Source organism: Furipterus horrens, unplaced genomic scaffold (genome assembly GCF_987537825.1).
Source record: "Furipterus horrens unplaced genomic scaffold, mFurHor1.1.pri manual_scaffold_7, whole genome shotgun sequence".
In the NCBI taxonomy this organism is placed as follows: Eukaryota; Metazoa; Chordata; class Mammalia; order Chiroptera; family Furipteridae; genus Furipterus; species Furipterus horrens.
The window spans coordinates 58,484,109-58,538,644 of NW_028327177.1; the positions used below are offsets into that span (position 1 = coordinate 58,484,109).

Sequence of the window (54,536 nt, forward strand, 5' to 3'; positions counted from 1 at the left end):
GTCTCTCAGTGGAGTCTGTTTAGAGGCCCCTATGATCCTAGAATGTCCACAGACCCACTCACTCTAGGTATCACGGCCAGAACAATAGCTAGAGAGATGCCAGTCTCATATGGGAAGTGGGAGAAGTACCTGGAAAAGGAGTGAGTGCTGAGAAAGCGGCATTGTTCCCTCTGAGACCCCTCCCCCACATACAGTGCCACAACATGGTGAAATGGGTCACCCTGCACTGATGAATACCTAAGGCTCCGCCCCTTATAACATGTGACAGCTCTATCTAAGACACAGATGCAAACAGGTGCCTGTCAAGTTAAGGAGACAGAGAAGTATGGCCCAAAAGAGGGACTGGATCAAGGTTTCAGTGGGAGAACTAAGTGACAAGGAGATAGCCAACCTAACAAATGCAGAGTTCAAAATTCTGGTGATAAAGATGCCCACAGACTTGACAGATATATATGCTTGAGTATGGCAAACACATAAGGGAAGAAGTGAAGACTAGGATAAATGAAACGAAGGAAAATCCACATGAAACTAATGGTGAAGGGAAGGAAACTGAAATTCAAATCAATGAGTTGGAACATAAGGAAGAAATAGTCAACCAGTACAGAATAAAAAAACAAAAACAAATAAGGAGACACTTAGGAACCTCTGGGACAACTTTAAATGTAACAACATCCGAATCATAGGGATGCCAAAAGAAGAAGAGGAAGAGCAAGAAATTGAAAGCTTCTGTGAAAAAATAATGAAGGGAAACCTCCCTAATTTAGCGAAGGAAATAGACATACAAGTCCAGGAAGCACAGAGAGTCCCAAACAAGCTAGACCCAAAGAGGACCACACTAAGACACATCATCATTAAAATGCCAAAGGTTCAGGGTAAAGAGAGAATCTTAAAAGCAGCAAGAGAAAAGCAGAGAGTTACCTACAAAGAAGTATCCATAAGACTCTCAGCTGATTTCTCAAAAGAAACTGCAGGGAAGAAGGGATTGCAAGAAGTATTGAAAGTGATGAAAAATAAGGACCTACAACTAAAGTTACTCTATCCAGCAAAGCTATCATTTAGAATAAAAGGGCAGATAAAATGCTTCCCAGACAAGGTGAAGCTAAAGGAATTTATCATCACCAAGCCCTTATTTTATGAAATTTTAAAGGGGCTTACTTGTGAAAAAGAGGACCAAAACTATGAACATTAAAATAACAAAACACAACTATCAACAACAGAACCTAAAAAAAATAACCAAAAAACTAAACCAACAACCAGAATAGGAACAGAATCATAGGAATGGGGATCATTTGGAGGGTTATCAGCTGGGAAGAGGAAGGGGGAGAAATGGGGAAATGGTGCAGAGATTAAGAAGCATAATTGGTACGTAGAAAATAGACAGGGGGAAGTTACGAATAATATAGGAAAGGGTGAAGCCAAAGAACGTATATGCATGACCCATGGACGTTAACTAAGGGGGATTGGGATTGCTGGAGGGAAGTATGGTAGTGGGCAGAGGGGAGCAAAGGGAAAAGAAATTGGGACAACTGTAACAGCATAATCAATAAAATATACTTAAATAAATAAGTAAATAAATAAATAGAAAACAGTGCAGCAAGGGGGATTCAGGGCCCTGCTCAGCTTCAGCCAGGCATGCACACAGGCCTGCCATCAACAAGAAGCAGGGGAGAGCTGATCCTCTATACAGATTGCCACTGCCCTACGCCCCCGTGAAACAGACCACTGTTTAACCAGAAACTATATATTATTGGAAATAAGCTGGGACAGAAAATAAGATAAAATAAAATAAGAAATGTACAATATTGCACAATGTCTGTTGGTCAGGTATTCAGGAGTGATTTAGTTGGTGTCATCTGAAGGCTGAACTGGGGCAGAGGACATGCGTCCAAGATGGCTCCCTCATAAGGCTGACAAATCGGTGCTGGCTTTTTGGTAGGAGGCCTCAGTTGCTTACTACATGGATCTCTCTTTAGAAATATTTTCTTCCCCTAGAGCAATTGATCCAGGAGAGTGAGGTGAAAGCCACTACCTTGGAAATTGCACATTGTTATTGTGCAATATTTTATTATTCCTTTTTGGAGAGGATTACACAGGATTTGCATAAGGGGAAGAAAGGATCATTGAGAATCATCTTGGAGGCTGCCTATTTCAGTTTTCATTCATCAAGAGTACAATATGTAATGTATTTCTGTCTGATGTTCAATACCCAAGTTCACTAATTCATTAGGTGTTGCAAAAATGATTCTTTATATTCTATTTATTATTCTACCCTTGCAAAAAGTGTTCAAATATAGCAGAAAGACTTCTAAAAGTAGAGAAAAGAGGATAATGAGACAAGGAAAACTTGACACTATGATCTCATTACCAGTAGTTCATTTTCTCCAGAAAAGTCAGGATAAGTGCTTGATTCTATCCCTTTATTTACCAATTTTCAAAGTAGAGTTGTTTTCCTAGTATCATCTGATGATTATTTAGACTTTCAGAAATTATCATGAGTTCATGGATTTAAATATGTTTGATATATTTCAGTGCATTGCAGTTACTATCTTAATGTTCAGGTAGCCTACAGGTAGGCTAAATAACGGACCCCCAAGATGTCCCATGTCTGGAAGATGCAACTGTCACATTACGTGAGATTTTATAGATGGATCTTGAGTTGAAAAAATTATCCTGCACTATCCAAGTGGTTCCAGTGTAATCACAGGAAACCTTATAAGAGGATACAAGAGTTCAGAGGAGACGGCAATGTGATGATGGAAGGAGAGATGGGAGTGCTGAACTTTGAAAATGTAGGAATTCAAGAATTCTAGCTCTCAAAGCTGAGAAAGGCAGGGAAATATATTCTTTGCCTAGTCTCCAGAAGGAACCAACTCCGCAGATACCATGAGTTTAGCCCAGGGAAACTGATTTCAGACTTTTGACCTCCAGAACGGTAAGAGAATGCATTTGTATTGTTTTAAGCCACTATGTTTTTGGTTATTTGTTAGAGAGGCAGTAGGAAACCCACCTTTGGTCAATGGGACTGTCTTCAAATTGGTTATCTAAGATAATAAGGTATTTCAGGCTCATCTTGTACATTTTCTGCCCCATACCTGGAATCAGCAATTTCTCCAGTCTTTGTTCCTTTTAGTGAGAAATGGTATTTCAAGACTGCTAGAGGCTTTTCATCTTTTTTCCCCCACTGCCCACTTTTTAAACACATTTTTTAATTATGGTAAAAAAAAAGTTTACCATCTTAACCAGTTTTAAGTGTGTAATTTAGTACAGTTCAGTATAGTGCTAACTATATTTATGTTGCTGTGTAACAGATCTCTAGAACTTTTTTAAAAATCTTGCAAACCTGAAACTTAATACCCATTCAACAACTCCCCAAGTCCTCGTCCCCCCAGTGGGTTTTCACCTTTAAAAAATGGAAAAACCTCACAGTTCTTTAGTGAAGCCTTTTACTAAACCTTTCACATGTGCTTATGTTCCTCTAAACTTGTAGATTTTTTACACTCCACCTTCACATGCCATTGTAATTCAAAATAGTATCCTATAAACGATTTCAAGTAGCCAGGAACCTAAAGGATCAACTGTTCTCTAGAACTGAGAGTTTTGAAATGAAATATGTCAATACCAAATAATGGCCATTTCATTTTTATGGCTCAAAATACTTCCTGAAGCTGCAGTTCACTTAAAGAAGTGCATTCACGAGCCTGGTGGCACCCCAGCCCCCAAAGCAGAAGTACAGGTAGTCTCCATGTTTGGGGTCTCCTCCAGCCTGGCTCTGCCCCATGGCTGAACCTGTTGCTGACCAGGAATACTTTGCATGTGACTATTCAGTTCACATCTATACACTCAGCACTCTGGGCCATGGGAAATCGTTGTCTAAAGAACCCCTGTGAGAGATTAGCTATGCAGATGTAAAAGGGGTGCCATCTGTTGAGATCCTAAAGGAGACCGACAGGCTGGTTTTGTTACTGTTGACTGGGAAATACTTTGTTATGTTTTTAAAGTTCTGTGCTCTCATTTGCATCAGGTGTTGGAAAAGAGTACATTCTAAATCATTTTCTTCTCTACCCTTAAACGAAGTGCTCAAATATTACACACACACACACACACACACACACACACACACACACACACAAGAGAGGAACACAGTTGGATTGGAAGTATGAAGTCATGTGACTGATGACTAAGTTTAATCTTTTCTACTTACTGGAAGGGACTAGCCTGATGATGAGTTACTGGTTCTCTTTGTATTTGTAGTTTTGGAGCTATTAAATCATGTTTCCAATTATGCTCTTTTCCACCCTATTTTCTTCCACATTTACTGAACCCGAGGAGCAACACTGGATCTGCAACTCCTCTGATTCGAGTATATGGTATAGCTACTGCGGTAAGTGCACCAGCAACAAGCAGGTCAACCATTTCAAGGCTGTGTTTTCACAAGAATCTCTCTGCTGCGGCTGAGACACAGGAAATGATAGTGTGTACTAGCTGCTGCCGGCAGCAAGAGTGATGGCTGCTGACCCCCTTGTGTGGGTTTTCTTGATCCTTCACAGACTTCATCAGTCTCTAAACTGTTGTGCTTGAGTTCCAAGTGCTTTTTGTTGTTGCCTGTGGTCAGCTTTCCCCACTTTGAATCCAGTTTCACATTCCTTTCAGTTTCAGCAGAACCGTCTGCTTCTGAGCTTTGCCTTAGCTCCAAGACTGGTTCTTCTTGACAAGGAAGAACAGTCCTAGCTGCCTCCTGAAATTACGTAATGCTCTAAGCCAGTGATTTTCAACCGGTGTGCCACAAGAATTTTTAAAACATGCAATACCTGACTATTTAGTCAGGGGCACTAATCTCTTTTCCCTTAGATTGTCAAATAAGAAAATGACAACAGCCAATACAGCAGTAGCCCACCTTATGGTGTGAATGACTCAAAATTATACCTATTTTTTGTCAGATCAGCAAAAAAATAAATTTTTTTTTGGTATGCCACAGAATTTTAGTAATTAATGTGTGCCATGGGATGAAAAAAGATTGAAAATCGCTGCTCTAAGCTGTATTATCATTATATATTTTTTAAGCACAGTGTCAGCATATAACGGGTATTCTCTAAGTGTTCCAGGCTGTGATTTTTGAGGACTCCTAATTTGGACGTAAGCCTGGTTCTGTCACTTATTGGCTATGTGACATTGAGCAAAATACGTAGCCTCTCTCTGCCGCAGCTTTTTAATCTGTAACATGTAAGTGATTTTAGAACCTATTTTACAAGAATTGGTGTGAGATAAAATTTTTAGCACAGAGCCACGTAGAAACAATCTTGATCACTTGTAAAAAATCAGCCATACCCTAATGCTATTAACTGCTTGTATCACTGCTTTCCACCCACCCCCCTCCAGTTTCCTTTTTCTGAAAGCATAGCTTCAGGACTTCATCACTGTTTTTCTTTGGTACTTTCCATTTAGTTGCTAACCATGGGTTGGATGGCTTTCTGCCCACTGGTGGTATCAGAAAGGAAGAAAGGGAGGCTTCCCCAAATATTAGTTCTTTGAGATTCTTGGGGAAAAGGAATTTACGATTTAATCATTTTGAGGAAAATTATATGTGTATGTCAAGTTCTGAGAAGTTTTGCAATGAAGAAATCTATTTAATCTCCAGATTTTCAATTTTATTTAACTTTTTAAGAATATTTTTTAAATTTATTTTTAGAGATAAGGGCAGGGAGGGAGAAAAAGAGGGTGAGAATCATCAATGTTTGGTTGCCTCTTGCACACCCCCAACTGGGGACCTGGCCCACAACCCAGGCATGTGCCCTGACTGGGAATTGAACCAGCAACCCTTTGGTTCACTGGCCAGCAGTAAATCCACTGAGCCACACCAGCCAGGGCTTATTTTATTTTTTGAGTGTGTGTTGACTATCCTGAGAAACACACTCTGGAAAACGCTAACATAAAGTTACTTCCCAGAAATTAACATAATTGACAGGTGTTAGAGCAAGCTGAATTCCCTCTCAATTTGGTTCTGGAATTTCTTTGTTCTGCAAGATCAATGGCCATTGCCCTTTTCCAGGAAGGCTCCTCAGTCTGCTTGGCCCCACATGTTGATTATGCTATCTTCTCTGTGATAAGTTTCAGAGGGCCTTTATTATGTAACACTTCATATTATAATTCATTTTTAAGCTCTTTAGTAACAATGGTTTGATCTGTCTTTTGATTTTTGAGGGAGGATCTTACTTCTTTCACTCTAATGCTGAGAGATCCTTGCTGCCCCGTGGATGCAGGACCGAGGAGGCAAGTGGGTGTGTGGTACAAGCCTGCCAGGCACTGTCCCCACCTCAACGCCATGCCCTTCTACACCTCAGAGAATCCAGACTGGTTAAAAAGTCCCAAAATAAAAGAAGTAATTTTATAAAAATATGTTCTGGGGAATATTTCTCCCTTGTACATAGCTTAAACTAAGTTAATGACTTCAACCTTTATCTTAACAATGTAGAGACATTAAAACACTAATCTATTTACCTTATAGGGAGATTATTTTTACTTGTCCAGAATTTTAAATTTTACTTTACTGTAGCAAGAGCACTTTACATAACATGTACTCCCTTAAAAATTTAAATGTACAGTACATTATTGCTGACAATAGACGTAATGTCACACAGCAGATCCCTAGAGCTTATTCATTCATCGTGCTTGACTGACATTTTATGCCTGTTGATGAGTGACTCCCCATTTCCCCTCCTCCCAACCCCAACCCCTGGAGCCCACCATTCCACTCCTTTTTTTTTTTTTTTTTTTTGTAATCCTCATTCAAGGATATATATTTTAAATTGATTTGTGATAGAAAGGAAGGGGATCAAACCTGCAACATCTGGTGTACTGGCAATGCTCCAACTAATTAAGCCACCCAGCCAGGGCCCATTCCATTCTTTGAGTCTACAAATTTGCCTATTTTAGATACTGCAGGTAAGTGGAATCATATAGTATGTGCCCTTATATAACTAATTTGTTTCCCTTAGCATTATGTCCTTAAGATTCATTCAAGTTGTAGTAAATTGCAAAATTTCCTTCCTTTTTAAAGGCCGAACAGTATTCAGTATTTCATTGTATGTATATACCACATTTGCTTTATTCATTTATCTATCAATGGATGTTTAGGTTTTTCTATACTTTGGCTATTATGAATAATGCTGAAATGAACATGGGAGTACTAGTATCTCTTAGAGATCCTTATTTTAATTCTTTTGGATAATTACACAGAAGTGGGGTGGCTGGATCATATGGCAGTTCTATTTGTAATTGAATCTATACTTTTTTCCATAAGTGGTTGCACCATTTTTGCATTCCCACCAACAGTGTAGAAGTGTTCTAATTTTCCACATTCTTGCCAACACTTTTAAAAAAAAATAATAACCATCCCAACAGGTAGGTGATATCTCATTGTGGTTTTGATTTGCATTGCCCTGATGCTTAGTGATATTCAGCAATTTTTTTATATACCTGTTGCTCACTTGCATGTCTTCTTTAGAGAAATGTCTACTCAAGTCCTTAGCCCATTTTAAAGTCAGGTTATAAGGTTTTTTTTTTTGTTTTACAATTGAATTGTTGGAATTCCTTATATATTTTGGATATTAACCTTTTATCAGATATGTGATTTGCAAATAATTCCTTCCATTCCATAGGTTAACTTTTCACTCTGTTGATTGCTTCTTTTGCTGTGCAAGAGCTTTTTAGTTTGATATAATTCCACTTGTTCATGTTTTTGCTGCCTGTGCTTTTGGTGTCATAGTCACAAAGTCATTGTCATTGAAGCTTTCCCCATATGTTTTCTTCTAGGATTTTTACAGTTTTGAATATTACATTTAGGTCTTTAACCAATTTGAATTGATTTTTGTATATGGTGTAAGTTAAGGGTCCAATTTCATTCTTTTGCATGTGGAGATCCAGTTTTCTCAGCATCATTTGGTGAAGAGGCTATTCTCTTCCCATTGTGCATTCTTGGCTTCTTGTCAAAGATCATTTGACAATATAGGCATGGATTTATTTCTGGGATCTCTGTTCATTGCCACTGGTTTATATACCTATCTGTACTATACTATATTATTTTGATTACTGTAGCTTTGTAATATAGTTTGAAGTCAGGAAATGTAATTCCTCTAAATTTTTTCCCCCTCTTTCTCAGGATTAATTTGGCTATTAGTGGTCTTTTGTGGTTCCACATGAATTTTAGAGTTTTAAAAATACTTCTGTAAAATGCCATTGAGATTTTGATAAGGAATGTATTGAATCTGTAGATTGCTTTGGGTAATATGGACATTTAAACAGTACTGGGTTCGATTCCCAGTCAGGGCACATGACTAGGTTGCACGCCAGGTCCCCAGTTTGGGGTGTGTGAGAGACAACTGCACACTGATGTTTCTCTCCCTCACTTTCTCCTTTCCCCTCTCTCTCTAAAAAAATAAAATAAAATAAAAATAATAAATAAATAAAATAAAATAAATAAAATAAAGTAACCTTGTTAAAAAATAAATTAAAAAAAATTAAACAAAGAAAACAGTACTGGGTCTTCCAGTCAATACGAATGTCTTTCCATCTGTGTCTTAATTTCTTTCATCAATGTTCTATGATTTTCAGGATACAAGTTTTTCACCTCCTTAGTTAAGTTTAATCCTAAGTATTTTACTCTTTTGGTGCTATTGTAAATAGGATTGTTTCCTTAATTTCCTTTTCAGGTAGCTCATTGTTAGTGTTTAGAAATGCAACTGATTTTTGTATGTTGATTTTGTGTACTGCAATTTTATTAAATTTGTTGGTTAGTTGTAACAGTTTTCTTTTTTTAATAGAGTTTTAGGTTTTCACTATATAAATCATGTCATCTGCACACAGGGAAATTTTACTTCTACCTTTCTGATTTAGATACCTTTTATCTATTTTTCTTGTGCAATTGATCCAGCTAGGACTTTCAATACTATGTTGAGAGTAGGTATCTTTGGCTTGTTGCTGATCTTAGAGGGAAGAGTTTCAGGTTTTCAACCTTGAGTATGATATTTAGCTATGGGCTTTTATTATGTTGAGACCATTTCCTCTAATCCAAGTTTGTTGAGAATTTTTACCAAAACAGAGTGTTGAATTTTGTCATATACTTTTTCTGCATCTTTTGAGGTGGTCATGTAATTTTATGGGGAGGGATTTTATTGTTTATTTTTTATTGTATTTTTTCCATTACCCTTTACCCTCCCTATACTCTCTTCCACCTTCACCCACCCACCTCCCTCCTGCTATCACCACTCTGTTGTCCATGTACATGAGTTTTTTCTTTCTATTTTTTCTTTTTTGCTTAATCCCTCCACTCCCCAGCCTTCCCTGACCCTCTATGAGTCTGTCTCTGTTTTGCTTGTTAGTTCAGTTTGTCCATTAGATTCCACATATAAGAGAAATCATATGGTATTTGTCTTTCTCTAACTGGCTTATGTCACTTAGCATAATGTTCTCCAGGTCCATCCATGCTGTTGCCTATGTTAAAATTTTTCTTTTTTAAGGCCATGTGGTATTCCATTGTGTAAATGTACCATAGTTGTTTTGTCTACTCCTCTACTGGTGGACACCAGAGATATTTCCATATCTTGGTGTTGTAAATAATGCTAAAATGAACATAGAGGTGCATATATTCTTTCTAATTAGTATGTCAGTTTTCTTTGGATAAATTCCCAGAAGTAAAATCGCTGGGTCATTATACAGTTCCCTTTTTAATTTTTTGAGGTAATTCCATACTGCTTTTCACAGTGGCTGCAGCAATTTGCATTGTCACCAACAGTGCATGGGGGTTCCTCTTTCTCCACGTCCTTGCCAGCACTTGTTGTTTGTTGATTTATTGACGATGGCCATTCTGACAGGTATGAGCTGATATTTCACTGTGGTTTTAATTTGCATTTCTCTGATGGCTAGTGAAGTCGCGCATCTTTTCATATGTCTTTTGGTCATCTGTATGCCCTCTCTGGAGAAGTGTCTTTTCGGGTTCTTTGCCCATTTTTTAACTGGATTGTATGGTTTTTTTTGGTGTTGAGTTTTAAAAGTTCTTTATAAATTTTGGATATTAGTTCCTTATCAGATGTTTCAGCAAATATGTTTTCCCATTCAGTGGATTGTCTTTTTATTTTGTTGATGGTTTCCTTTGCTATGCAAAAACTGTTTATTTTGATGTGATCTCATTTGTTTATTTTTTCTTTTGTTTCCCTTGCCTGAGGAGATATATCAGAAAATATGTTGCTACAAGAAACGTTTGAGATTTTATTGCCTATGTTTTCTTCTAGAATTTTTATGGTTTCAAATCTAATATTTAAGTCTTTAATTCATTTTGAGTTTATTCTTGTGTGTGGTGTAAGAAGGTGGTCTAGTTTTATTTTTAGCCCATTGTATGTTTTTGCCTCCGTTGTCAAATATTAATTGACTATAAATGTGTGAGTTTATTTCTAGGCTTTCTATTCTTTTCCATCAATCTATATGTCTGTTTTTATCCTAGTACCATGCTGTTTTGATTACTATGGTCTTGTAATACAGTTTGATATTAGGAGGCATGATTCCTCCATCTTTGTTCTTCTTTGTCAAGATTGCTATTGCTATGCAGAGCCTGTTGTGGTTCCATATAAATTTTTGGAATATTTGTTCTAGTTCTGTGAAATACCCTATTGGTATCTTGATAGGAATTGCATTGAATCTATAGATTGCTTTGGGTAATATGGACATTTTAAAGATGATAATTTTTCCTACCCATGAACACAGTATATGCTACCACTTATTTGTATCTTCTTCTATTTCTTTCTTTAGTGTCTTATAATTTTCCATGTATAGGTCTTTTACATTCTTGGTTAAATTTATTCCCAAGTATTTTATTCTTTTTGAAGCAATTGTGAATGGGATTGTTTTCTTTTTAAATAATATTTTACTTGTTTATATTTAGAGAGGGGGAAGGGAGGGAGAAAGAGAGAGAGAGAAACATAGATCAGTTACACCCCATATGCAACCCCACCTGGAGATCAAACCTACAACCCAGGCATGTGCCCTGTCTGGGAATCGAACCAGAAACCTTTTGCTTTTTGAGAGGGTGCCCAAGCAACTGAGCCATACTAGTCAGGGTTGGGATTATTTTCTTGATTTTCTTTTCTGATAGGTCATTATTGGAATAAAAAATGCAACTGATTTATGGATATTAATTTTGTATTCTGCTCCTTTACTGAATTCATTTACCAGTTCAAGTAGTTTTCTAGTGGAATCTTTAGTGTTCTTTTATACAGTATCATGTCATCTGGAAATAATGACAGTTTTTCTTTTTTCTTTCCAGTTTGGATGCCTTTTATTTCTTCTTCTCATCTGATTGCTGTGGCTAGGACTTCCAGTACTATGTTGAATAAGAGTGGCAAAAGTGGACATCCCTGTCTTGTTCCAGATCTTAACAGGAGTGCTTGTAGTTTTGCCCATTGAGTTTGATGTTGGCTGTGGGTTTCTTATATATGGTCTTTATTAAGTTGGGGTTTGTTCCCTCTGTTCCCACTTTGCTGAGCATTTTTTATCATAAATGGGTGCTGGGAGATAATCATATGATCTTTATCCTTCATTCTATTAATGTGGTGCATCACAATGGTTGATTTTCATTTGTTAAACCATCCTTACATCAGAGGAATCAATCCCACATGGACATGATCCTTTTAATGTGTTGTTGAATTCAGCTTGTTAGTATTTTGTTGATGATTTTTTTCATTTATATTTATCTGAGATATTGGTCTGTAGCTTTATTTCCTTGTGATACCTTTGTCTGGCTTTGGTATCAGAGTAATTCTGGGCTCATAAAATGAGTTGGGAAGTATTTCCTCCATTTCAATTTTTTTGGAAAAGTTTGAGAAATATTGGTGCTAATTCTTATTTAAATGTTTAGTAGAATTCACCTATGAAGTCATATGGTCCTGGGCTTTTCTTTGTTGGGAAAATTTTGATTTTTTTATTCAATTTCCATATTAGTTTTAGGTCTGTTCTGACTTTCTATTTCTTCAGTCCTGTGGGGATACCCCTTGGATAATTTGGGGGTCTGGATGCATGAAACAGCATCTTCCCTACTAAGTGAAGCTGGAGAGGTCAGGGGATTTTTTCCTGGCTTTGCTGTGCCAGGCACGGGGTCTCTGTTGGGAGGGTGTCCTGATTTTCCCCACCAACTTCAGTGAGTCTGCATTTGATTTCTTCTGGGACATAGGAAACTTTCAATTCGTTTTTGATTTCTTACAAAGGAAATTTGTTAACAAATTGTTGCTGAATTTGAATGTTTGTTGGGGGGAAGAAGGGTCTTGGACTACCTCCTCTGCCATCCTGCTTACATTCCTCTGGGGAGGGAAATATTTTTAACCACCCACAATTTTTCTCATTATATAATTTTAGTGCTAAAGGCATCATTTGGATGCTGAATTTCAGAATACTTTACTTATTGGAATTAATTTATTGACATTATCTTTATTCCATTTAGATAACATGAAATATCCTATTTCAATAATCCCTGAACCCTGTATAGAATTGAAGGGAAGCCATGGATATTTGCATCTTTTCTACATTCCAAGTAAGTCCAAAGTCTTGTTTTTGTAGATCAATTAAAAGAGTTTAAAAAATGTCAATGACAGATGATTGTGTTCCAAAGGTACATGTATTTGTTTTCTATTGTTATGTAAAAAATGACCATAATCTTAATATCTCAAAACAGTACACATTTATTACCTCATAGTCTTTATGTGTCAGAAGCCTGAGCATGGCTTCACTGTGTCTGCTTCAGGGTCTCCTACAAGGTTGCAATCAAGCTGTGTGCCAGGACTGGAGTCTCTTCTGAAGGCTCAAACTCAAACAGGGAAGGATTCACCTCAGTTCTCATATGATTGTTGATAGTATTCAGTTACTGTCTGTCTGTTGGCCAGCCCTCAGTTCCTTGCGATATGGGCCTTTCAACCTGACTTCTTGCTTCATCAATACCAGCAAAGGGGACAGTCAGCTAACAAGATAAAAGTCACAATCTTATGTAGCTTAATCATGGAAGTGTCACTTTATCAACTTTGCTTGACTTGTTTGTAATAAGTAACTCACTCAGTCACACTAATAGGGAGGGGATCACATAATGGCATGAGGGTAAAAGTGGAAATAACTTGAGACTTCTAACAATCTAATAGGTATAATCTTTTGTCAATCACTAGCTATTCAACTGATAAGTAAAGTTGGGTTTCCACTAAAGATCTGTGTATAAGGAAACCAGGATATTTTTTTCTAAAAGTGACCTTTCTAAAAAAAAATGAAGACTATAGGATAAAAAAGACAATGTTTTCATTTTGTGTTTTATTGTTTTTCCTCTCAATGGTTTTAGTTGTCATCAACTTAGTAAGAACTAAATTGGGTGATGGCTGGACCTGAGTGTTTGGGAAAACACATACAATTTTTATCCTCTCATATAAGTCAGATATGTTGTGTGTAAGCCCTAGGATTGCAGAAAACTTCAGCTCTCATCATCTGCATTACCATATTGCTTTCATCATCATTTACAGTGTAACTTATATTTGAGCTTATACTTTATAAAGTGCTTTCACATAAGTAAGTTTAAATAAGGATTTCCCACTGATTTTAGTTCTCCAGTTTACAAGAAAAGAGATAGCTGAGAACCCAGAAATAATAGACAAAACTCATGTTTTAATATTTCTGACCTTAATTGTTCAACCTGCATTTGGATACTTTGTTTCTGCACTCATTTATTCATTGAAAAATGCGTAGTGTATTTCAAGTATTGTAATAGGTATTGAGAATTCATTGATAAGTAAGACATTCTCTTGACCTTTAAGAATCTCTCAGTGCAACTGGAGGGTCAGATCTGTAGATAATATAGCAAGATAAGTAAAGTGACTGTAGTGAGACTTAATGATAGTGCAGAGCAAAGAAAAATTAACTCTATTCATTGGCCAAGGGAAAAGAAATAATTTTCTTTTCTAAATTTTTGCTTGGTTAAGGCTCTACAATTTCTCCCTCTTTTCTCAGGTTTTGTTTTCTGCTCTATATGATGTGTTTTTCTCCCAGATGTTTGACAGAAGGGATTACTGACATAAAAAATGACCTAATTTTCAAGCAAACCCTTTGCCCTTACACACAGGAAACAAGTTGTATCCTTCCAGGCCCAAGTAATAATAATACAATATGATATCACTCAGGGTTCTCTGAAAAGCAGATACCGAGAAGGAATTAGACATAAAAGAGATTTATGTGGAGGAAATGCTGATGAATGATAAAGGGAAGAGGATGCCCAAGCAGGCAAGGGGAGGGTTCAGATTGAGGTACAGATTTGATGCTTTTGAAATGAGAGATGAAAAGAAGGAGAATTTTGTAAGATGGTCATCAGACCAAAATGCATCCCCGAAATCCTCTCAGCCAGGTCAATGGGGAGCCTTAGAGCAAAGATTGCCTATCACAAGTGTTCCATGACAGGCAGGAGTAGGCTGGCCCTAGTGTTCTTTCAGTGCTCAGTCATTAGAGGAGCAACCTGCAGGAGGTTGGCTTCTGGATGAGATGGATACAAAGTTTAAGCAGCTGGGGGCTGTCTGCCAACTACCTTTCTTCTAGCAGGGTCTTTGGAAGGAAAGTTTGAGTAGCATATCTCTGTGGCCACTATGGATACCTTAATCATTCAATAAATATGATGTTCATATCACATTATATCAATTGTTAAATTTTATTTATTTATTGTTTTTCTATTACAGTTGTCCCATTTTTCCCCCGTTGCTTCCCCCCATCCCACCCAAGCCTTCTCCCATGGTCAATCCTCACCCACCCCATTGTCCATATCTATGGGTCATTTATTCTAGTCTCTTAATTAGACCCTTCCCCTTCTTACCCCCCACATTATACTAATTTACTTAGAAAATAATTATTCAGTTATATTTTTTATAGAGCTTTGCAATTATGACTTGAGTTTCCTTAGAATATACTTGAATTTCTGTGTGAAGTGTAGGGCCACATAGTAGAAATCAAACTTATTTTTATGTGCTGTCTCTACTTCTATTCAGTAAGAACTATAAGTACAAACTGAATCAAAAATAGGTTGGGAATGGAAATTATGTGTTTTGAGACTTTATAACCTTGCTAGTAAATTATTTGTGTACCATTAACTGATTGACAAATAAAGTGGGACCATAAGTCTCCTTGGCTCCATAAGTCTCCTGGTAGATCCTGGAATTGAGTTAAGTGAGGTTAAAAACAGTCTTCTTTGTTACCACATGGCAGCCACCAATTTCTTGTCTCTCACCCCAACATCCACATTAATATCCCTGACCCACTGAGCCACTCAAGTGGTACCTCAGATTGACCACTTTTCATGTGCCTAACATGACCACAGTGATGTCCAATGGCAAGAAGCTTCTCAAGATGTAAACAGCACTTCCTTGGAGTCACTGAAGACTGGGAACATGCTGTGTTCCATACAGAAATGGAAGAAGGCTCCCCTGTCCTGCCTTGTCTTTGGACACCACAGCTGTAGCTATGTCCTGCAGACAGGAATTTCTCATAAAAACAGCTCTTCAACTTCTGTTCACATTGATGCTTTTTGAGAGGTTCAAGCTAAAGTCCATGGAGTGGACCATGGACCACTGTTTGAAGCAGACCCTTTTATATTCTTTATACTTTACCCTGTAAGTGGAGAATTGGAGACAAATTAGGAAGTTTTGTAGTCCCTTGGGCTCAGAGTAATGAGAGCCTGCATTAAGAACATGGTAATGGAAATGAAATGAAGACTAGTAAGATTTATTGGGATTGGGAATTCTAGTGCTGATTTGCAGGTGAAGATGAGGAAATCAATTTAGGACCTGTAGGGTAAAGTAATGAGCGCATTTGAATAGAGATATTGAATGCACATAGGAGACAGTGCTCAGGAAAAAGGTTGAGACTAAAGATGACATTTTGGAAATTAGCATCCTATGTGGCACTTAAAGCCAGGGAGACTGTGCAGAATAAATGCTATTGAGGAAAACTGAGGATAGAACCTTAATAAAGAGGAATTAATGAACAGACTGAGAAAGAGTCAGAGAGGTTGGAGGACAACCAGAAGAGAGTGGGAGCAACACCACCAAATGAAGGAGAGTTTTGAAGAAGGATTTGGCAGTTGTTACACACAGTCAAGGTCAAGTTAAAGGTAGAAAACTTTTCCTTTGATTATGGCTACAATGAGTTATGGTGGCCTTATTAGGAAAATGTTTTCAATGAGGTGGTTGTTATAATTAATTATTTTCATTGTAAAATAGATCATATGTATTTTCTAGTTGGGCCAATGGAATAACTTATAAGAATTGAGGCAATCATTGTTTACTGAGTTTTTTTCATGTTAATTGGTTATAGGGTGATCGTGAGGCTCTAATAAATAGCTCTTACACCCAATTTTTAATCAAAAGGTTTAATTTTGTTCTCTAAGAAGTCTTTCATCAAAACTACTAAAAAGTGGCAAGATGGAGGCTTAGACGGACACGCTAGGTCTCCCTCTACAACTAGAGAGGAATACAACTACTTCAAAACAAAGGATAACTAGAAATTCCAGAAAATAAAACTACACGGAAGCCCAACATATGAAGTTATAAACCAGCGGTGCCATTTGGGCAGGTAAGAGTTAAAGAGGGCAGCGCTGTTTGTGGTCGCACCTGGGACAGCGGCGGGGCAGCGAAAAATCCCGGCTGCAGTCAAGCCCCTGGCAGTGCGCGACCCCAGCGCTGGGGAAAGCAGCCACCGCATTGCCTTGAACAGTGAGGCCCAGGGGGGCGGGAGGACGGATCCCGGTCTCCTAGCTGAATAACTGTGTGAATCCATCTTGGACCCCCGCCCCCAAAGAAAGCACCACAGCGCTGCGAAATAGGTCGTGGACAGGCGCCGGTCGCTGAATTGTGACGCGTACACAGGCACTGCCCCCTACAGCCGGCCCAAGAAAACAAAACGCATCTGTCAAAATGAGGCAGACAACTATAGAAATCCCGGTGGCACAGCTCACCAGGCAACAGATAGAGAACCTGACAGATGAACAGATAAGAAACCTGTCAGAGGCTCAGTTCTGGGCCATTGTTATCAGGTGGCTTACAGAATTCACAAAAGAGCAGGAAAAAGATAAGAAAGAAGCGAAAAACATTCATAACGAAAGGAACAAAACCACATACGAGACAGATGGTGAGGAAAAAAAATCCAGAGTTCATTTCAACAAACTGGAATATGGAGAAGGAACAAGCAGTCAACCAATGCAGAGAGAGGAAATGGGAAGCAACAATGAGAGGATCAGAAACCTCTGGGACAGCTATAAAAGGCCCAACATAAGAATCATTGGTTTGTCAGAGAGTGAGGAAGATGAACTAGAACTTGAAAAATTGAGTGAAAATATAATAAAGGAGAACTTCCCAGACTTGGGGAAGGGAATAGACTTGCAGGTCCAGGAAGCAAGGAGAGTTCCCAAGAGACTGGACCCAGGGAGAACCACTCCAAGACACATTATAATCAAAATGTCAAAAATTAAAGATAAAGAGAGAATCTTAAAAGCAGCAAGAGAGAAGAAAAGAATTATGTACAAAGGGGTCCCAATTAGACTATCAGCTGACTTCTCAAGGGAGACCCTACAGGCAAGAAGGGACTGGCAAGAAATATTCAAAGTAATGAAAATCCAAAACCTACAACCACGAATACTCTATCCAGCGAAATTGTCATTCAGAATAGAAGGACAGAGAAAGTGTTTCCAGGACAAAATAAAACTGAAAGAGTTCATTAGATCCAAACCACTGTTATATGAGATGTTAAAGGGACTGGTTTAAAAAACAGAAGCTAGGGAGATGAAACAAAGGCAAACTAAACAGGCAACGAGAGTGGAAGAGGAACTGTGGGTACGGGAAGCATATTGGGGGGAGGTCAACAGGGAGGGGGAGTGGGGAGAGGGAGGGAGATGATATAGGAATTGGGGATCATGGTAGGAGGGAATGGAATAGACGGAGAGAGGTTGGGAGGAACTGTATGCACAACTAATGGACATAATCTAAAAGGGGAGGACAACTGGAGGGAGGGGGGCCACTGGGTGGAGGGAAGCAGAGGGAAGGGAAATTGGCACAAATGTAATATTTTAATCAATAAAACACATTAAATCTGGAAAAAAAAACTACTAAAAAGTGGACTGAGTTGATTATTGTCATTTCCTTTTCTTTCTTTGAACTTCCTAGAGAAACTAACTAGAACAGCAAATTTTATATCTTCAGTTGATAGTTTTTTAAATAGGTTCCTCTATTTTTAGTCATAGCACGTAATTGTTACTGTGAAATATTCTTTGATTACAATTCACTAGTTACCCTCTCAAAACTTCAGTTTTCTTTTATTATTATTATTTTTTTATTTTTTGGTTTTTTAATTACAGTTGTCTCATTTTTTCCCCCATTTCTCTCCCCCACCCAACCCACCCTTCTCCCACAATCATATCCTTCCCCGTTGTCCATGAGTCATTTATACACGTTCCTTGATAAACCCTTCCCTTACTTATCCCCCTTCTCTCCCTCCCCCATACCCCCTATTGACTGCTATTCTGCTCTTTGTCCTATCTAGTTCGTTTGTTTGTGTTGTTCTTTAGTTTCCTGTATTAGGTGATATCATATGTTATTTTTCTTTCTTTGCCTGGCTTATTTCACTAAGCATAATTCTCTCTAGTTCCATCAATGTTGTTGCAAATGGCAGGAGTTCCTTCTTTATTTCTGCTACATAGTATTCCATTGGGTAAACGTACCACAGTTTTTTGATCCACTCATCTACAGATGGGCATTTACGCTGTTTCCAGCACTTAGCTATTGTAAACAGTGCTGCTATGAACATAGGAGTGCATAAGTTCTTTTAAATTAGTGTTTTAGGATTTTTTGGGTATAATCCTAGCAGTGGAATCGCTGGTTCAAAAGGCAGTTCCATTTTTAGTTTTTTGAGGTAATTCCATACTGTTTTCTATAGTGGCTGCACCAGTCTGCATTCCCACCAACAGTGCAGTAGGGTTCCCGTATCTCCACATCCTTGCCAGCACTTGTTGTTTGTTGATTTGTTGATGATGGCCATTCTGACTGGTGTAAAATGGTATCTCATTGTGGTTTTTATTTGCATCTCCCTGATGGCTAATGATGTTTAGCATTTTTTCATGTGTCTACGGACCTTCTGTATGTTGTCTTCGGAGAAGTGTTTGTTCAGGCCCTTTGCCCATTTTTTAATTGGGTTATTTGTTTTCTTGATGTTAAGTCATATAAGCTCTTTATATATTTTGGAGATCAGTCCCCTGTCTGTGATGTAATTGGCAAATATGTTTTCCCATACGGTTGGTTTCCTTTTCATCTTGCTGATGTTTTCTTTTGCTGAGCAGAAACTCTTTAGTTTGATGTATTCCCATTTGTTTATTTTTTCCTTTATTTCTCTTGCCTTAGGAGATGTATCCGTGAAAATATTGTTCCGTGAGATATCTGAAATTTTCCTGCCTATGTTTTACTCTAGGACTTTTATGGTGTCATACTTACATTTAAGTCTTTGATCCATCTTGAGTTTATTCTCATCTGTGGTGTAAGTTGGTGATCTAGTTTCATTTTTTTGCAAATCCCTGTCCAGTTCTCCCAGCACCATTTGTTAAAGAGGCTCTTCTCACTCCATTTTATGTTCCTTCCTCCTTTATCAAATATTAGTTGACCATAGAGGCCTGGATTTATTTCTGGACTCTTTATTCTGTTCCACTGATCTATATGTCTGTTCTTATGCAAGTACCAGACTGTTTTGATCACAGTGGCTTTGTAGTATTGTTTGGTATCTGGTGTTGTGATTTCTCCTGCTGTGTTCTTCTGTCTCAAGATTGCTTTTGCACTTCGGGGTCTTTCTATGGTTCCATATGAGTTTTTGGAGTATTTGCTCTAGGTCAGTGAAATATGTCATTGGTATTTTAATAGGGATTGCATTGAATCTGTAAATTGCTTTGGGTAGTATGGCCGTTTTGATGATGTTGATTCTTCCCATCCAAGAACATGGTATTTGCTTCCATTTATTTGTATCTTCCTTAATTTCTTTCTTCAGTGTTACGTAATTTTCAGAGTACAGGTCTTTTATTTCTTTGGTTAAGTTTACCCCTAGGTACTTTATTTTTCTTGTTGCTATAGTAAATGGTATTTTCCTCTTTGTCTCTGATATTTTATTGTTGGTGTACAGAAATGCCTTAGATTTCTGTATATTTATTTTGTACCCTGCTATTTTGCCAAATTCACTTACTACATTGAGTAGTCTTTTAGTGGAGTTTATAGGCTTTTCTAGGTATACTATCATGTCATCTGCATATAATGATAGTTTTACTTCTTCTTTCCCAATTTGGATGCCTTTTATTTCTTTTTCTTGTCTGATTGTTGTGGCTAGGGCTTCCAACACTATGTTGAATAGAAGTGGAGAGAGTGGACAGCCTTGTATAGTTCCTGATTTCAGGGGGAATGCTTTCAGTTTTTGTCCATTGAGTATGATGTTGGCTTCAGGCTTCTCATATATAGCCTTAATTATATTAAGGTATGCTCCCTCTATTCCCATTTTGCTGAGTGTTTTCTTCATAAATGGGTGTTGTACTTTATCAAATGCTTTTTCTGCATCTATTGATATGATTATGTGATTTTTTGTCTTTCATTCCGTTTAGGTGATGTATTATATTTATTGATTTGCGAATATTAAACCATCCTTGCATCCTTGGGATGAATCCCACTTGATCGTGGTGTATGATCTTTTTCATGTATTGCTCGATCCTGTTTGCCAATATTTTGTTGAGGATTTTAGCATCTATGTTCATCAGTGATATTGGCCTGTAGTTTTCTTTCTTTGTTGTGTCTTGACCTGGTTTGGGGATTAGGGTAAAACTGGCTTCACAGAAAGAGTTTGGGATTTTTCCCTCTTCTTGGATTTTTTGGAATAGTTTGAGGAGGGTAGGAGTTAGTTCTTTCCCAAATGTTTTGTAAAATTCACCCGTGAAGCCATCCGGTACAGGGTTTTTGTGTGCAGGGAGATTTTTGATTACTGTTTCAATTTCCTTCTTTGTTATTGATCTGTTGAGACTTTCTACTTCTTCTTGATTCAGCTTTGGAAGGTTATATGTTTCTAGAAATTTGTTCATTTTTTCTAGGTTGTCAAATTTCTTGCCATACAGTTGTTTGTAGTAATTTCTTACTATCGTTTGTATTTCTGTGGTATCACTCGTGATTTCTCCTCTTTCATTTCTGATTTTGTTTATTTGGGTCTTCTCTCTTTTTTTTCTTGATGAGCCTGGCTAGAGGCTTGTCAATTTTCTTTATTTTTTCGAAGAACCAGCTCCTAGTTTCGTTTATCTTTTGGATTCTTTGTTTAGTCTCTATGTCATTTAATTCTGCTCTGATCTTGATGATTTCCCTCCTTCTTCTTGCCCTAGGCTTTGCTTGTTGTTGTTGTTCTAGTTCTTGTAGCTTTAGGGTTAGATTTTTTAATTTGAGATTCTTCTATCCTTTTCAGGTATGCCTGTATTGCTATGAACTTCCCTCTTAGGACTGCTTTTGCTGTGTCCCATAGGTTTTGGGCTGTTGTGTGATCATTATTATTAGTTTCCAGAAATTTCTTGATTTCTTCTTCGATGTCATTGTTAACCAATTCATTATTTCATAGCATGTTATTCATTCTCCATGAGTTTGGGTGTCTTTGATTTTTTTCTCTGAGGTTGATTTTTAGTTTCAAGGCATTGTGGTCTGAAAAGATGCTCGATATAATTTCAATTTTCTTGAATTTGTTGAGGTTTGTTTTGTGTCCTATTATGTGGTCTATCTTTGAAAATGTCCCATGTGCCTTTGAAAAGAATGTATATTTTGCTTCTTTGGGGTGAAAAGTTCTATATATATCAGTTAATTCCATGTGGTTTAGTGTGTTGTTCAATGCCTGTATATCCTTTGTGTTTTTTTGCTTTGATGATCTGTCTATTGTTGATAATGGAGTGTTGAAGTCTCCTACTATGAGTGTGTTGTTCTTAATATCCTTCTTGTGGTCTTCTAGTATTTGCTTTATGTATTTGGGTGCTCCTTTGTTGGGTGCATACATGTTTATCAGTGTTATATCTCCTTGATGGATTGTTCCTTTAAGTATTATGAAATGTCCTTCTTTGTTTCTTTTTATTGCCCTTGCTTTGAAATCCGTTTGGTCTGATATAAGGACTGCTACCCCGGCTTTTTTTCAGGTCCGTTTGCTTGGAATATTTTTTTATATCCCTTTACTTTCAGTCTATGTAAATCTTTTGTTCTGAGGTTTGTTTCTTGTAGACAGCAAATATATGGGTCCTGTTTTTTATCCATTCCATTACCCTATGTCTTTTAATTGGAGCATTTAATCCATTTACATTTAAGATTATTATTGACGTGTATTTATTCATTTCCCTTTGTACCTCTGTTCATCTCCTCTCTCTTTTTTTTCCTTTTTTTTTTTTTTAGAACATCCCCTTTAGCATCTCTTGCAATGCTGGTTTGGTGGAGATGTATTCTTTTAGTCTTCCTTTGTCTGAGAAACTCCTTATTTCGCCTTCCATTTTGAATGAGAGCCTTGCTAGGTAGAGTATTCTTGGTTGTAGGCCTTTATTTTTCATTGCTTGAAATATTTTTGACTATTCCAATCTGGCTTGTAGTGTGTCTGTTGAGGAATCGGTCGATAGCCTTATCGGAGCTCCCTTGTATGTTACTTGCTGTTTTTCTCTTGCTGCTTTTAGGATTCTCTCTTTGTCTTGGAATGTTGCCATTTTAATTATGATGTGCCTTAGAGTGGGTTTTGGGGGTTCCTCTTCATTGGAACTCTCTGTGCTTCCTGAACTTGTATAACTTTTTCTCTCTTTCTGTCATTATTTCTCCTATCAGTTTATCTATTCCTTGTTCTTCTGATCCTTCTTTAATTCCAATGATTCTGATATTGTTTTTCCTTATGCTATCCTGTAATTTCCTTACTTCTTTGTACTTTTTCAATCTTTTTTCATTTTGCTGTATTGTCTGGGAATTTTTCTCTACATTATCTTCTAACTCTCTAACCCGATCCTCTGCTTCATTTAGTCTGCTTTTGACTGATTCTACTGTGTTTTTGAGTCCAGAGATTGAATTCTTCATTTCTTCCTGGTTCTTGTTGATAGTTTCTATGTCTTTTTTTATGCCGGTGTAGTTCTCTGCAAGTTCCCTGTAATTTTCTTGGAGCTGTTGGTAACTTCCTTGAAGGTTGTCATAGTTGTTTTTAAGGTTGTCGAGTATATTGAGCTTCTTCACCACCATTGTTTTGAATTCCATGTCTGACATTTGGGCTATGTCTATTCGATCTACTTCTCTTTCTGGGGATTCCTCTTTTCTTTTCATTGAGAGGTTGTTTCTGCGTCTTACCATGTTGGATTCTTCTTGTTTGTTTTTGTTTTTTGGATTTGTCTGCTCTGACTTCCCACCTTTGTGATATGAGATTCTTTATGGGAGATCTGGGGGTTTCAGTGGTGCAGTCTCTTTGATCTCCTGAACCTGATGTTCTTGGTGTGCCCTTTATGTCGTTTGTTTATGCTGTCTGGTTATATTTTAGATGCTCTTTGGTGGGATCTTCCTTCTGGCTAGTTAATTGAGAGTCACTCTGTCCACTTTGTCTTGAGTTCTTTTGTGGAGATGCTGTTAAAAACATAAACACACAGCCCAGGCAGGAGACCCACACCCTCCAAAATATCTCCCACCCTCCATCCCACTATCGTCAGCCAACGAGCCAGTATTAATATAAATGTAGAGATATTAGAGCTTTTATACTATAGGAAGAGTAGATAAGAGTTGTTTTTAGGGAGGAAAAATATGATTTTTGAGAGAGGGGATAACAGATTAATAATAGTTGAGACTCTGCAAGACAGTAGGTAATATTTACATTGTATGTTAATAACAATAGAAGAAAGGGAGGAAAGAATGCAGCATATAGTAAGAAAGTGGGATTGTATAGTATTGGATTTATATAGTAATTATATTCTATTTGTTTAGAATGAAAGGGAGACTAAACTAGACACACAAACAAATAAACAACAATTAAAGAGAAAGGATGAGAGGGAGAGATTGTATGAAACAGATTAGAGATATAGTATTTTTTTTTCTCCTCCCTTTAAGGAAGAAAAGAAAAAAGGAGTGTTTTTACTCAGTTCAGCCTTTGTGTGTCGTCTTCTTTTTCTGCGTCCACAGCTGGTCTAATGAGGTGGGTCAGAGGTTCCTGTTTCTTGCAGCAGCGGTGTGCGGCCACCGTCCTTTGGCGCCTGTTGGAGCTAGCTGAGGTGCCTTTGCGTGGGCGCCCTTGCGAGTGCAAGGCAGCCCGAGAGCTTGCCTCAGGCCTGCGGAGCCGCAGTTCAGGGAGTTGGTCTTTGGCCTCTCAGGGCGGGGCCCCAGACACTTGCGCATAGTGGAAGTGAGTGTCTGTGAGTCACTGCCGCCCGCTGTTCCCGCACTGCAGCCACCCGCCGTTCCTGCACCCGCCTGGGTGGGCATGAGCAGAGCCTGAGCAAGTGGTCTGCACTCTGGCCTGGCACTATCTGGAGTTGGCCAGGTGTGTCTGCTCACAGTCTTCTGTGTGTCCAGTGGGCCCTCCCTGCGTCCGTTGGGGTACTGATGTTATGTCTGTTGGGGCGTGTCTGAGGGTCACCTGAACACGCAGCCCCATGCACCTGGACACGCAGCTCTGCGCACCTGGACCAGTGAATGAGGGCACTTCCCTATGAACACCCTAGTGACCCAAGGGGAGGGTTGGGGAGTGGACGAGCGCACCTCTGCGCCTGCACTCCTCAAGAATGTCCTACCTCCCCCAAACTTTCCACCCGTCTCCGCAGTCCACAAGAGAAAAATATAAAGGAAAATTACATTCTCACTGGCACAGCAGTACGCTGTCTCCTGTCCTTCAGCGCCAATGCCACCTGGTCGAGTCCCATCTCTGCCAGCGGGCAGAGATCCGCTCTCCTCCCGACTCCTCTCTGGGGAAGCCTGTGGCCGCCAAAAAGCCTTTGTATACTTCCAGCTACAGCTCGGGCAGCCACCTCAGTCAGGAATCTCGTCTCATCCCTTTTTCCTCCACTATCCTCACTAAACAGGTTGTTCCCAGATGGTTTTTCTCTAATCCAGAAGTGCCAAGGCTCGATTCCTGCCAGTGTCCAGCTGCTCACTGAGATGTTCTGTCTGCAATTAGTCCAAACCACAGATGGGTCCCGGGAGCCTGAAAGCGCAGCTTCCCCTCACTCCTCCGCCATCTTCATGAATCTCAGTTTTCTTATCTACAGAACAAGGATCACAATACTCACATTATAGGTAGTTGTGATAAATAATTGATATAATGTTGGAAAAGCACAGAGCACATTTTACATATATAATAAATGTTAATTATTATTTATAAAATAATCTATTTGAGGGACTAATAGGGTTTTTTTTTTCTTTTTAAGGAAGAGACATTAAAAAATTATATTTCAATTTGTATGTATCTTTTAAAACCTTCAATTTCCCAATGCGCAAAGAAGTTATTTGCCGAGGACCTGATGATGAATATTCTTTTTGTAGAGCTCTAAAAGGAGGTAAGCATGTAATTCATTGCTCTCAGACTAAAATATAATCGTTTATGAACATGTTATAAAAATTAAATACACTGAAAATGTGAGGTTTCTTTTCTGATAATAATTCTTTATTTCCATTCAAAGTTTTTACTTTTTAGCAGTCTAAACAATATTTTACAATTATCTTACTGAGTTATTATTAAGATGACACCTGGGTGTGTTTGAAGGGCTATTAAAATTTTTACCTTGTTCAGATTAATATTGTACATTTATTGTTGGTTATGGATCTTTTTCTAAACATTACATTTATTATTTTTCATAGAAACTCACTAGATTTTACTATGAAGCTACATTGGTTTCTTCATTGGAAAATGTTTTCCTCCTTTTTTTTCATCCTGGAATTTTTCACAGACTCATACAATTTTACAGTTTAAGACCTTAAGGTCACTTAATGCAAACTTGTGGAAGTTTTTCTTCATAATTTTAAACTAGTATTTTTAAATAGTTTAAAAGATTATAAATAACACACTGTCATATTACCAAAAATTGAACAGTATAAACAATAAAGAAGTCAACAAATCATATTTCTAAAGTCATTTTGGAGTATTTCTTTTTATGCATATTATTTATGTCATTGTAAGAATACTTGACTACAATTCAAAAAATTTATTCATTTTTTAAGTAGATAACTATGTCCATGTGGTTCAAAAATAGAATACAGTATAAATATTTTACAGTGAAAGATCTCCCTTAGTGGGTTATGCCCTAGTTCACTTAACTATCCTCCTATTGGACATTTAGTGTTTTCTGTTATTTGTACTATTATAAATAATATTATAATTAATATGTTTCTGTATATAATTTTCCTCACTTTTTAGATTTGAATATTCCCATGTTTGGAAGAAGGAGAAATATAGCTCCTAGAGATATTTCTAAATGGCTTTAGTATAATTGTGCTTTTATTCGCATGAGATCAAATTGCTTTTCTAAAGGATTGTACCAATTTATACATTATACCACCAACAAAGTATAAGTATAGTAGATTAATCCCTGTCTTAACATTGGGCATTATCATTTAAGAAAAAAAGTTTTAAAAAAACTTGATTAGGAAAAGAACTACTTAATTGTTATATTAACATTTTTATTACTATTGAGGTTGAATGTTTTCCCATATAATTATTTACTATTAACCTATGTCCTCTCATGTTTAAAAAAAAGGTTTCAGGTAGTTTACATGCATATATTAAATTTATATATATAAAATTAGATATATAGATGGGACCAAATATAAAAAATAAGGGTAGGGAATCAATGGCATTAGAATAATATAAAAATTTATAACAGAAAGGATTATACTTGCTTTGAAAGGGACATCAGTTTGATTATATGATTGTATGATTGCTAGCAGTCATTAAGAAAAGTGAAAGGGTGAGCTGAGTGGGAGCAAGCAGTGGGGGAAAAAGTGGGACAACTGTTATAGAAAAACAATAAATAAATAAATAACTTAAAAAAAAAGAAAATAGTTTTTAAGTAAATCAGTGTGCTTGCTGTATATCTGCCAGCCAACCATCTGTCTACATTTCTATCTGCCACCCCCAACCACATACAAATCATGGAGCTGGCATTGATGGTGAGTCTACGCTCAAAATTTCACAGACCTGAGTCAGTGTCCCAGCTTTCCCACCTACTAGAAATGTGACCTTGGGTCACAATCAGCCTCATTTTCCTCATCTGTAAAATCGGCACAGTGAAGCTGATTTTACATTGTTTCAAAGATTAAATTAGAGCATGTGTATAAAATAATACTCAGAGTAAGAATTTTAAAATGATGGTAATTAAATAATAAATATTCATGTCAATTCTTTTGTTTTGTTTTGTTCCTGATTTTATAGTCCTGTTATTTTTACAAGTTAGGAAACCAGTGACTAAGTGGTTTAAAACTGTGCCCAAGGTCATTCAGAGAACTAGTAACTGAGCAACCTCTGGACTCTTAAGGCCTACTCTTCCACTGTACCATGCTTTCTCTGAAAACAAATCCTCTTGGGAGATTACTGTTTTGTTTTGTTTTTCTAAACAACTGTTTACAGTGATTTCACATTTGATTCTCTGGGGATTATGCTGACATTTTATCTGAATTTTCAAAGTTTCATTTCTAAAGATCTAACATATGTCAGACTGAACCCAGCCTGCCTGCTTCTTCCTTATCTTCTCCTGTCCCTTCCACAAACATCTGTTGAACCTAATCTGAGCAGGTCATGATTTAGGCCCATGTGATCCAAAGTTGCATGATAGGGTCTCTGTTTTCAGAGGGTCTCTGTTCTGGGTAAGACAGTCATGGGAACAAAAATGACAACAAAATGTTATAGGAGCTAATCGAAGTTATATGCTCTTAGGTTTTTTAAAGTATATTTTATTGATTATGTTATTACAGTTGTCCCAATTTTTCCCTTTTGCCCCCCTCTGCCCGGTACCCCCTTCCCTCCAGCAATAGCACCCTTAAGTTCATGTCCATGGGTCGTGCATATAAGTTCTTTGGCTTCTCCATTTCCTTTACTATTCTTAATATCCCCTTGTCTATTTTGTACCTACCAATTGTGCTTTTTAATCCCTGCACCTTTTCTTCCATTCCCCCCATTCCTCCTCCCAGCTGATAACCCTCTAAATGATCTCCATGCCTATAATTCTGTTCCTGTTCTGGTTGTTTGCTTAGTGTTTTTTGTTGTTGTTGTTTTGTATTTGTTTTTTTAGATTCAGTTGTTCATAGTTCTGAATTTGTTGTCTTTTTAATGTTCATAGTTTTGATCTTCTTTTTCTTAAATAAGTCCTTTAACATTTCATGTAGTGATTGATGGCTTGGTGATGATGAACTTGTTTAGCTTTACCTTGTCTGGGAAGCACTTTACTGCCTCTCCATTTTAAAAGATAGCTTTGCTGGATAGAGTAGTCTTGGTTGTAGGTCCTTGCTTTTCATCACTTTGGGTACTTTTTGCCAGTCCCTTCTTGCTTACAAAGTTTCTTTTGAGAAATCAGCTGACAATCTTATGGATACTTCTTTGCCTTTCTCCTGCTGCTTTTGAGACTCTCTCTTTATCTTTGACCTTTGGCATTTTAATTATGATGTGTGTTGGTGTGGTCCTCTTGGATCCAAAGTGTTTGGGACTCTCTTTCCTTCTTGGATATGTATGTCTATATCCTTTACCAAATTAAGGAAGTTTTTTTTCATTATTTTTTCAAATAAGATGCAATTTCTTGCTCTTCCTTTTCTCCTCCTGGCATTGCTATGATTTGGAGGTTGACACTTTTGGAGATATCCCAGAGTCTTCTTATAGTATCTTTTAAAAAAAAAATTATTGTTTCTTCTTTCTGTTCTGGTTGAATGTTTCTTTCCTCCTTATGTTTCAAATTATTGATTTGAATCCCAGATTCCTTCCCATCATTATTGGTTCTCTATAGGTTTTTCTTTATTTAACTTAGTGTAACCTTCATTTCTTCCTTTATGTTATTGCTGTACTCAATGAGTTCTTTGAGCATTCTGATTACCAGCATTTTGAACTCTGCTCTGATAGGTTCGCTATCTCCATTTTGCTTAGTTCTTTTAGTAAGGTTTTGTCCTACTCTTCCATTTGGGTCATATTTCTTTGTTGCCTCAATTTGGCAGCCTCCTTGTTTTTGTTTCTGTGCATTAGGTAGAGCTGCTTTGACTCCCTGTAAAAGGCACCTATAAATTGTGTGCGGCAGAGACTTAGGTAATTGCCAGGGTGGGGCAACCTGCTTTATCACTTTGTGACTCTGTGTTGGGGGAGGGATTGGAGAGGGAACTGTGCCATATTCCTGGCTTCTGGGGGTTTTCCCAGCACTCACCCTGTTTCCAGTCACTTCACCTATTCCCCATATGTGACTGGCATCCTTCCAGCTATTGCCCTGGTGTTGAATCCCAGAGTGGGTGAGTTTGCATATATTTTAAGACCATGGGGGCCCTTCAAATGAAGTTTCTTGGAAATCCCACAGTTTCTTCTGTTGCCCCAACTTTCACTGTTTTTTACAGTCAGAAGTTATGGGAATTTATCTTTCTGGCACTGGAACCCTGGCTGTATGGTGTGGCCTGGGGCTGGGATTGCTCGCTCCCAAGATATCCTTCCTGATTTTTATCTACCACATGTGAATGTGGGACCACCCATGCCTGTTCTGCCACTGCTGCCATCTCTCCATGCCACACTACATCTCCTTGCCTCTTCACCCCATCTCCATATCTCCATGTCTCCATGTCTCTGCTGCTCCTATTTGTCTGAATGATTGTGGCTTCTTTAAATCCTTGGTTGTCAGACTTCCATACAGCTCATTTTTCTGACGGTTCTAGGTGTTTCTTTTCTTTTCTTTTCTTTTTTTTTTTTGAGATTAGTTGTAATTCTTTTTGTGGTTGTGCAAAGAGGCAAAGCGTGTCTACCTACACCTCCATCTTGACTGGAAGTCCTTTATATGCTCCTAGCTTTAACTATATACATAGTTATCAATTTACCATGACAGAATAATTCAGATAAGGCTTTAGATAGTATTTTACTAGAGTCTTAACTTAGAGAACAAGGAGGAAGGATGCTCCCCGAAGAGGAAACAGTGTCTGCAGACACGTCGAGCCAGGAGAGGATGTAGCTTATTTGGAGAGCAGTTTTTTTGTAGCTGGAGCAGAATGCGCTCATGGGGAATTGCTGGAGATGAGCCCAGAACAGGGGGCAAGAGCAGGCATATGTCATTCTCAAAATACTGGTCTGCAGCTTGTTGTCAGTGGGTAGGGATGCCCTATAGAGATGTCCATTTCTGCAGATAGCTAGTGTCCATATGGAAGGAGGAGGGGATTGGCTGGCAGGACACTTTGGTGGAAGAAAGAGCAGCTAGGAGACAGTGAGAGTCCATGAGGGCTGAAAAAGATGGCAGATTTGGAGTCAAGGGGAGTTGACCAGGAGATCTTATTGGGAGACAGGACTGGAAAGACATACTGACTGAATTGATGTGGCAGGCAAAGATTAAGTAAAATCAAGAACTGCTCGAGGGTTGATGACCATATTGATGGAAGTGCCATTATCTGAAATGATGTGTCCAAAAGAAAGGCCATATTTTTAAAGATAATGAGTTCTGATTTGGTCAGGTTGAGCTCCAGGTAATTTTGGAAGGTTCAGATAAACATGGCCATCTGGCAGCTAACTAGGTGGGCTCACAGCTTATGACATTCTGATTTAAGAAATACTGAGACCCTTGAAAGTTTGGGAATTAAATTGGTAAGTATATTACAGATCTACTTCTAAAATAACTTTCCTTCTCTATTATACCCTGCTATAGGAGCAGCAACATTAACTATGCACATATATAACTTGGGATAAAGCATATTAGCACTTGCTTGTTCACCACTTATTCACTTTTGGGCCCTAAAGTTTGTATCCCCTAAAGCTGGCCCTGAGAGAGGCTTGTGGTGGCAGAGGAGCCCCAGGAGAATGGGAGCCAGTGTATAAGACCTATTATTTTTTTTACAATTTTGTCTGAGACTGCAGCTTCCAGTAGTAAGAGTGTCAAAGGTGTAGCCGTACTACCAAAAAAAGTCACCTAGTGATGACCAATACATTTTTGTGTTTTGTTTACAGAGACTGTGAATACAACGGTGTCATTCTCTTTTGATGGGATACGATTCTCTAAGGTATTGTCCAAGAGTCATTCTGTATTTTCTTAATCTTTGGCAGTAACAGATCTGTGAAGAATTTGAATAAGTAATTTGCAACTTCTAAAATTCATGACACAAAATTGAGATATTCAAGATATTTTTCCTACTTTTATTTGGTTTAGCATACTTCGCCATTTCTTCTTTCTAAAGAACATGGACATATAAAAACGTTACACGAAAGAAAGCTCGTTTTTCACTTCATGTTTCTTCTCTAATATACACAGCTAAAAAGTAATGCAAATACTCATTATTAATATGTTGCATGATTTTAGGGTGAAAGCATTGTACAACTACTGTCTAGAACTCTGTAACTATCTCCATGAGTAATAACCATGTGATTTTAGATGTTTACATTAGATACCTAGCAATGAAATTTTGCATGTTTCACTTTTAGTGACTATTTTAAAATAAACTTTAACAATGCATATTCTTTACTGATTTTGTTTACAAATTATATCTAATGTTTGAAATCTCATAGGCTAGTCTCAAAAAATTGTTAAAAAACATACTCATAATTGGGAAATAAATGTTTGTTGAATTTAGACATATAAAATCTCATCTCATTAAAAAACTGAGAAAATGATAACCAACCCTATTTAAATGATTTCCTCCTAGTAAGAAAAAATTCTTACAAAAGTCTTACAAAATAGAAGCATCAAACATTTTATATTATTTGTATTTTTTATTCCTCATTTTAGGGACAATACAGATGTGTTGTGGAAGCCATCACCGGGAGTACTGAAGAAATGCTTTTTTGTTTGAATTTTACCATCATACACCACCCTAATTTCAATTAGAATAAATCTATTATATTTTTATTGTTCAACGATTTCATTCTTCACTTAATTATTATTATTATTTTGCACAGCGTATTAGTTTGCTAAGGATGCCATAACAAATGCCACATAGTGGGTGGCCTAAACAATAGGAATTTATTTTCTCACAGTTCTGAAGGCTAGGAATCTGAAACCAGTGTGGGTGGATTTGGTTTCTTCTGAGGCCTCTCTCTTTAGATTATAGATAATTTTCTCCCTGTGTCTTCACATGGTCTCCTTCTGTATGTGCCTATGTCCTAATCTCCTCTTCTCATAAGGACACCAGTCAGATTAGATTAGGGTCCATCCATATGACCTTAGTCACTTCTCTAAAGATCCTATCTCCAAATTTAGTCACAGTTTGAGGTATTGGGAGTTAGAACTTCAGCAAAGTAATTTTGGGAGGACAAGTCAGCCCATACACACAGGTAATGAAATCTCTCACAGTGGTCGACTTTTTTCCATTTCCTGCATCTACTCTGGGGAAGGTTACCAGTGTGTCCTCTTGACTGATCTTTCTGCACCTGGTCAGGTGCCTCAAGTAATGTGTTCTATACAGAGGCAGTTTCAGTACTGCTTTCAAAATACAAGTCCAGTCATGTCAACACAAGGCAAATGGAACAAAACAAAACAAAAACAAACAAGGCTCTTCCTGGGGCTTTTGATTCCTTTTGGGATAAAGCTGGAATCTTTGGGAGGGCCTGTTGGGCCTTGTCCATCCTTTCCCTCTCCAGCTGCTTCTCCCACCACTCTCTCCTCGCTGTGTTCCAGAATGTGCCATCATCACTCCGACTCCAGAACCTTTGCCCACACAGTTCCCTCTGCCTCAGACCCACTCCTCCACTCTATACCACACTCAACCCTTCTCCTCTGTAATGCATGTGGGTCTTTCTTGGCTTAGGTGCTAGGAATTATCAGCAGGTAGTCCGGGGTTCACTTCATACACTGTGGTACAGAAAAGAGGCAGACCTGAGGAAAATCATAGAGAACTTATATACCACAGAGCCTCACTGCCAGTCTCCTGTGGCTTTCTTGGTCCCCCAGATACTTTTTCTCCACCCACCTCTCTCACCCAGGCAGGGCCAGTGTTCCTTGCAGATGTACTTTCGTAGACCCATGTCCCTTCCTTTCAGCAATTAGCACTCATTTTGTCATTACTTCAATAGTCTATCACTAGACTAAGCTCCATGAGTCCAGGCAGCAAAGTCCAATTTTGCTCAGCACTCTTGACCCAGCACCTAGTATAGAAATTGGCTTGCACTTCTGGCCAATATGGTGGCCTAGACAGACATGCTGTGTCTCCCTCCACAATTAAGAAGGAATACAGAAGTGGGAGAAGTGCCTGGAAAAGGGGAGAGTGCTGAGCAAGCAACATTGTTTCCTCTCAGACCTCTCCGCCACATAGAGTGCCACAACGTGGAGAAATGGATTGCCATGTACTGATGAGTAACTAAGGTTCTGCCCCTTATAACATAATAGGTGAGACATTTTATTTGAATTTTCAAAGTTTCATTTCTAAAGATCTAACATATGTCAGACTGAACCCTAAGACACAGAGGCAAACAAACACAGGAGCCTGTGAACTTGAGGAGACAGAGAAGTATGGCCCAAAAGAGGGAATGGATCAAGGTTCCAGTGGGAGAACTAAGCGATGAGGATATAGCCAACCTAACAGATGAGGAGATAGCCAACCTAACAGATACAGAGTTCAAAACATTGGTGATAAAGATGCCCACAGACTTGACAGATATCCTAAAATATGGCAAACACATAGGGAAGAAGTAAAAGCTATGCTAAATAAAACAAATAAAAATCCACACAAAACCAGTGGTGAAGGGAAGGAAACCGGGGTTCGAATCAATGATTTGGAACATAAGAAAGAAATAAACAGTCAACCAGTACAGAATGATGAAACAAGAATTGAAAAAAATGAGGATAGGCTTAGGATCCTCTGGGACAACTTTAAATGTACAAACATCTGAAACATAAGTGTGCCAGAAGGAGAAGAGGAAGAGCAAGAAATTGAAAACTTACGTGAAAAAACAATGAAGAAAAACTTCCCAAATTTGGTGAAGGAAATAGTCATACAAGTCCAGGAAGCACAGAGAGTTCCCAAAAAGCTAGATCCAAAAAGGACCACACCAAGACACATCATAATTGAAATGCCAAAGGTTCAAGATAAAGAATCTTAAAAGCAGCAAGAGAAAAGCAGAGAGTTACATACAAAGGGTTGCCTATAAGACCATCTGCTGATTTCTCAAAAGAAACTTTGCAGGCAAGAAGGGACTAGCAAGAAGTGTTCAAGGTGATGAAAAGCAAGGACTTACAACCAAGATTACTCTATCCAGCAAAGCTATCTTTTAGAATGGAGAGGCAGATAAAATGCTTCCCAGACAAGGTAAAGCTTAAGGAACTCATCATCACCAAACTATTATATGAAATGTCAAAGGGACTTACTTAAGAGAAAGAAAAAAAAATGTGAACATTAAAATGAAAACAAACTCGCAACTATCAACAACTGAATCTAAAAAATAAAAACAAAATCCAACTAAGTATACCAAAATAGGAACAGAATCATAGATATGGGGATGATTTGGAGGATTATCAGCTGGGAGGGGGAAGGAGGAGAAAAGGGGAAATGGTGCAGGGATTAAGAAGTATAATCGGTTGGTACAAAATAGAGGGAATTTAAGAATAATACAGGAAATGGTGAAGCCAAAGAACTTATATTTACGACCCATGGACATGAACTAAGGGGGGTGCGACTGCTGGAGGGAAGAGGGATACTAGGCAGAGGGGAGCAAAGGGGACAAAAAAGTGTGATACTATAACAACATAATCAAGAAAATATACTTAAAAAAATAAAAATAATAAATAAATTGACTACATTTTTCCTGAATCCATATTTGTTGAATGGATAAATGAGCACTTTCTTCTTGTAAAATATCTAAACAATACAAAACTATAGAAAGCAAAATATTCATGCAATCATTCTACTAGCATTTAATGAGCATCTGCTGTATGTCAGGCCCTGTTCTAGATGCCAGGTATACAGAATTTAACCACCGAGGAAAAAACAAACAAACACAAAAAGAATCTCTCTGCCTTTATGGGGCTTATATTTTTGTGGGAAGAGACTGAAAAACTAAGCAAGTAAATGAAAGAGTACTTTAGAATCCAACATGCTATGTGATATAAAGAATAATACAGCAGGGTAGGAGGGTAGGGAATGTGGGAAGGTGATGATGGTTGTTTTAAATAGGGTGCTCAGGAAAGCCCTTAGTGATATGGTGATATTTGAACAAATTGAGTGAGCAAAGCCATGTGGCTTTCTGGGAGTAAAGATATTGCATGTTGGGTGAGCAGCTTGTGTCAAGGTCCTGGAGTCAGAGTGTGTCTGGTGTGTTTGAGAAGGAACAGGAAGCTCTTCAAGTGAAAAGAGTGAGGGGAGATGATGTCAGAACAGTGTGTGTGTGTGTGTGTGTGTGTGTGTGTGTGTGTGTGTTGAGAGTGGGTAGGCATATGGTGTCATGTTTGATAGGCCATTGTTAGGGCTTTAGCTGCTGCTCTGAATGAGATGGAAAGTTCCATGCAGGAAAATGACAGCTTTCATTTTAAAAAGGCTAATGCTGGCAGCCATTTGCTTGGGCAAGGGAAAAAATAAAAGAGAAACTTTTTGCAGGTATCTAGGTAGAAAAAGGAGAAATTTGGGAGGGTTTTGAAGTAATCCAGGTAAAAGATAATAGAGATGGTGAGAAATGATCTGTGCTGGATATATTCTTAAGGTAAAAACAACTGCAAAAATACTTTTGCCTATGGGTTGGATGTAGGATATGGAACAAAGTGAGGTATCAGAGATGATTTTAATTTTCTTTTTCTTTTGAGCAAATGGAAAGATGGAGTTGCCATTACTTGAGACAGGAAGGAACTAGTTTTGTGGTTTTTGGGGGTGGTCAAGAACTTGATTTTGAGGTAGATATTAGGCATTTAAGTGGAGATTTTTCAAGGGCAGTGGATAAGTGAGTCTGAAGTTCAGGAGAGAGTTCTGGGCTGGAGTTAAATATTGGGAAATTTTCAAAATACAGAGAGAAAGTGTAGATCGAGGAAATTAGAGGTCTAAGGACTGAACCCTGGACTACTTTTGTCACCAAGAGGTTGGGGATTTAAGAGGGAAGAAGGAGAGAAGTGGACATGGAAGTTGGAGGAAAACCTGGAGTATCAGTCTATTGGAAGCAGGTGAAGAAACTGTTTCAATTGTTTTGATATGCTAAGTTAAATAAGATGAAGGCTGAATGTTGACCTTTAAATTTAGCAATGTGGAGCTCATTTGCAATTTGAGGTCACCAATAGAGAGCCCTCTAAATTTCCCAAGCATCAATTCCAAATGTGGGGGACACATATTGAGCCCTGTGCAATCCTCCCTCACTAAGGTTGAGGTAGGCATGAAGGTACTTACCCACCTCCATATCACTCCTTAAGGGGGGCACGGTTTGGAGATAAGGTTCACAATACAGCTTTCTCCAAAACACCCTCCACAAATCTCCTTTAAGATCTTTCCTTGGATTAAATGGTAGCTTGAGCTTTTTATATACTTGATGGAAATACTTTTTATATGCTTGATATTCGATAACCCATCCCACTGCTCTTGAACCCTTGAACTCCTGAGGGAGTTCAAATGTTGTGGGGTGGGTCACCAGACACACTTCCTGTCCCCTGGTTTTGTCTTGGTCTATACCACATTCCCAGCTGCAGGGGTCAACCTTGATTGGTTAGGTCAGCCAGTGTGAGGTAGTGGGGTATTCCCCAGGGGATTTTACTGGTCCAGGTTGGACACACAATTAAAGCTGGCTCAATCAGACTGCAGCAAAGGACTGAAATTCCATGACTGTCTCATTGTATGTAAATGAGGAGGGATGTTGGCTCCATTTCTGCTGACAATCATCTATTTCATAATCATAAGGGGAACCAGGTTTAGGATGAAGGAGAAGCTAATTTTGAAGGAAAAGTGAGGGATTTTATAATGTGCACACATCCATGCATGCGCGCGCGCGCACACACACACACACACACACACACACTCACACATATTCATTTGCTGTCTTTTAGCTTGATTTATGGATGCCAAGGAGCCACCCTGATTTCACTGACAGTGCCTTTCTTGCAGTATGGGTGATGACTTTGGAGAGATGTTCTATAGGAAGGCCAGCTGACTGGATTGTAATGTCTTGATTAGATCACTATGTTCTGAGGGCATTATCTTAATTTTGATGGTAAAATAAAAAACCCTTAATTTTCTTTCAGTTCAATCAGACTTCATCAGCATTAGATGGGATACAAGTTTGGCTCTTGGGCAAAGACCCTATATAACAGTGACTTAAATCAGATAGAAGCTCATTTTTCTCTCATCTAGGACTTCTGTGGGACATTGAGGACCCAGGAACTTTCTATCTGGCCCTGGTCTGAATGGTCCAAAATGATTCCTGACTATATCTGAGAACCAGATAGCACCTGACCATTAACAACCCCACTTAAAAGACAATTTTATGAACATCAGACATTACTCTTTTAATTCTTGTTTATTTATGGTCTTTCATTGTTTATAAAGAGTTAATGATTTGTAAAAATATTCCTTAGATATTGACCTTGTGTTATTTCTCTTGGAGTTGCTTTAGGGTTTTAGCATAATTGCTCTTTGAATTACTTCACTGTATTTTATAGTATCTTAACTGGCTTAGTCAATCTCAGATTTCAATTCATCCCATATGTTCCACCATTAGGAAAATAAGTTTATGGAGCAGAACTTTTCCCTATGCCTGAACTATTTCGTGAACTCATATTTCTCCTCTCAGTTTCTCCCTGCCTGGCTCAAATAATTGGTTTCACCTTTCAATGAACTCCTTAGTTGAGCTTTATCAGAATTGCTCCTGCTTATTTCCATATTGTCTGTGGAAGAGTAAATTTCACTTTTGAAGTTATGAAGCAATTTGCAGCTATTACTTTATGCTACCTTCCTGAAGTTATTTTAAAATTATACCCTTTGTTCTTTTTAGTTCTTTAGAGAGGAGTCTCTAGTGAGTAAATATAATTGTTTTTAGAAATTTTTCCTTGATCTACAAACATAATTTAAAGCAATCCTAAAAATGGCAGCTCTTTTATTCTGATTAGTTTATGGCAGCATCATAAGCATATTATGGAAAACTCCATGGTTTGTGGAAATGGTCAGTTTCCTCACTCTGATTTGTTTTAGGGATTAAGAAAAGAGAGAGAGATTTAAAAAAAGACTTCTGTACAAGATGGACATGTAGGTAGACATGCATAATGGTTTACTTGTGTGGCTCTGGGCAGCTGAGGCTAAGAGATTGACATGGATTGCTGTGCTGCATAAGGAGCTGAGGTGACCAATTTTTATTTATTTATTTTAATATTTTATTTATTTATTTTTAGAGAGAAGGAGGAGGGAGAAAGAGAGGGAGAGAAATGACGTGCAAGAGAAACATGGATCGGTTGTCTCTTGCATGCCCCCAACCAGGGACCTGGCCTGCTACCCAGGCGTGTGCCTGACTGGGAATCAAACTGGCAACTTTTCAGTCTGCAGGCTGGTGCTCAATCCACTGAGCCACACCAGCCAGGGTGGTGGCCAGTTTTTAAATGACAGAAGGCCCAGATTCAGAAAAACCAGGAGAGACCTAGAATGTGGCTCTTCTAGCCAAGATTGGTCTCTTGAGGCCAGAAGGTTCAGGTCCGTCTCACAAGTCTTCCCACAGAGCTACATTAACATAAACCTGTCCCAATAATACTTTAAGATGAACATAATTGGAAGCTGTTAGATGATCTATTTTCTTTTGCTATTTTTAATTTGAAATTGTTCTTCATAGGGTGTTGACAAATTTAAAAAAAACAAGTGGAAGGGTCTGTAAAGCAGTTCTGTAATTTAAAATTCTTTTTACTTTTTAAAAGTAGAAATTATCAGTAATGGGGATGTAGAGTACAGCATAAGAAATAGAGTAGCCAAAGAACATATAGTCATGACCCACGGATATGGACAATGGTGTGGGGATTGCCTGATGAAGTAGGGGGCTGGGTGAAGAGTGGCAAACGGGGACGAAGGGAGAAAAACTGGGACAACTGTAATAGCATAAACAATAAAATATAATCAAAAATATAAAAAATAAAAATAAAATAAAATTAGAAATTCTCCTTAGATTAAAAAACAGTTTTGCTGGCCTCTTAAAAAACAATACATTTCATTGTAACAATTTCACATGGTACACAAGTGCACAGAGCTACAAGTTACATTCCCCTTTCATTTCTTTCTCTATACTGCTTCCTCAAAACCTACAGTTTGGTAAGTGAATTTTTAGACTATTGTTTCATATGCATATGATACTATATATGCTATTTTATATGCCCATGCATTTCTAAATATGAAGTTACTGTATGCTGTTTTTAATTGAAATTTGGGAAATATTTCCAAGTCAGTACATAGAGATATATCTCATTTTTTAAATGGCTGCATAAATTTCTATTGTTTGGCTGTACTGTAATTTAATAACTAATTTTTCTATAGAATCTATAGTATAGGATATAATGTATATGTAGGATATAGAGCTCAACACTATACTAAAGTGATCCTGAATTGGATTCTGGCCCAGGGAAAAACTAGCTTATAAAGGAAATTATTAGGAAAACTAATGAGATAAAATGTGCACTATAGATTAAATTGAAATTTCTTATTAAATATCTTGAATTTAATAACTGTACTGTGGTTAGGTAAGATAATATTCTTGTTTATAAAGGTAAAGGGGCATGGTATATTAAATCTACTATTAAATTTTTAGAAGAAATAAAATATATACACATAAACATATTTTATATATGTTCACATATATGCATATATAGAGAGATAATTATAAAGAAAATGTAGCAAAATGTTAAAAATTTGGTTAATCTAGGTAGATGATAATTTATTCTTGCAGCTTTTCTGTAAATTTGAAACTATTTAAGTCTGAAATTATTTAAGTATTTAAAATGATTTATAAATAAAATTTAAAATTAATTTAAAAAAAGAAAGGTACACTGGTATTATACCTTTTAGTCAAATAACAGAATTTGAGATGTGGACTAACTCAAAATTTTGCTCTTTTACATAAAAGCACCAACATGTTCAAACAAGAATATAGCATTTAGGTAAGATGAAAGACTTAGAACATGGTCGGTGTACCACAAATGCTATTTCTCTCCTTTGCCCTCCCCTTTCCATGATTTCGTTACATACTAAACTATTCACAGATGGAAATTTTCAGTGATTTAGAATAAAAATCAGGTCCTGGCCCTCTAGGCCTCTTCTTTAGATCAGTGAGCTTTGGCTGTCACAAGTCACTGCTGCTTCCATTGCAATGCCAGTTCCACATGTCATTCTCCAGGGTCTGGCCTGTCCCATCAGCCATGGGTGGGCTTCAGAGCATGACTGAGCTGTGCTCAGGTGGGCAGAGCTCTCTATCACTGGACTAGTCCAGATGCCCAAAATGTTCACTCTACAGTTGGTTTTTTGATGGAAGCCAAGGAACATTGATCCCAGACCTGAATCTACCAACGATCTGACCTCAGGATTTACTTGTCCGCCTCTGCCACCTGGAAGGTTTGGACTGGACTATCTCTCATGACCATGGTGTGATAAAACAGAAAACCTAAAACAGGACTTTCCTCTCAAAGAATTCTATTATTTTCTAATTTTGTCTGGGGTGTTATATGCTCTTACAGCTTAGTCAGAGAGGTTGTGTAATGTGAGTCAAAAATTAGAGATGAACCCAAACCTTACATCCCATTTTGAAATAAATTTTTGTTCATAGAGAATAGTGGATTATTAGGAATACAACAAGACTCCTTCAACTTGACAATTCACTGAGTACAAGATAGCTGAAACATATGAGACAGAAACCATTTATTCTTTTCGTTAAAAATAAGTTTATGTGGTAAATTCATAAATGTTTAAATGGGATAATTTTCTCAAAGGAAAAATATGGTTATCCTTAATTTTTGCTGGTGAAGAGAATTATAAGGCAATGTAAGTCTGTGAGCACCTTAGTTTCTGATGGCCTCCAGCCATGCTCTCCATACACACCTCCCTGTCCTGATCACTAGTTGATTCTTTTTCTCATTTTGGCTGTCTCACAAGAGTATTGACCGATGATCTCTGTTCCTTGATAACTGCATCCAGACTAGACATGATTCTCCATTCATTCAAAATGTCTGTCCATGCCAGGTGCTGTGCTTGATGCAGAAATGCAAAGAGAAAACACTTCCCTGCCTCGGGGCATCCACTGGCTTGTGAGTCCAGAAATTAGAGTTTTACTTGTTTTGAACCATATGAATGGAATTATACAGTATACATTCTTTTACTTCTGTGTTCTTTTTGATCAACACAAGGTTTGGTGAGACTTATTCAAGCAGTTGTAGCTTGTTCATGTTTTCTTTTTTAAGTATATTTTATTGATTATGTTGTTACAGTAGTCCCAATTTTTTTCCCTTTGCTTCCCTCTGCCCAGTACCCCTCTTCCCTCCAGAAATCCCACCCACCTTACTTCATGTCCGTGGGTCATGCATATAAGTTTTTTGTCTTTACCCTTTCCTATACTATTCTTAACTTCCCTCTGTCTATTTTGTACCAACCAACTATGCTTCTTAATTGCTGCACAATTTCTCCATTCCCTCCCTCCCCCCTCCAAGCTAATAACCCTCCAAATGATCCCCATACCTATGATTCTGTTCCTCTTCTGGTTTGCTTAGTTGGTTTTTGTTTTTACCTTTTAGATTTAGTTGTTGATAGTTGTGTTTGTTGTCGTTTTAATGTTTATAATTTTGATATTTTTTTTCTTAAATAAATCCCTTATCAATTCATATAGTAATGGCTTGGTAATGATGAACTCCTTTAGTTCTACCTTGTCTGGGAAGAACTTCATCTGCCCTACTATTCTAAATGATAGCTTTGCTGGATAGAGTAATCTTGGTTGTAGGTCCTTGCTTTTCATTACTTTGAATACTTCTTGCCAGTCCCTTCTTCCCTGCAACATTTCTTTTGAGAAATCAGCTGATGGTCTTATAAGCACCCCTTTGTAGGTAACTCTCTGCTTTTCCAGGCACTTCTCCCACTTCTGTATGGGACTGTTGCCCCTCTAGCTGTTGACCTGGCTGTCGTTCCTAGAGTGGGTGGGTCTGTGGACATTCTAGGACTGTGGGGGCCCTTTAAATAAGCAGACTCTGATGAGAGACAGGCAGTTTCTTCTTCTGCCCCAACCCCCACAGGTTTGCACATTCAAAAGCAATGAGGCTTTATTTTTCCCGGCACTGGAACCATAGCTGTGCGGTCTGATCTGGGGCTGGGAGCCCTCCCCAGATGTCCCTCCTCACTTTTAAAAATGTGTGACTGCACTTTCCACTGGCTGCCGCGGCTGCTGCTACTGCTGCTGCTGCCACTGCTGCTGCTGCCACTGCTGCCACTGCCACTGCTGCCACTGCTGATGCCACCACACCACATCCTCTCCACCCTGGATCTGTTCCTTCTACCTGTCTGGATGAGTATTTCTTCTTTATATCTTTGTTTGTTGGACTTCCATGCAGCTCTGTTTTCTGGAACTTCTGGTTGTCTTTAGTTTTGAGGTAATTGTATTCCTTCTTAGTTGTGGAGGGAGATGCAGCGTGTCTGTCTAGGCCTCCATCTTGGTTGGAATTCTCCGGTCCATGTTTTCTACTACAAACAGCATTACCATGTGTGTTTCCTGGTGCTCACAGGGGCTTCCACACTAGGCAAAAGCATAAACATTCTCTCTCAACTACTACAAATTTATCCAAACGCCAACCCCAATCCTCTTCCCAACTAGGGGAAGGTATGTGAAACATCAATCTGATTACCTCATTTGCCTGCTCAAATCATTTTAAGGATTTCCCACTGTTCATAGAATAAAGATCCTCATCTCTAATACACCCTTTGAGCCACAGCATGGGTCATGAGCCTTTACCGTGTCTTTTCATAGAACTACCTTCTTTTTAGAGCATATATTAGCTAGAACATAGATTTTCCACTAGAAATGACCCCATTAGTTGTAATAAGATAGTTTATTTTTTTTCTCACAATACACTGTGTGTCTAAACAGCCCAGGGCTTGTCTGGAGGCTCTGTGATGTTGGGAGCCCAGAATTCCCCTATTTCCTTGCATTGATATCTATAGGTTATTGTCCTCATTAGCATGCTCTGGGGTGACTCTCCACAGTATTCACATTCCAGCCTGTGGAAAGGTGTAAGAGGAAAGGTGGGTGCTCCCATTCCTTTTAAAGGCATGACAGGGATTGCACTTGTTACTTTTACTCTCCTCTCACTGATCAGAAATTGTTCGCATGGCCACAGCTCACTGTAAAGGAGGCTGGAAAAAGTAGCCTATATTTTGACTGCCACATGCCTAGCAATGAACCTGGAGACCTGTTACTATAGATAGAGTGAATGGGTATAAGGATACCTAGTGGTCTCTGTGGCAGAACACCTACTTCAGATTGCAATGATACATTAATTAGTGTGATTATTTGATTGATATCTCTCTACTCCGTCGTCGTCGGCAGCCGTCCGTCTCGAGAGACGATGGTGTAGCTTCTTAAGTGTCTATCTGCACCGCCGAGAATGGCTGTGCAGTCCGACTCGGGAGTGACACGGTATCTGTCTCCTCCCGTGTTGAATCGACATCTTGCGATGACGCTGGAGTGTCCTCTCCAGTGGAGCTGAAGCTACAGAGCCTGGGCAGGGTGATATGGAGGGTCTGCTGTTGCCCATGCAGCAGACCCCCCCTCTCTTCGCAGCTGAAGGGTCCAAGGGAAAGACGGAGTCGATACAGCTTGGGTTCAGGTGCGCCGCAGGAGTTGCCGGTGTTGACTACAACATCAAACCGCCTTAGGGACTCCGGCTCCGGATTTTCTGTCGGGGTTTACTCCCTTAGCCTTTCCCCAGAAGAGGTATGCCGCAAGGCAGCGGAGGTTTTTTGGAGTCAGAGTTTTCCTTCTCTGTCTCTCTACTCCACTGCATTGTAATCTCTATAAGAGCAAGGACCACATCTGGTTTTGCTCATCATTGTATCCTTATTATCTATCCCAGTGCCTGGTACATAGTCAGACCTTAATACAGGGATGGGCAAAAGTAGGTTAATAAAAATAACACTAATAATAATTAATCAATAAATAATAACACAAGAATAAACTCTGTGTTTTACATTCTCAAAACTATAAACCTACTTCGCCCATCCTTGTATGCATTTGTTGAATACATTAATAAATATATTGAGTCTCTAACTACCTCTTGATTTTTTTGTCTCACATTTGACACTTCAACTAGACCAAACCACTTGTGGTTGACTAGTAATGTATTTACTATCCATTAAAAAAAACTTTGCTAATCTGGTATGCAAAAATAGTCATCACACTGTTTAAATTTCTTTGATGACTTTTGATATTATACATATTTTCATATATAGTATTTCTATTTCTTGTGAGATTTTATGTGACCAGTTTTGTCAACATCCCTTGAAATGCACTAACAGCTTAACATGTAGACTTCAATCAAGTCAATAAGGTCTGAGTTAGACAGCACAGTCAGAGGCTTGCTTGATGAGGAATAGAATGTAGAGTAATGCTTGAATAAGGGCATTCATAAATTCTACCCGAGTGCAGTTTCTTACACCTGAGCATTCCACAGGAGTCAGGAAACAAAGTATTAAAGCTTACATTATCTATGTAGAATATGGAGGGATGGTGTGATATTGTGATTTATAATAAGAAATAGATATTTGGTTTTCATCCCCTTTTCTGACACAGAGCTCCTAAAACCCTTGGAATTTTTTAAGTGGTAAGAGCTATGACAATGTCTTGGTTTTTAAAACAAACTCCTTTCAACCACACTTGAGCTTCTGTTAGTGAGGTGACTTTTGGAAAGTCCATAAGGATGAGGGTTGGTTGTCAGAAGAGCCAACCATGTAGTTATATTGGAAGTTTGAGCCCACCTGACCACCTCACCTCTGGGGAAGGGAGAAGGGCTAGATATTGAATTGATAACTAAAGCCAATGATTTAATCAATCATGCCTATGGACTTCAGCCCCTCCATTAAAACCCAAAAAGATTGGGTTTGGAGAGCTACCAAGTTGGTGAATAAGAATGTGTCCATATACAGGGCCCCCAACTCCACTGGGACAGAAGCTCTTTGTTTGTCACCCTGCCTGATGTATCTCTTCATCTGGCTATTGATCTGTATCCTTTAATACCCTTTGTAATAAACTGGTCATGGAGTAAGAAAACTGGTTTCCTGAGTTCTGTAAGCCACCCTAACAAATTAACTGAACCCAAGGAAGGGGTCATGGGTACTTCTGATTGTTCGGCAGTTGGTCAGAAGCACCTGTATTTGTAGTTGGCATCTGAAGTGGGGGAAGTTTTGGGGGACTAAACCCTTAGTCTGTGGGATCTGATGCTATCTCTAGGTAGATAGTGTCAGAATCGAGTTAAATTTGTGGGGCACTGGGTCAATGTCCTTTGAGAATTGAGTAAATTGCTTGGTCGTATAGAAAAAAACACATATTGTAGATGGTATTTTAAATTTCTATTTACCAAAATATCTAAGAGCTTTAGCAACCAGTAAGGATTAAAGTTGTATTGATGATTAATTAGTTTAATTAAGTTTAATTAACATGGTGTTAATGATGCTCAACCCACCCGTAATCACCCAACAACACCAACCACTACCAGCAGGTACAGATGTTTCGCTTATATATTAAATGATAATAAGAACATAAAAATGTAAAATGTATTTAATAAAGACACACTGAATAAAGCTATATGAAAAAATAAAAAAGGTGAGGGTGGTTGGATTAGATATTATTATTTTTAACATTATTTTAATATTATTGTTACATTGTTGCTAATGAAGCAAAACCACATTACTGTTATTTTCACCAAACCATACCACCAAAAACAATTCTGTTAACAATGCCATTTTAAAAATATATAAGACCTGCAAGATATTACAGGTAATAGAGAAAAGAAGAGAGAGCTGTTCTAAATATAGGCGAGTATGTGGCCAATGTGCAGAAGACACATTTTCCTGTATAAAATTAAATTATAATTTTGAAAGCCAAGAAAGGAAGCAATAATTCAAGGCAAAGGAAGTCAAGAGCCTCTATTTCCTTTGTGTTCCTGAGCAGGCCTGGTATGGACATTAATGCTAATGAGAACAGCATGCTTTCAGACAAAAGGTGCATGCCAGGCGTCTGTGTGGAGATAACTTAGAATCAACACAAATGCAGCAACTGGGACTCAGTGGTTTTGCTCTGGGTGTAAGTTGGGTATGATGAAGAGTCAAAGGTAGAGCTGGGTTTTCTGGCAGAAGGACATGGGCTTCACTGGGCAGATGTGGATACTCAGTCTGAAATTGAGGTGATTTCCAATAGAAGCCCTTTGATGTTGAACAGGCTATTACAATATACTCCTTTTAAGTCTTTCCTTCATTTGGTCAATAAATGCTTATTGAGTACCTACTATGTGCCAGACACTCTTTCTAGGCACTTGAAATTCAATGGTGAACAAAACTGATGGAAGAACTTTTTTCCACTGAGAACAGATAAAAATTAAACAAGTGAATTAACTTATAATCAAGATAATTTGAGTTTGAAGGGAGGAGTTTATAGTCTAGTAGATTTAGGACCTGGCTGAATGACATGTATTTGGGTTCCTCAGGCAGCAAGCTTATGACTCAGTAGGTGTCTAGCCAGTTTTTGTTTTCCTGAGTAAAGTTTGATTAGCTATTGCCTTTCAGAGCAGGAGTAAAGGGATTTTTAGTGAGAGTGTGGGGAAGAGAAATTGAGATTTTATATTTTCTTTTATCTTTATGAGAAGATGGGAGACAGGGGAAAAATGAAGCTACCACCATGAGAAGAGAGAAAAGATATTTAGTGGGGATATATAGAAGGAATGATTTACTTTAAGTTATTTAGTATAGCCTTTATTTCTTTAGGAAATCGTGGGTAAAATCTACATTCCATGAGCAGGCACTTCACAAAAGAGAGCAATTCAATGGCAAACAAGCACATGAAAAGTGCTCTGCATCTTCAGAAAAGTTCAAATTTAAGCCAGGATGAGCCACCACTATACCAGCCCCCCTCCCCATGGTTAAAGGTGTGGGGCAGGTGTGGGGCAATTGGCCCTCTCATATGTTGCTGGTGGGAGTGAAAATTGTTAGGACATGTTCAAGCTAACCACCACATATAAGTTATAACCCAGCAGTTGTAATCCTGGGTGTATGCCTAGCAGGAATAAACAACATGTCAAAGAATGTTTATTTCAACTTTATAATAGTCCAAAACTGTAAATAATCCAAATATTTATGAACAGCTGAATAAAAGAATAAATTTTATATATGCACCATAATTTATATACATATTTCTTCTATTATATACATATATTCTTCTATATACATATTTACACAATGGAGTACTATACAACAATAAAAAATAAAATACTGCTACTTAAAACAGCATAGACAATTCTCACAGGCATAAAAGTGAGTGAAAGAAGTAAGACACAAAATAGTGCAACTATGTGCCATTTATATGAAGTTCCAGAAAAAAGAGAAATCTAATTTATGTCGGTGTTAGAATAGTGAGCTTTATTGGGAGGGCGTTAACTAGAGGGTCTGGAGAAGCCTTTTGGGGTGCTGGCTATAGTCTGTATTTTGACCTGGGTAGTAGCTATAAAAGGGTAAACATTTAAAAATCTTTCAAGCTGTACAATGAAGATGTGTGCCCTTTATAATATCTAAGTTATAACAGTAAAGCACTTGAAAAACTTCTAGATTACTCATTGATATTCTTAATTGGATTTGTGTGTGTGTGTTTGATTAGGTACTTCTGAGACTAAGCAGACATAGCCTAATAAAGCACAGTCATATGTGAGATTTTCGTATAAATAATTGGAATAAAATTACCTTTCCAGTCTTACCTCCAGCCCTCCCCAGCGTATACTGTACATTCCTGCCAAATTATATTACTCATTCTTCCCTGAATACTTGATCCTTCTCACTTCTTTGTCCTTGCTCACATCCTCTGTATAATTTTTCATAAGTGAAATCACATTTTAAATTAACTCAGAGCTTTTTAAAAAAAAATAAAATCTTGTTAGAACTTTTGCAAAATGAAGGATCTCAAAATCTTACTATAATCTTACTATACAATTTATTTTTTGGTAAAACCCAGATTTTCGTATATTGAGCTTGTTCAAAATGTTGTCATGTGATCTAGAAACATTCACTAATAATAGCTAATAAAAGTTAATAGCAGTAATGAAAACAACTAAAAACAATAATTCCGAGAGGCAGTATAAGCAAGGAGCATAGACTTTGATGTCAGATGGACATGACTGATTTGCTTTTGCCATTTACCAGATGTGGATTCAACAGGTCAATTAGGATTTTCTTTTTTTTTTAATATGCTTTATTGTTTATGCTATTACAGTTGTCCCAATTTCTTTTCCCTCTGTTCCCCTCTACCCAGTGAGGCCCCTCACTCATGTTGTCCCCTCCCCTTAGTCCATGTCCATTGGTTGTGCATATAGTTCTTCTCAGCATCTTCCTATCTACTTCACTCCCTCCTTCTGTGCTTTTTTCTTTCCTACTGTGCTTCTTAATTCCTGTAGCATTTCCCTCCCTTTTCCCCTTCCGCCCTCCCCACAGACCTGCCCCTAAAATGTTCCACATACCTATAATTCTTTCCCCACTCTCGTTGCCTACTTAGTCTGCCTTTGTTTCAATTCTCTAGCTTCTGTTGTTGGTTGTGATACAGTTTTCATTTTAATGTCCATAGTTTTGATGCTCTTTCTCCTAAAAAAAGTCCCTTTAATATTTCATATAACAGTGGTTTGGATCTGATGAACTCTTTCAGTTTTACTTTGTCCTGGAAGCACTTTCTCTGCCCTTCTATTCTGAATGACAGCTTCACTGGATAGAATAATCGTGGTTGTAGGTTTTTGCTTTTCATCACTTTGAACACCTCTTGACTCTGCCTGCAGAGTTTCTTTTGCGAAATCAGCTGACAGTCTTATTGGGATGCCTTTGTATGTAATTCTCTTCTTCTCTCTTGCTGCTTTTAAGATTCTCTCTTTAGCCTTAATTTTTGACATTTTGATTATAATGTGTCTTGGTGTGGTTCTCCTTGGGTCCAGTTGTTTTGGAACTCTCTGTGCTTCCTGGACCTGTATGTCTATTTCCTTCCCCAAGTTAGGGAAGTTCTGCTTCATTATTTTTTCACACAATTTTTCAATTTCTAATTCCTCTTCTTCACCTCTGGCAGCCCTATAATTCAGATGTTGGCCCACTTATAGCTGTCCGATAAGTTTCTGAGCCTCTCCTCATTTTCCTCACTTCTCGTTTCCTCTTTCTGCACTGGTTGACTGTTTGTTCCTTTCCTATGTTCCGATTTGTTGATTTGATCCCTGGTTTTCTTGCCCTCACCACTAGTTTCATATGTGTTTTTGTTTATTTCCACAGAACTAGCCTTTAATCCTTCCCCGTCTTGTTTAAAATCTGCTGTTAGGTCTGTAAGCATTTTTATAACCAAAGCTCTGAACTGAGCCTCAGAAAGATTTTCTATCTGCTGCTTCATTAGATTAGATATTTGCTGTCTGGTCAGCTGTGTCACCGGGATCTCTATCATGATCTGTGCCATCCTGACCATTTTGTGTTTACCTTTGCTTCCTGGACAGGGCTGTCACAATTCCTATGCTATAGTGGGCAGAGCCTCGTGCACTCGTCACAGCCAGGCGACCCCTCTCATCATGCTGTGGTGTTTTCTGCGGGGGTGGGGGTCCAAGATGGTTTCCTGATGTTCACTCTCTGCTGAGAAACCAGGAGCCTCCTCCTCCATCCCCGCCCCCTCGGGGCCTCACAATCCAAGGCAATGGAGGTCTGCATTCCCCAGCTTTGGAATCGCAAGCTGAGGGGTCTGGTCTTCAGCCAGGTGTGCTCCCCAGGTGCTTCTTGCCTCACCCTAAATACGGGTGTCTGTGCTTACCAAGGTCCTGCCTCCATCGCTGCTGCTGCTGCGGACAGCACAGCTTGAACTCTTCTCCCCAGCTTCATCCTTCCTACCTGTCCAAACGAGCATCACTTCTTTATAACTTCATATGTTGGACTTCCATTTATTTTCTGGAACTTCTGGTTATTGCTTGTTTTGCGGTAGTTGTATTCCTTCTTAGTTGTGGAGGGAAACGAAGCATGTCAGTCTAGGTCTCCATCTTGGCCAGAAGTCTCCTGTGCTTGTTTGCTTTCATGTCCTAGGGAGAGCTGTCGCTCCTACTACGTTGTAAAGGGCAGAGCCTTAGGTATTTGTCAGTAACAGGTGACCTTTTTCACCACTTTTCGGCGCTGTATGTGGGGGAGGGGTCTGAGAAGGAACAATGCCATTTTCCCAGCACTCGCCCCTTTTCCAGGCACTTTTCCCACTTTCTCACTGGACTGGTGCCCCTCTAGCTGCTGCCCTGGCCATCATTCCCAGAGTGGGTGGGTCTGCGGATGTTCTAGGTCCATGGGGGCCCTTAAACAATCGGACTCTGCTGAGAGCCTGGCAGTTTCTGTCTCCATCCTAACCCCCACTGGTTTGCACAGTCAAAAGCAATGAGGCTTGATTTTCTCCCATGCTGGGACAGTGAGCTGTGCTGTCTGGTCAGGGGCTGCAAACGCTCCCCAGGTGTCCCTCCTGACTTTTTCAAACATCTAACTGCACTTTCCACTGGGCTGCTGCTGTTGCCTCTGCTGCCATCACCACACTGAGTCCCCTCTGCCCTGGCTCTGCCCCTCCTACCTGTCTGGATGAGTATTTCTTCTTTATATTTGTGTTTGCTGGACTTCCATGTATTTTGATTTTCTGGAACTTATGGTTGTTTCTCGTTTTGAGGTAGTTGCATTCCTTCTTAGTTGTGGAGGGAGATGCAGCATATCTGTCTACACCTCCATCTTGGCCGGAAGTCTCGGGTTTTGTTTTTTTTTAAGATTTTATTTATATTTTAGAGAGAGAGGAAGGGATGGAGAAGGAGAGGGAGAGAAACATCAATGTGTGGCTGCCTCTTGCTTGCCCCCAACTGCAGACCTGGCCCACAACCCAGGCAAGTGCCCTGACTAAGAATCAAACTAGTGACTCTTCAGTTCACAGGCCGACACTCAATCCACTGAATCACACCAGCCAGGGCAATTAGGATCCTTTTTTAATAAATAGTAAAAATTACAATTGATTAGTGGATAAACATAATGTGGTATACACATATAATAAAATATTATTCAACCATCAAAAGAACTAAGTTCTGACATATAATACAATACAAATGAACCTTAAAAATACTATGCAGGGACTTCTGGCCAAGATGGAGGCCTAAACAGACACACTGGGTCTCCCTCCACAAATAAGAAGGAATATAACTATCTCAAAACTAGAGAGAACCAGAAGTTCCAGAAAACAGAGCTGCATAGAAGTCCAACAAACAAAGATATAAAGAAGAAATACTCGACTTCCGGCGAAGATGGAGGCTTATACTGACATGCTTGGTCTCCCTCTAGAACTAGAAAGAAATACAACTACCTCAAAACAAAAGATAACTAGAAATTCCAGAAAATAAAACTACACAGAAGCCCAGTGTACAAAGTTATAAACCAGCAGCGCTCATCGGACAGATAGGAAGAGCGAAAGTGGGTGGTGCTGCTTGCGGTAGCATCAGGGGCAGCAGCAGGGAGAGCAATCCCAGCTGCAGTTGAGGCCCAGCAGCTCCCAATCCCAACGCTGGGAAAAGCAGCCACTGCATTGCCTGGGACGGTGAGGCCCAGAGGGTGGGAGGATAGATCCCTGTCTCCCAGCAGAGAATAATGGCAGGAATCCATCTTGGACCCCCCCCCCCCCCACACACACACACAAAGCGCCACAGCGCTGTGAAAAAGGTTGCGGATCACCGCCGGTCGCCAGGTTGTGATGAATACACAGGCTCTGTCCCCTATAGCCTGCCCCAGAAGCAAAGCAAAATGCAAATCTGTCAAAATGAGGCAGACAACTATAGAAATCCCGGTGATGCAGCTCGCCAGGCAACAGATGAAGAATATGACAGATGAACAAATAAGAAACCTGTCAGAGGCTCAATTCAGAGCTATAGTTATTTAGGTGGCTTACAGAATTAAAAAAGATTTGGGACAAGATGAGAAAGGATTGAAAGCCACTCATACTGAAAAGAACAAAAACACATACAAGACAAGTGGTGAGGAAATAAAATCCAGAGATCAAATCAACAAACCAGAACATAGGGAAGGAACAAACAGTCAACCAGTGTAGAAAGAGGAAACAGAAAGCAAGGAAAGTGATGAGAGGATCAGAAACTTCTGGGACAGCTATAAGAGATCGAACATACGGATTATAGGATTGCCAGAGGGCGAAGAAGAAGAACTAGCAATTGAAAAATTAAGTGAAAATATAATAAAGCAGAACTTCCCAAACTTGGGGAAGGAAATAGACTTACAGGTCCAGGAAGCACAGAGAGTTCCAGAAAAACTGGACCCAGGGAGAACCACTCCAAGACACATTATAATCAAAATGTCAAAAATTAAAGATAAAGGGAGAATCTTAAAAGCAGCAAGAGAGAAGAAAACAATCATGTACAAAGGGGTCCCAATTAGACTATCAGCTGACTTCTCAAGGGAGACCCTGCAGGCAAGAAGGGACTGGCAAGAAATATTCAAAGTAATGAAAATCCAAAACCTACAGCCATGAATACTCTATCCAGTGAAGCTGTCATTCTGAAGAGAAAGGCAGAGAAAGTGTTTCCAGGACAAAATAAAACTGAAAGAGTTCATTAGATGCAAACCACTATTATATGAGATGTTAAAGGGACTGGTTTAGAAAAAGGAGGATCAAAATTATGAACATTAAAATGAAAACTGCATCACAAGAACCAACAACAGAAGCTAGGGAATTGAAACAGAGGCAAACTAAACAGGCAACAAGAGTGTAAAAAGAACTATAGGTATGGGGAACATATTGGGGGGAGGTCAGCAGGGAGGGGGAAGGGGGAGAGGGAGGGAGATGATATAGGAATTAAGGATCATGGTAGGAGGGAATGGAATAGACAGAGAGAGGTTGAGAAGAACTATATGCACAACTAATGGACATGGACTAAAAGGGGGGGCCAACTGGAGGGACAGGGGCCACTGGGTGGAGGGGAGCAGAAGGAAGGGAAATTTACACAACTGTAACAGTATAATCAATAAACCATATTAAAAAAAAGAAGAAGAAATACTCATCAAGACAGGTAGGAGGGGCAGAGCCAGGGCAGAGAGGATGCGGTGTGGTGGCCGCAACAGTGGCCACAGCAGCAGGCTGGCAGAAAGTGCAGTTACATGGTTTAAAAAGTCAGGAGGGACACCTGGGAAGCTTACCCAGCTCCTGACCAGACCCCAGAAATCACGGTCCCAGCTCCAGGGAAAATCAAACCTCATTGCTTCTGACTGTGCAAATCCATGGGGGTTGGGGCAGAGGAAGAAACTGCTGGTCTCAGGAGAGTCTGCTTGTTTAAAGGGCCCACACCATCCTAGAATGTCCATAGACCGACCCACTTTGGGAATGACAGGCAGGGCAAAAGCTTGAAAGGCACCAGGAAAGTGGGAGATGTGCCTGGAAAATGGGCAAGTGCGGAGTAAGCATCATTGTTCCCTCTCTGACCCCTCCCCCACTTACAGCGCCACAATGAGGTGAAAGGGGTCGCCTTGTACTGATGAATACCTAAGGCTCCACCCCCTATAACGTAAGAGGTGCAACAGTCCTTCCCGAAATTACAGAGGCAAACACAGAAAGATGAGGAGACAGAGAAGTACGACCCAGAAGCGGGGGCAGATCAAGGTCCCAGTGGCACAACTAAGCAATGTGCAGATAGCATGCCAAAGGATGAAGAGATAGATAATTTAACAGAAGCACAGTTTAAGGCATTGGTGATTAGGATGCTTACAACTCTAACAACAAAGATTAAACAGGACAGGGAAAGAATGAAGGTTATCCTGGCTGAAATGAAGGAAAATCCATATGAAACAAGTGGTGAAGGAAAGAAAACCAGGGTTCAAATCAGCAAATTGGAACATAAATAAGAAACAAACAATCAACTAGTACAGAAGGAGGAAATGAGAATTAGAAAAAATGAGGAGAGGCTTAGAAACCTCTGGGACAGCTATAAATGTGCCAACATCAGAATCATAGGGTTGCCAGAAGGTGAAGAGGGAGAGCAAGAAATTGAAAACTTATGTGAAAAAAATAATGAAGAAAAAGTTCCCTAATTTGGGGAAGGAAATGGACATATGGGTCCAGGAAGCACAGAGTCCCAGACAAACTAGAACCAGGGAGGA

At 38.8% G+C, this 54,536-nt stretch overlaps 1 protein-coding gene across 1 annotated transcript; it reads left to right on the top strand.

The window, feature by feature from the left end:
* Positions 1 to 4,183: 4,183 nt before the first annotated feature.
* On the top strand, positions 4,184 to 32,106 carry LY96 (lymphocyte antigen 96). Its single transcript, XM_090282883.1, has 5 exons — positions 4,184 to 4,381; positions 12,482 to 12,571; positions 25,466 to 25,594; positions 31,204 to 31,256; positions 31,979 to 32,106. Exons 1-5 carry the CDS (start codon positions 4,270 to 4,272, stop codon positions 32,075 to 32,077), a joined length of 483 nt encoding a protein of 160 aa, XP_090139009.1. The 5' UTR covers positions 4,184 to 4,269; the 3' UTR covers positions 32,078 to 32,106.
* Positions 32,107 to 54,536: the final 22,430 nt, after the last annotated feature.

What these genes read in the sequence shown, in the direction of transcription:
- LY96 (XM_090282883.1), top strand. Translation starts at nt 4,270, where the DNA reads ATGTTTCCAATTATGCTCTTTTCCACCCTATTTTCTTCCACATTTACT. An exon ending in TATATGGTATAGCTACTGCG is followed by an intron (nt 4,382 to 12,481) that starts GTAAGTGCACCA and finishes TATTCCATTTAG; the next exon opens with ATAACATGAAATATCCTATT. An exon ending in GCATCTTTTCTACATTCCAA is followed by an intron (nt 12,572 to 25,465) that starts GTAAGTCCAAAG and finishes TTTCTTTTTAAG; the next exon opens with GAAGAGACATTAAAAAATTA.